We start from the raw sequence: 72,089 nt of genomic DNA, 5'->3' as shown, positions 1-72,089 counted from the left end.
GAAATTGATAAATCTACATCGCTTTTGGAATCTATTTGGTAGTAAAACTTTTCGAGTAACTTTTTGGGTGGAATTTCAAAACAATCACTCGCTGGGGGTTAATATTAGCTGTTTAATGTATTTTAAAATGAATAAATATGATATATATATATATATTGACTCGGCCCAAAAAGGTTTTTTTGACCTTTTACTTGCCGAAAACATACAAAAAGCCAAATATTCAGTTCGAAACAAAAAAGTTTTTTTTAATCTCTACATGATGTAATTTCACCAATTTTCCACTGGTACTACGAGTTTCCGGACACCGTGAATAATATTTTTTTACCAGATTTTTTTCTTAATTCTATATTTAAAATGTGTATTTCTTTTTATTAAATTTTTCACGGGTGTGCGTTAGTAATATAAAATTATATACCTTTTCCATTCGTCCAGTTACCATTACTCTCGCGCACCTAGGATCATCAGCCTGGTAGTTCTTAGATTTGCAGAAGTCAGTTTGCATCAGGGATACAGATATTGAACATCTGTTATCAATCTGTAAAATAATATACATTTAGGTATATGCAAGGTATCTAGAACAGAGTTGGCTGCCAAGTCTGAGGTCAGAAACTGATCATAAATTTTAAGAGTCAATTGAAAGGCTGCCTAATACATTAACCAATGTAAATCATACTTGCCAGGAATCAATAAAGGGCAATATATTTATTGCTTCTCACTGTATATAAAATTTGCTTGCAAGCATTACTTACTTCGAGGTCTTTACTTGGGAAGTCCAGAAGTGTTAAGTAAAAATATGGAACTCCGGTTGAGTTTTGTACAGTCCCATCACTCATGGACACCACGCTGCTAAAGGGGTAGTTTTGTGCTTCCGATATTGTTGACAAAGTGACGAGAGACGTCCAATCTATAATAAGTATAAAAAAATGTAGTTAAATGCACCTAGTTTATGTATTACACAAGTTGCAGGAAAGATAAAGATTTTTCGAAAATATTAATTAGCCATTTATAAGACACCTACACACTTAGCACAAAGAGAATAAGAATAGATAAAAGTTTAAGACTGTGTGTGTGTATTGCATGAGTTTGGAACAGGTTTAAACACGGAGAATTGTTAAAGTAATTCTTCTTATTTTAAAAGCAATAATTATTAGCCTGAAACACTCATACACATTGAAAAATCTCCTGATAAAAGATACATGACGCCAACAGGAATACTTCTTCTTCACCAGTTCCCGTGGGCTCATTGATACTGCCAAATGCAATCCTAGAAGCTGTCTAATGACTGGAGAGTCTCAGCATTCCTACTATTAAACCATAAGAATAAGCAAGAAAGCTAAATCACCTGCTTGGTGCATGACGTATCTTGCCATTGCGACGAGATCATTGTGGTCGGGTGGAGATGGTGCATTAATGGCACCTGTCGTCTTGTCCCTGTTGGTTCCTTCCAAGTGCGTTTCAGTACTAGTCCCTCCGCTGGTTGCCATTGATACAAAAGCCAGCAAGACAACGCTTAAGATCCACATTTTTAAATGCCTGGAATAACATAAGAGGAAATGGATTATGTTAAGTGAAAAAGGTTTGTTCAAAATCTTGAATTTAATAATTATTGTCTTTAAACAATGAAACAAATTTTAACTACATCCCATCCCGATTACATTCATATAACATATAGAAACATGTTTTTATGTATATATGTTCTGTATTTTCTTAGAAATATTGGCTAGTTTTCAAATATTGGCAAGTCAAGTACTATAACTTTAAAAAGGTGAGAAGGAACGAAACATCGTCCAATCCTTATTCGAATAAGTGTGTTAAATTAGTTTTTGGATTTTGTTTAAATTGACAAACTTTAAAATTATTTGGAAGATTGGAGTCTAGTTCATACATAGAAAATATATGGATAGAAATAATGAATGGAGGGGAGGCAATTTAAGATAAAACTAGATAGAAGAGAAGATATTTGTTTGGAGAGAGAAAACCAGAAAATATGTGATCTAAAGTTCCCACAGAATATACAATATGAGAAAACAAGCACTTTAATTTTAAATAGGTGAGAAGGAACAAAACATCGTCTAATCCTTATTCGAATAAGTGCGTTAAATTAGTTTTTGGAGAAATGGGGAATTGTTGAAACCGTTGAAATCAAGGTTTTAATGGGATAGTCCTTTGTATTGAGGCATCCATTGGATTGACTAGCAATGTGCCAAGAAACAAGAAAAAATTTCAGCTAGAGAAATGTGGTTTACGAAGGTTGGATGTTGTTCCTATTTTACCAAGGAATCCGCACGATGTCAACATGTCCAGGAAACCAATAAAAAAGTTACGGTTTTTGAATGGAGGCTATCAGCATTCGAATAAGGCTTACTAGGGGATCATCAGAATGAAAAAGAGAACTGGGTTTATGTTTTTTGAGAGAACTGAGAGAGTCAGTGAGAACAAGGGAATGTTAAAAATTATTTTTAAATATGTATTTGAGAGATCCAACTATTGCAATGCACTCGGCTAAAATTATGCAAATTGGTTTGAAATGGAATGACAAAAACTTACATTTTGGTAATTTATCCAAACGTCCAAACCATCGACCAATTATCGAACTGATTTAAAAAGAGCCAATATTACGGTATATATAGTGGAGTTAGAGATATCGATAATAATATTATTCACAAAAAGACATGCGTTGACAACCATTTCTTTAAAAATGTTAATAAAATTAAATTTATTTATTTATTTACTAAATTATTTAATCTTCAGGAAGGCTATTAAAATATTTTTGTAGCTTTGAAAGTATGTATATCTTTATATATATACATTTAAATGAATTTATATTGAGTTAGAATCTGCAGAAATCAACCATATGGCAGTTTCGCGGGACTACCTATCTATTATCTAAATAAATGTATTATTCCAAATTTGTTTTCTTAGAAAACAAAAAAAATATATATTTTTAAAAAATAATGACAGCCTAGTTTCATTTGGTGTGAAGATTAAATAAGGATCAAGGATATTAAAAATCGGTGCCTGTGTGGGTTAGTGGGAGTGTTTTGTTAACACCTCACTACGAGAACCTGTGTTGAGGTATGTACGCATATTAAAAGAATGTGTTAGTATGCCGTCATAAGTAAAAACTCATCATGGCGGCAGTATTATATAAAAAACAGTTTAATGGTTATAATTTCTTAATATTTATTTATGTATAATTAACGCATTTCGGCTTTTGCATACAATACTAATAGTATAAGAAACATAAGTAAAGGACAAAGCAAATCGAGATCCTGTTTAAGAAATACAATATAGGACGGAAAAAATATGTATAAACTCATGTGTAAAAAAAATATGTAACCATATATATATATCTTAAGTAAATGACTTAAGACAGAGGTATACAGTAAATGCAGGGTGTATAATAAGTAATATTTGGAGATCAGTGGTGAAGGCAAGAAATAAAAGGCGTGTAGTGAAGGTCATTGTGTTTTATTGATGAGTCAGGTAGCCGTGACGAGAGTGGACGTAGGACAGATGTATTCTCCGGACGCTGCGGTGATGTGCTGGTCAAGCGCGGGTCAGTGAGTCGACGCCGGGCGCTGGTGACCGGGACTCGATGAAGGTCAGGCACTGGCGAAGAACGTAGGTCTTCAGGCACTCCAGTGCTGACGAGACGGCCGAAGGTGCGGCGGACCTTGTAGGCGGTTGAACGGGAACGGCGTGACCAGTGAGGATGCTGCGTGTCCTCGTGATGGTCATGATGGCGTGGAAGAAGCGCTGGTCAGAGACGCTGGAACCAGGGCGCTTGTAATCCGAGTGGCGCTTGCCAGGGACGGCGATCTAGACAAGGCGCTAAGATTATGTCCCGATAGAGTCCATGATGGTACGGGCGAAGCCGGGTATACGTCCTTCGCGGAGGGGCGCGGGGCGCACCAGTTGTCCCCCGTGAGATTTGTAAACTGACGGCTGAAAGATGACTGACTGACTGACTCGCTGCGTCGGGCATATTTATACTACACGGCCGACGGTAGCAGTAGGTAGATGGACGGCAACTAAATCTTAGGCACTCGCACAGACTGTATGTTTCAGGAACCTTCGATAGCGCGGCAATTATGCATAGGCCGTAGACTCGAACCTTCTGGCGAGTTCTCGTAATGTATAAGACCGACTTGCGATATTATTGTTGTCGTTAGACAAGTAGGTCTTGTAGTACGTAGATTACTTTGTTTTTCGTTGCGGTTTGGACTGCAGGTACATAATTCGGGAGTAGGTACTAAGTAGGTCGAGCGGTTTATTATTGATTAGTTAATCTAGATTTTTCTCGACGCTACAAATATATATTTTAAGTTGAAAAGTTCTAAATGATTTTTTTGTAATTACACACAATTTACATTGTTAATTGTGCTGAAAAACTAGTTACTCCCGTAACACTGCTTTTTAAAAAACTTTTAAGGAAGGTGTATTTCCTAGTATTTGTAAAAAAGTATTTGTATCGCCCGTTTTTTAAAAAAGTGGATAAACATAATATTGAAAATTAAAGACCTATCTCTAAACTATGTATCTTAAGTAAAATCATGGAAAAAATCGTACATGACCAACTTTTTAACTTTTGCAAAAATACTATTATTAGCCTCAACCAACATGGGTTTTTCAAGGCAGATGTGTTGAATCGAATCTAGGACATTTTACTGATTTTGTTCTCAACTCTATGGATAGTGGGAAACAGGTTGATTCCATTTACACAGATTATTCGAAAGCATTTGACAAAGTAAATCACGACATACTATTAAATAAGCTCTTGAAAATTGGTGTACGTGGAAATTTTCTGAGATGGTTCTCCGCTTATATTACAAATAAAAGTCAAGGTGTTGCCTTAAAAGGTTACATGTCACAAATTATAACTATTCCCTCAGGGGTACCTCATGGTTCTCATCTAAGGCCTCTCTCTTTTACATTATTTATAAACTACATAAAACGTTTTTTTGCTATTTGTTTTTGGGGTGTTATGCCGTGTTTCGCTAACTCCTTCCTTAGCCAACGTTTCGGACAGCATTGCAGTGTCCATCATCAGGGCAAATGTATTATTGAAACGTTGGCTAAAGAAGGAGTTAGCGAAACACGGCATAACACCCCAAAAACACATAACAAAAATACGTTTGGCCGTGAAAATCTAAAATCATATATTTTTTTATTTTTTTTTTCTCGAAAACATATAAAATGCAAATTACTAAACTGATAACTCAATATTTTATTTTGTGAAATAATCTTATCATCTTTGTCTATTTTTTTTATTATAATCATGTGAAAACTGTATTACTACTAACTGTCTTTAATTGTTTTTATAACATTTTGTAATTCCATATAATGTTTATTCTTTATATTTCTTCGTAATTTATAAATATATTGGATGGGTGCAAATATTGAATCAATGACTAGAATTAATGAAACATTATTGGTATAATATTGTAAATAATTGCTGCTATAAATAACTGTTTGTTTCCTAAATAAAATAAAAAATTTAAATTAAATTAAATTGAAAAAAAAAACATATTTTATGAGCGTCATCAACTTAATACAACAAAGAAGGTTATGACATAATAAATTTAAATATTTCTATTTTTGTAACTGATAATTCATGGTGGAATTTCAATATAATATATTATAATAAAACAAATATGAAACTTTTTTCCACTTTTATTTTATTGACCGTAACCGTTTTCAGCTCGTTAAAGCCATCTTCAGACTGGTACAAATTATTCTTTGTCTACGGTTTATATGCATAACATTTGGGGTAGGGATGGTCTACTAGGGTATTTAATCAATTATATCAATTACCTTTGTTACTAGGTCCTTTAAGACTGTCGAATATCTAATTATTTTGGTATTTCCGGTAGGCTTATTACCTTGAGTTTGTAACTCACTTCAATATTAACAAGGGATTAATAAAACTTACAAGGTTTTACCCTGCCTTTTTTAAACGTCATTGCATAAAACAGGTATGATGACCATACTTACAAACTTGTAGATTTGAAATGGATAATAATTATTATTAAATTAAACAATAATAAGCTTATACAAAGGTACATGACAAACAAGTTAAATGGGTAGAATAAATGAGAACTCTTCATTCTGTGGGAAGAAGACGTAAGTACAAAAACACATTGTTATTGGCACCTGTGTCGGATAAGGTCTTTAAGGACAAAAGTAAAAGAATTACATTTTCCTCAACTTATTTATGCATTTCCAAATATCTCCACACGGATCATTAGGGTTATCATGCAGTTTTATGATAAAGTAATATTTTTAATTTATTGTCCTGTTTGTTTCCAGTTCTACGTAATATTTGTGTTGGTTATTCTATTTTCTTATTCCAAAAATCTTGCAAAAATTTCTGGATTGACTTATTTTAGCCATCCCTATGTGTTTAGTTATTTCCTGGGTTCAGCTAATTGTGTTAAATATTGCGTTAATAGCCAGAATCCTGTTGCAAGACGTACTTACATATCCTAACTTTTCTTAGTTATTTTTTAAACATTATTACGGAATTTCTACAGGAAATTTTAGTATGGGAAGTTATGAAAAGGTTTCCTACTTTTAAAACTCGTTAAATATCGATTTACGGGTAGCATCGTAGTGAAACTAGTTCAATATTACTAAGCATTAATTTTGACGGCCTCCGTGGTGAAGGAGTAAGGCTCTCGACTAGCAAACTGGAGGTCGCGGGTTCGAATCCCGTAAATCATATTTTTATTTTAGTTTCAATGTACATAAACAGTTAACATAGCCAATAAGAAATATAAATCATTATATTATGTTAATTAATGATACAATTTTTTAATGTTCAGTTGAAAAATATCTATTGGACAAAGTATTAAAAATCGTTTTCCCAAGCGGCATTACCATGGTCAGTTAGTTCTGCATCTCGGAACAACAAAATTAATGTGACTGTTCCTGCCAACTAGCCTGAAATTGTCAGGAACATAAAACTGTAATTTATTATAAAATCAGGAATACAGATATCTCCGTTCAGAAGATTATGTGTGGCTGTCAGTAAAAGAGTTTTCCTTCTATCGGCGAAGCTTTCCGAAATGCTACCTGCTAATCTATAGTATAAAGCTAATCTATAATATGGAGTTGCTCACCACAAATCCCAGCACTCTTAAAGCTTCGCTTCAAAGCGTTTCTATGTGGATATGAAACGTTAGCTACGTATCAAATGTGATTCACAAATCTTTCGAAATAACAATTGCTTAAGATAATAATAACCTGGTGAACTTGACTCTTTAATTAAGTAGCTTATTGGTTTATAGAAAAACAACTGATTAATTAAATCAATTAAAAAAGAACTTAGCACTTGTGGAAAATGAAAAACCGATCACTTTAATCTTAAAACGATTGATAATAAACGAAAAAATTCAAATTAAATAATATAATCATGAAAACAAGTAGGTATCCCTTTCATTATTAATTCGATCTATAATGATGTTGTGCGTTTGACTGTGCAATCAGCAACAATTTTCTGCATTTGAAGTACTGTGACAAAGTCGATATTTAAATATACTATTTCATTCCACAATTTTGACGTGAAATAGCTTAAACTACCCTAAAGTACAGTAGTTTTACGTCTGGGGTGACCAAGTAAATGGTCTCATTGGCGTGTACTCCTTATATGAGACCAATGCAGTCTGTCAAACAGACCACGCGAAACTTTATATTTACCGAACAAACTGTACATTTGACACATTTGATATAACTTGATTCTGTTCGACCTACTAGATAAATTAATATAATTTAATATTTAGATCCACAATTCAAACAGAAATGTAAACCATTTCACAAAATTACGCATCTTCCGTACTGCACTATTAAACTGTTATTTATTTTCCAAATGAACACTTCTCTTCCGTCCACAAGCAAAAGCTTCTAATGAAAGAAAAGTATAAATATCAAATAGTAAAGCCTTCTCGTAAGTTAAGTATTATATACAAAAGTTTTATTAATAAAAAACAAAGTTAAAATGTTATTTTTTTATTTAAAATTAATTAGAAACCTGAATTATTATCTACAAAAGTTTTATACAGAAAAATATTTTTTTAATGTAGGTATATTATATTCGGAAAACTCAAACTCAAACTGATCGCTTTTATATCACTTTTTAAAAGTGTGTTGGATTGTCACTGTGTTGAGTTATCATGGAACCATTTTTACAATATTATTAATGTAGTTCCGAGGACTGGTTCCTGCCGAACTCCTAATTTATTCTTCATTGGTTATGTACTTTAGTGACTTATTTTCGGTTTTTCTAAATATGTATTATTTATTAATTTAATGTATCCAAGATGAGTGACCAATTCATATTTATGTAATGTGTTGAAAGTAAGGTTTTTATGATATAGGCAGATAAATAAATAAAATAATCATAAATGTAAACTAATAAATGTGTATAAGACGACGGCATTTGTTTTTTTACTAAAAAAATGTTTTTTTTTACTATTTTAAATCAAAGAACGATTTTAAAGTTACGCTATATAGGTATAATAGTTGTAAAATAATTAATTATCATTTTTATAAATTAACTTAATAATTTCGACGGCCTCCGTAGTCGAGCAGTTAGGCTTGCGACAAGCAAACTGGCGGTCGCGGGTTCAAATCCCGGTGTACGCAATAAAATATATTTGATTAATTTCAGTTATTACACAATTTACGCATTAAGTTTCATATTTCAGAATTGATATTTTGTTTGAAATGGCTTTGGCCGTGTTTGGTGAAAATATCTGAGAAGCCACGTATTTAACCACCTTCCTCCCCCCATCACAACCCCTTCCTCGTAATCTTCAGTCTCACAACATACCCCCATTGGGGATGCCATAGTCTAACTGGCTCCTGTCGGATGGAAGCAGTTGGGACTCTTGTGCGGTATCACATTGATAAATTTTTTTTAGAAAAATAGACTTTTCTTCATATATCAATGCAATGTCATTTGCTTCAGGAATTTGGGTATCTTATGCGGTATTAATAAAAATTCATAATTCATTTGCAAAAGACAATCCTTCATTTATTACATTTTATTATAATTTTACAAAAAACGATTACACACATAAATATATATACTTGTACACATATTGATTTTTTTTTCATAACAGAACGACAAATATTTTCAAGTTACGAATAACCTGACAATATATGAAAATCATCTACTACCACCACACTAAGCGGGAAATGTTGCTTGTGTCGTTGAGGACTTGAACGTACCACGCCTGGGACCCACACGCGATGCCAACTCACACACTGACTGGTCAAAATATAAATGGTTACGTTATGTTTTCAGGTAAATCAATTTTTTTTCATTTTATTAGACAAGTATTTTTATAATATCATTAGTAGAAGGCCAAATATTTATCAATGGGAATATAAAAAGGATATGAATAGTTACTATAATTTTAAGGTTATTTAATATTTTACTCATCATGTTTGACAGGTACCTTTATAATGTCATTATTGGAAGGCTAAATATTGCTCAATAGGAATGTGAGAAGGTGCTCCGAACCAGGCCATAAGAACAATTTGCTCCATGACCAACTTTGCAACGTAAAATCCATGATCTGAAAATACAAAAACAATCAAATCCAAAATTTCGCTTAAATCACCGACAAATCAAATGTGAGCCTATTTGGGAATTAGTCTGTTTGTGATTAAAGACTTATCTTATGGCCGAAAACGGAATTAAGAAAGAATTAAATTCATTTCGTCATAAAATTTGCACGTCTTTTTCTGTTCTGAATTTCTAGGTAAATACAAATATTTCCATCGTAAGCTATTGAGCTGTCCTCAAGTAATGCAACTATCACACGAGAATAGAACAATTCTGTTTTCTGCTGTCCTGGTGTGAACAGTAATTTGGAAGACAGGACAATGAACCAAGACACTGTCCCAGAGATAGATGGGAAAGCTATCTGCGCAGGATAGTGTCTTACCCCTACCACCGCGTTGTCCGCGTATAAATTTGTTTTGACAAAACAGTAGGACAATAGCCAGTCGCTCCGCACGTATGTATCTCGGCTCTCGACCGTTTGGCATTTTGTCAAACTTTAAATTTGTATGTATGTTCCATTTCAGTTCCAAGTTGGTGGCCGTATTACGAAACGGTAAACGGTTCACTCAAGATTCTTTATTCAAATGTGAAATTGTGCTGTTTATTTGGACTTTCTTATTCGCATTTCTCGAATAATAAAGTTAGCCCGGGTAAATAACACAATAATATTTTTATTTTAAATCTTACTTGTTGGTAAATGTGGCATTAAGGGATGTCTTGAGAATAATGCTTCCTTTGCAAAATCGTATTCAGCTGTTCCATTTATCATCTGAAAACAAATACGAACAAAATATTATTCTACAACTTATTTCACAGCACGATAATCATCACAATTCATCAATCAATATTATATTTTGAACATCTCCATACAAAAAAATATCTACCTCCAACAACGAAGTCCGGAAACTCGTAAAAATTGGAAATTGATAAATCTACATCGCTTTTGGAATTTGGTAGTACAACTTTTCGAGAAACTTTTTTGGTGGAATTCGAAAGAATCAGTCGCTGGGGGTTAATATTAGCTGTCTAATGTATTTTTAAATGAATTAATATAATATATATGTATGTTGACTCGGCCCGAAAAGATTTTTTAAAACTTTTTCTTGCCAAAACGTACAAAAAAATCAAATATTCAGTTCGAAACAAAAAAGTTTTTTTTAATCTCTACATGATGTAATTTCACCAATTTTCCACTGGTACTACGAGTTTCCGGATACCATGAATAATATTTTTTTACCAGATTTTTTTAAAATTCTATATTTAAAATGTGTATTTCTTTTTATTAAATTTTACACGGGTGTGCGTTAGTAATATAAAATTATATACCTTTTCCATTCGTCCAGTTACCATTACTCTCGCGCACCTAGGATCATCAGCCTGGTAGTTCTTAGATTTGCAGAAGTCAGTTTGCATCAGGGATACAGATATTGAACATCTGTTATCGATCTGTAAAATAATATACATTTAGGTATATACAAGGCCTCCAGACCAGAGTTGGCTGCCAAGTCTGAGGTTAGAAACTGATCATAAATTTTTAGAGTCAATTGAAAGGCTGCCTAATACATTAACCAATGTAAATCATACTTGCGAGGAATCAATTAAGGCAATATATTTATTGCTTCTCGCTGTAAATAAAATATAATTTTAAACATTACTTACTTCGAGATCTTTACTTGGGAAGTCCAGAAGTGTTAAGTAAAAATATGGAACTCCGGTTGAGTTTTGTACAGTCCCATCACTCATGGACACCACGCTGCTAAAGGGGTAGGTTCGTACTTCCGGTATTGTTGACAAAGTGGCGAGGGACGTCCAATCTATAATAAAGATAAATAAAATGTAGTAAAATTCACCTAGTTTATGTATTACACAAGTTGCAGGTAAAAATAATGATTTTTCGAAAATACGAATTAGCCATTTATAAGAGACCTACACACCTAGCACAAAGAGAATAAGAATAGAAAAAAAATTAAGACTGTGTGTGTGTGTGTATTGCATGAGTGTGGAACAGGTTTAAACACGGAGAATTGTTAAAGTACTTCTTCTTCACCAGTTCCCGTGGGCTCATTAATACTGCCAAATGCAATCCTAGAAGCTGTCTAATGACAAGAGAGTCTCAACATTCCTACTATTAAATCATAAGAAGAAGAAAGAAAGCTAAATCACCTGCTTGGTGCATGACGTATCTTGCCATTGCGACGAGATCATTGTGGTCGGGTGGAGATGGTGCATTAATGGCACCTGTCGTCCTGTCCCTGTTGGTTCCTTCCAAGTGCGTTTTAGTACTAGCCTCTCCGCTGGTTGCCATTGATACAAAAGCCAGCAATATAACGCTTAAGATCCACATTTTTAAATGCCTGGAATAACATACGAGGAAATGGATTATGTTTAGTGAAAAGGTTTGTTCAAAATCTTAAATTTAATAATTATTATTTTTTTAAGCAATGAAACAAATTTTAATTACATCCCATCCCGATTACATTCATATAACATATAGAAACACGTTTTTATGTATATATGTTCTGTATTTTCTTAGAATTATGAACTTGTTTTCATAGAATATAGAATATAATTTTTGTGAAAAATCTATTATTTAGATTAAAAAATATTTACTTTTCAATTTTTTCTTTCTGGCTTTCCCCTTTCAAGGGGTTTTAGGCCAACATTTCTAATTATGGAGAGACGGAAGATGAATTTATATATCTATTTTGTTTGAATTGGCAAACTTCAAAATTATTTGGAAGATTGTAGTCGAGTTCAGACATAGAAAATATGAAATGCTGAATGGAGGGGATGCCATTTAAGATAAAGCTTGATAGAAGAGAAGATATTTGTTTAGAGAGAGAAAACCAGAAAATATGTGATCCAAAGTTTCCACTTTTAGACCACAGAATGTACAATATGAGAAGTCAAGCACTATAATTTTAAATAGGTGAGAAGGAACGAAATATCGCCCAATCCTTATTCGAATAAGTGCGTTTAGTTAGTTTCTGGAGAAAAGGGGAATTGTTGAAACCGTTGAAATCAAGGTTTTAATGGGATAGTCCTTTGTATTGCGGCATCCATTGGATTGACTAGCAATATGCCAAGAAACAAGAAAAAATGTCAGCCAAAGGAATGTGGTTTACGAGGGTTGGATGTTGTTCCTATTTTTACCAAGGAATCCGCACGATGTCAACATGTCCAGGAATCCAAAAAAAAGTTATGGTTTTTGAATGGAGGCTATTAGCATTCAAATAAGGCTTACTAGGGGATCATCAGGATGAAGAAGACGACTGGATTTAAGTTTTTTGAGAGAACTGAGAGAGTCATTGAGAACAAGGGAATGTTCAAAATTATTTTTAAATATGTATTTGACAGATTAAACTATTGCAATCCACTCGGCTAAAATTATGCAAATTATTTTGAAATGGAATGACAAAAACTTACATTTTGGTAATTTATCCAAACGTCCAAACCATCGACCAACTATCGAACTGATGATGAAAAGAGTCAATGTTAGGGTATATATAGTGGAGTTAGAGTTATCGATTGTAATATTATTCTCAAAAAGACATGCGTTGACAACCATTTCTTTAAAAATGTTAGTAAAATTAAATTTACTTATTTATTTATTAAATTATATAATCTTCGGGAAGGCTATTTAAATATTTTTTTACCTTTGAAATTATACATATCTTAAATATATGTGGATTCATATTGAGGTAGAGCCTGCAGACAAGCAGCCATGTGGCAGCTTCGCGGGACTACCTATCTATTGCCTATTTATAATATGTATTATGCCAAATATGTTTTTTATTAGACAAAAATAAAATAAAAAATGAATTATAATAATAATGCGCTTCATATGAAGAAATAATAATAATAATGTTCTCTGCCAATCCCTACTAGCTTACGGCATTATAATCTGGGGTGGCTGTGCACAATCTACCATCGAACCTCTTCTAAAAGCCCAAAAAATGGTAATACGTGTCATTAACAAGCGACCGACAAGATACCCCTCCACTCGACTCCTCATAGAGTATAAGGTCTTAAACATACGACAACTCCACCTTAAATTTTCGCTAATACATTTCCTATTCAAATATAAAAACAAAACTCTCTTACAACACAACTACATCACCAGAACAGTAACCAACGGTCACTACAAAGTACCTTCACTAGATACCACGTCAGCACAAAGACAATTTTTCTTCCTAACTCCTAAAATCTTTAACCTTATCCCTGAAAACCTAAAAACAGTGAGTCAACGCCATTCCTTTAAAAAACAAATAAAGAAACGGATCCTTACACACCGAATACATTACAACTACAATATCCATCCCTTCAACACTCTATCAATTTAATCACCTTTCAGACAAAACACAATAAATCCATAACATTTGGGGGAGGAATGGTCTACTGGGTATTTAATCAATTATATTAATTACCTTTGTTACTAAGTCCTGTAAAACTGTCGAATATCAAATTATTTTGGTATTTCCGGTAGGCTTATTACCTTGAGTTTGTAGCTCACTTCAATATTAACAAGGGATTAATAAAACTTACAAGGTTTTACCCTGCCTTTTTTAAACGTCATTGCATAAAACAGGTATGATGACCACAACTTACAAACTTGAATTTTTGAAATGTAATAATAATTATATTAAATTAAACAACAATAATGAGCTTATACAAAAGTAAATGACAAACAAGTTAAATAGGTAGAATAATGGAGAACTCTTCATTCTGTGGGAAGAAGACGTAAGTACAAAAACACATTGTTATTGGCACCTGTGCCGGGTAAGGTCTTTAAGGACAAAAGTAAAAAAATTACATTTTCCTCAACTTATTTATGCATTTCCAAATATCTCTCCACGGATCATTAGGGTTATCATGCAGTTTTATGATAAATTAATATTTTTAATTTATTTTCCTGTTTGTTTCCAGCTCAACGTAATATTTGTGTTGGTTATTCTATTTTCTTATTTCAAAAGCCTTGCAGAAATTTCTGGATTGACTTATTTAAGTCATCCCTATGTGTTTAGTCATTTCCTGGGTTCAGCTAATAGGGAATTCTCTTCACACCAAAAAATCACTTATTATAAATTATTCATATGTAGAAACACTTCAGACACAAGAATACATAGTTTTTATAATTTTCAAAAATCATTTATTAAAGTTATAATGACTTTAAAAACAGGCGCGAACGAAATATTTCAATGCAGCTAAAAACGCCCGGTGATTGATCAAGCGTTCAAGGGCGAACGATGACGTCACTGTTGACCGGCCCGAGTAGATCCTGCAAACCGATGGCGGCAGCGGCGGCAAAGGTGTGACGTAGCACTTGTGACGTAGCGGTCAAAATGGCGCATGACCGTTTTCAGAGCCGAAATAGCACGCAATTTTTAAAACAACTACAAAAAATTGAAAATGCATTGAAAAAAAAGAGGCACATAATAAAATAATTATCTTTATTGAAATAAATTATTTACAAAATGCACGAGAATTCCCTAAAATATTGCATTAATTGCCAGAAACCTGTTGCAAGACGTACTTACATATGGTAACTTTTCTTTGCTATTTTTTAAACATTATTACGGAATTTCAATAGCAAATTTTAGTATGGAAAGTTATGAAAAGGTTTCCGACTTTTAAAACTCATAAAATATCGCTTTATGGGTAGCATCGTAGTGAAACCAGTTCAACATTATTGAGCATTAATTTTGACGGCCTCCGTGGTCAAGGAGTAAGGCTTTTGACTAGCAAACTGGAGGTCGCGAATTGGAATCCCGTAAATCATATATTTATTTTAGTTTCAATGTATATTAACATAATATTAAATAATATTAAATAATTATATTATGTTAAGTAATGATACAATTTTATAATGTTCAGTTAAAAAATATCTATTGGACAAGTTATTAAAAATCGTTTTCCCGAGCGGCATTACCATAGTCGGTTAGCTCTGCATTTCGTAACAACAAAATTAATGTGACTGTGCCTGCCAACTAGCCTGAAATTGTCGGGAACATAAAACTGTAATTTTTTATAATATCAAGAATACAGATATCACCGTTCAGAAGATTATGTGTGGCTGTCAGTAAAAGAGTTTTCATTCTATCGGCGAAGCTTTCCAAAATGCTACCTGCTAATCTGTAGTATAAAGCTAATCTATAATATGGAGTTGCTCACCACAAATCCCAGCACTCTTAAAGCTTCGCTTCATAGCGTTTCTATCTGGATATGAAACGTTAGCTACACCTACGTATCAAATGTGATTCACAAATCTTTCGAAATAACAATTGCTTAAGATAATAATAACCTGGTGAACTTGACTCTTTAATTAAGTAGCTAATTGGTTTGTAGAAAAACAACTGATTAATTAAAATCAATTAAAAAAGAATTTAGCACTTGTGGAAAATGAAAAACCGATCACTTTAATCTTAATACGATTGATAATAAACGAAAAATCCACGTATTTGTGAAATTATTTTGTAACACAACCTAAAACATAATTCCATTACTTTTATTCCGCGGACTATTGATTCTTATGGTGTTGAAACATTACAAATAATATTTTCCACTTTTATGTGAAAAGTACACTCCTTCACATTTATTTTGTTAATTCAGACAAATTGTAGAGTGTCATACATCTTATTTTCTTTGATAATACTGATTCTATTGAGGGTTGGTCATTGCTCAGATGTACATTCCGGATTTCTCCGGGATTGCAGCTGGTTTTCAGCAGTGGCTCTAATATACGTCATCTATAATCAAATTGAAATTATAATTAAATTAATAACCCAAAATTTAAATTTAAAACCCAAAATTTAAATTAAAAGAAATAAATTCAACAATTATTTTATAAGCAATAATTATTAGCCTGAAACACTTATCCACATTGAAAAATCTCCTGATAAAAGATACAAGACGCCAATTTTTCAATGTGGATAAGTGTTTCAGGCAAATAATTATTGCTTATAAAATAATTGTTACCCTTTGTGCTATGCATAAAAAATTTGTCTTAAACATTAGTTTACCAAAAAAATAATAATTAAATAAATTCAAATTCAAATTAAATAATATAATCACAAAAATTAGTAGGTATCCCTTTTATTAATTCAATCAATAATTATGTTGTGCGTTTGACTGTGCAGTCAGCAACCATTCTCTGCATTTGAAGTACTGTGACAATGTCGATATTAAAATATACTATTTCATTCCACAATTTTGACGTGAAATAGCTTTAACTACTCTAAAATACAGTAGTTTTACGTATGGGACCAAGTACATGGTCTCTTTGGCATGTACTCCTTATATGAGACCACTGCAGTCTGTCAAACAGACCGTGTGAACCTTTATATACCAAACAAACTGTACATTTGACACATTTGATGTAACTTGATTCTGTTCGACCTACTAGATAAAAAAATATAATTTTATATTTAGATCCTTTATTCAAACAGAAATGTAAAGCATTTCACAAAATTACGCATCTACCGTACTGTACTATTAAACTGTTATTTATTTTCCAAATGAAAACTTCTAATCCGTCCACAAGCAAATGCTTCTAATGAAAGAACAGTATAAATATTAAATAGTTAAACCTGATTTATTGTATTATATACAAAAGTTTCATTAATAAAAAACAAAATTAAAATTATATTTTTTTTATTTAAAATTAATTCAAAACCTGAATTATTATGTACCTACAAAAGTTTTATTCATAAAAATATTTTTTTAATGTAGTTATATTATATTCGGGTAGACTTCTGGTTTTGTCTCAAACTGATCGCTTTCGCTCGATTGTTCGATCCAGAAATCAAAACCTAAGTGAAGTCAAATCAAAACCTAAGTGATATCGAAACGTCAGGAATTAAAAAAAATCATTTTAGGGACTACGTTACGCGGGTAAGCCGAGAAAATTATTCTACATCATCATCATCATCTACACCCGTGAAAACCTTAACCATAAATATATTTATATATTAGGAAATAACGACCTGTCAAATAAACAACCTGTCCTAAGTGAAGTCAAATCAAAACCTAAGCGGTGTCGAAACTTATATATATACGGGTGGTTGTAAGGAAATAACGATCACAATAATATAACAGCACATTGTTACAACCGGAGAGAGGAAATCACAGATCCCTCAGTGTTATTAATTTTGTAATTTGTCAATGAAGATACAAATCGCTGAATCGCAACACCACCCAGCGCAGAAAAGAGGACTTATCCATATTGGTTACCCGAGCAACCAGAATATGAGAAGAACCAAAAATCGGAGAGTAACTTATAAAGCTAACCTACGCATCAGAGCGGAATTGTAAAACCAAATCTACCCCAATGTGACGGACAGAATCTCCAAGGTACTGAGAAAAGAAAGCATCGAGACTGGATACCAGTGGATACAGAATTACTCTTGTAACAGATGGAGTTTATAAGCTCAGCTGTTCCTGATGCGACAGGGTTTATGTAGGCCAGACAACGGACGATCTCCAAAAGAATATCAGAACAATTTCAAGCATGTAAACTCGGGCACCTTTACAAATCGGCAATTGCCGAGCATTTAGAGTGGAATGCTGAATGTTTATGGGAGATTGGATGATTAGACGTATTATGGATTATAGTGTCTGTGAAGGTAGGTTTTTTAAAATATTTTAAAACGGATTCTATTATCAACAATCGATGCGATGAGATTTAGAAAGTTAAGTGTTTATTTTATACCTACTTCTAGTCTGAATTAGATCTGATTATTTAAGGAGTTGAGGAGTCTTAGGGAGGAATTTAGCTGGGGCTCTGTGTCAGTCCATGTACAAATAATATCATCTACATTTCGCGTTTCCATAGTAATATATTTTTTAACAATGGCGATTTAAGATCAAAATATTGTCTACAAAATTTATTCATAAAAATTTCTGCAATAAGCGGGCTGACGGGAGCCCCCATAGGAAGTCCATCTCGTTGGCAGCTAAATTCCTTCCTAAAACTCCTCAACTCCTTTCCAAGAAGTATTTCATATCAGTAACATTTTCAATTATTTCACCATCAATTTCAATTTTGCTTTTACTGCATGTGTTCTTATGTCCAATTATAATACATTTTGTGTTTTTGTATTAAATTTATTCATATTTATTTTCATCCATCTTAATACATTGTTCAATTGATTGTTAAAAATATTTATCAATTCTTCATTGTTTTCCCCCAATGATGTACATTAGTGTACATGTACTCAAATAGTCGTACTTGCATTTTGAAAATATTTTTACCGGTAACCGGATATATCATCTCAATAATAATTCATCACATCTTTAAAAAGTTATATTATTTATATTTTTTTTATTATTTTTTTAGTCATGGTAAATGATGAAACAAAAACTTTATTAACTGATATAAGACGACAGCATTTGTTTTTTTTTTTTTAAATGTTTTTTCACTATTTTAAATCAAAGAACGATTTTAGAGTCACGCTATATAGGTATAATAGTTGTTAAATAATTAATTATCATTTTTATAAATTAACTTAATAATTTCGACGGCCTCCGTAGTCGAAGAGTAAGGCTTGCGACAAGCAAGCTGGCGGTCGCGGGTTCAAATCCCGGTGTGCGCAATAAAATATATTTGATTAATTTGAGTTATTTCACAATTTACGCATTAAAAATAATATACAGGGTGTCCGGGGGAAAGTGTGATAGCTTCGGTATTTGATTCTACATGATAGTAGAAGTACTAAAGTACCTAAAAACTACTCTAAAATAAAAAGAGTTTCGAAAAAAGTTTTTTTTTTTTTCTACTTCGAAAATTATGTTAAATCAACCGCCGAAATTGGTGCACTGTACCCCCGGGTACTCTGTATGGAATAATTATTGGCTGCACTTTCCAGAGTGAAAGAGACTCTCAGTTTCGCTCTAGGATAAGACCACCATTCAGAATTGATATTTTGTTTGAAATGGCTTTGGCCGTGTTTGGTGAAAATATCTGAGAAGCCACGTATATCCCCACCTTCCTCCCCCCATCACAACCCCTTCCTCGTAATCTTCAGTCTCACAACATACCCCGATTGGGGATGCCATAGTCTAACTGGCTCCTGTCGGATGGCAGCAGTTGATAGATTTTATAGATTAAATAGATTTTTCTTCGAATATCAATGCAATGTCATTTGCTTCGGGAATTTGGGTATCTTATGCGGTATTAATAAAAAATACATTATGCATTTGCACAAAGACAATTCTTCATTTATAACATTTTATATTAGTTTTACGAAAAACGATTACACACATAAATATATATATAAATGTACACATATTGATTTTTTTTTCATAACAGAAAAAAAAACATTTCCAAGTTACGAATAACCTGACAATATATTATGAAAATCTTCTACTACCACCACACTAAGCGGAAAATGTTGCTTGTGTAGTTGAGGACTTGAACGTACCACGCCTGGGACTCAAACACGATGTAAACTCACACACTGACCGGTCAAAATATGAATGGTTACATTATGTTTTAAGGTTAATCAATTTTGTTTTCATTTTATCAGACAAGTATTTTTATAATATCATTAGTAGAAGGCTAAATATGTATCAATGGGAATATAAGAAGGATATGGATAGTTGCTATAATTTTAAGGTTCTTAAATATTTTAGTCACCATGTTAGACAGGTACCTTTATAATGTCTCTATTGGAAGGCTAAATATTGCACAATAGGAATGTGAGAAGGTGCTCCGAACCAGGCCATAAGTAAAATTTGCTCCATGACCAACTTTGCAACGTAAAATCCATGATCTGAAAATAGAAAAACAATCAATTCCAAAATTTCGCTTAAATCACCGACAAATCAAATGTGCGCCTATTTGGGAATTGGTCTGTTTGTGATAACAGTATCACTTATCTTATGGTCGAAAACGGAATTAAGAAAGAATAAAAATCATTTCGTCATAAAATTTGCCCGTTTTTTTCTGTTCTGAATTTCTAGGTCAATACAAATATTTCCATCGTAAGCTATTGAACAGTCCTCAAGTAATGCAACTATCACACGAGAATTGAACAATTCTGTTTCTGTCCTAGGGTGAACAGTAATTTGGAAGACAGGACAATGAACCAAGACACTGTCCCAGAGATTGATGGGAAAGCTATCTGCGCAGGATAGTGTCTTACCCCTACCACCGCGCCCGGCCGCGTTGTCCGCGTTTAAATTCGTTTTGACAAAAAGGTAGGACAATAGCCAGTCGCTCCGCACGTATGTATCTCGGCTCTCGACCGTTTGGCATTTTGACAAACTGTAAATTTGTTTGTAAGTTTTATTTCAGTTCCAAGTTGGTGGCCGAATTACGAAACGGTAAACGGTTCACTCAAGATTCTTTATTCAAATGTGAAATTGTAGTGTTTATTTGGACTTCCTTATTCGCATTTCTCGAATAATAAAGTCAGCCCGAGTAAATCACAAAATAATATTTTATTTTAAATCTTACTTGTTGGTAAATGTGGCATTAAGGGATGTCTTGAGAATAATGCTTCCTTTGCAAAATCGTATTCAGCTGTTCCATTTATCATCTGAAAACAAATACGAAGAAAATATTATTCTACAACTTATTTCACAGCACAATAATCATCACAATTCATCAATCAATATTATATTTTGAACATCTACATACAAAAAAATATCTACCTCCAACAAACGAAGTCCGCAAACTCGTAGTACAAATGGGAAATTGATAAATCTACATCGCTTTTGGAATCTATTTGGTAGTAAAACTTTTCGAGTAACTTTTTGGGTGGAATTTCAAAACAATCACTCGCTGGGGGTTAATATTAGCTGTTTAATGTATTTTTAAATGAATAAATATGATATATATATATATATATATATCATATATATATATATATTGACTCGGCCCAAAAAGGTTTTTGTGACCTTTTACTTGCCGAAAACATACAAAAAGCCAAATATTCAGTTCGAAACAAAAAAGTTTTTTTTAATCTCTACATGATGTAATTTCACCAATTTTCCACTGGTACTACGAGTTTCCGGACACCGTGAATAATATTTTTTTACCAGATTTTTTTCTTAATTCTATATTTAAAATGTGTATTTCTTTTTATTAAAATTTTCACGGGTGTGCGTTAGTAATATAAAATTATATACCTTTTCCATTCGTCCAGTTACCATTACTCTCGCGCACCTAGGATCATCAGCCTGGTAGTTCTTAGATTTGCAGAAGTCAGTTTGCATCAGGGATACAGATATTGAACATCTGTTATCAATCTGTAAAATAATATACATTTAGGTATATGCAAGGTATCTAGAACAGAGTTGGCTGCCAAGTCTGAGGTCAGAAACTGATCATAAATTTTAAGAGTCAATTGTAAGGCTGCCTAATACATTAACCAATGTAAATCATACTTGCCAGGAATCAATAAAGGGCAATATATTTATTGCTTCTCACTGTATATAAAATTTGCTTGCAAGCATTACTTACTTCGAGGTCTTTACTTGGGAAGTCCAGAAGTGTTAAGTAAAAATATGGAACTCCGGTTGAGTTTTGTACAGTCCCATCACTCATGGACACCACGCTGCTAAAGGGGTAGTTTTGTGCTTCCGATATTGTTGACAAAGTGACGAGAGACGTCCAATCTATAATAAGTATAAAAAAATGTAGTTAAATGCACCTAGTTTATGTATTACACAAGTTGCAGGAAAGATAAAGATTTTTCGAAAATATTAATTAGCCATTTATAAGACACCTACACACTTAGCACAAAGAGAATAAGAATAGATAAAAGTTTAAGACTGTGTGTGTGTATTGCATGAGTGTGGAACAGGTTTAAACACGGAGAATTGTTAAAGTAATTCTTCTTATTTTAAAAGCAATAATTATTAGCCTGAAACACTCATACACATTGAAAAATCTCCTGATAAAAGATACATGACGCCAACAGGAATACTTCTTCTTCACCAGTTCCCGTGGGCTCATTGATACTGCCAAATGCAATCCTAGAAGCTGTCTAATGACTGGAGAGTCTCAGCATTCCTACTATTAAACCATAAGAATAAGCAAGAAAGCTAAATCACCTGCTTGGTGCATGACGTATCTTGCCATTGCGACGAGATCATTGTGGTCGGGTGGAGATGGTGCATTAATGGCACCTGTCGTCTTGTCCCTGTTGGTTCCTTCCAAGTGCGTTTCAGTACTAGTCCCTCCGCTGGTTGCCATTGATACAAAAGCCAGCAAGACAACGCTTAAGATCCACATTTTTAAATGCCTGGAATAACATAAGAGGAAATGGATTATGTTAAGTGAAAAAGGTTTGTTCAAAATCTTGAATTTAATAATTATTGTCTTTAAACAATGAAACAAATTTTAACTACATCCCATCCCGATTACATTCATATAACATATAGAAACATGTTTTTATGTATATATGTTCTGTATTTTCTTAGAAATATTGGCTAGTTTTCAAATATTGGCAAGTCAAGTACTATAACTTTAAAAAGGTGAGAAGGAACGAAACATCGTCCAATCCTTATTCGAATAAGTGTGTTAAATTAGTTTTTGGATTTTGTTTAAATTGACAAACTTTAAAATTATTTGGAAGATTGGAGTCTAGTTCATACATAGAAAATATATGGATACAAATAATGAATGGAGGGGAGGCAATTTAAGATAAAACTAGATAGAAGAGAAGATATTTGTTTGGAGAGAGAAAACCAGAAAATATGTGATCTAAAGTTCCCACAGAATATACAATATGAGAAAACAAGCACTTTAATTTTAAATAGGTGAGAAGGAACAAAACATCGTCTAATCCTTATTCGAATAAGTGCGTTAAATTAGTTTTTGGAGAAATGGGGAATTGTTGAAACCGTTGAAATCAATATTTTAATGGGATAGTCCTTTGTATTGAGGCATCCATTGGATTGACTAGCAATGTGCCAAGAAACAAGAAAAAATTTCAGCTAGAGAAATGTGGTTTACGAAGGTTGGATGTTGTTCCTATTTTACCAAGGAATCCGCACGATGTCAACATGTCCAGGAAACCAATAAAAAAGTTACGGTTTTTGAATGGAGGCTATCAGCATTCGAATAAGGCTTACTAGGGGATCATCAGAATGAAAAAGAGGACTGGGTTTATGTTTTTTGAGAGAACTGAGAGAGTCAGTGAGAACAAGGGAATGTTAAAAATTATTTTTAAATATGTATTTGAGAGATCCAACTATTGCAATGCACTCGGCTAAAATTATGCAAATTGGTTTGAAATGGAATGACAAAAACTTACATTTTGGTAATTTATCCAAACGTCCAAACCATCGACCAATTATCGAACTGATTTAAAAAGAGCCAATATTACGGTATATATAGTGGAGTTAGAGATATCGATAATAATATTATTCACAAAAAGACATGCGTTGACAACCATTTCTTTAAAAATGTTAATAAAATTAAATTTATTTACTAAATTATTTAATCTTCAGGAAGGCTATTAAAATATTTTTGTAGCTTTGAAAGTATGTATATCTTTATATATATACATTTAAATGAATTTATATTGAGTTAGAATCTGCAGAAATCAACCATATGGCAGTTTCGCGGGACTACCTATCTATTATCTAAATAAATGTATTATTCCAAATTTGTTTTCTTAGAAAACAAAAAAAAAATATATTTTTAAAAAATAATGACAGCACAGTTTCATTTGGTGTGAAGATTAAATAAGGATCAAGGATATTAAAAATCGGTGCCTGTGTGGGTTAGTGGGAGTGTTTTGTTAACACCTCACTACGAGAACCTGTGCTGAGGTATGTACGCATATTAAAAGAATGTGTTAGTATGCCGTCATAAGTAAAAACTCATCATGGCGGCAGTATTATATAAAAAACAGTTTAATGGTTATAATTTCTTAATATTTATTTATGTATAATTAACGCATTTCGGCTTTTGCATACAATACTAATAGTATAAGAAACATAAGTAAAGGACAAAGCAAATCGAGATCCTGTTTAAGAAATACAATATAGGACGGAAAAAATATGTATAAACTCATGTGTAAAAAAAATATGTAACCATATATATATATCTTAAGTAAATGACTTAAGACAGAGGTATACAGTAAATGCAGGGTGTATAATAAGTAATATTTGGAGATCAGTGGTGAAGGCAAGAAATAAAAGGCGTGTAGTGAAGGTCATTGTGTTTTATTGATGAGTCAGGTAGCCGTGACGAGAGTGGACGTAGGACAGATGTATTCTCCGGACGCTGCGGTGATGTGCTGGTCAAGCGCGGGTCAGTGAGTCGACGCCGGGCGCTGGTGACCGGGACTCGATGAAGGTCAGGCACTGGCGAAGAACGTAGGTCTTCAGGCACTCCAGTGCTGACGAGACGGCCGAAGGTGCGGCGGACCTTGTAGGCGGTTGAACGGGAACGGCGTGACCAGTGAGGATGCTGCGTGTCCTCGTGATGGTCATGATGGCGTGGAAGAAGCGCTGGTCAGAGACGCTGGAACCAGGGCGCTTGTAATCCGAGTGGCGCTTGCCAGGGACGGCGATCTAGACAAGGCGCTAAGATTATGTCCCGATAGAGTCCATGATGGTACGGGCGAAGCCGGGTATACGTCCTTCGCGGAGGGGCGCGGGGCGCACCAGTTGTCCCCCGTGAGATTTGTAAACTGACGGCTGAAAGATGACTGACTGACTGACTCGCTGCGTCGGGCATATTTATACTACACGGCCGACGGTAGCAGTAGGTAGATGGACGGCAACTAAATCTTAGGCACTCGCACAGACTGTATGTTTCAGGAACCTTCGATAGCGCGGCAATTATGCATAGGCCGTAGACTCGAACCTTCTGGCGAGTTCTCGTAATGTATAAGACCGACTTGCGATATTATTGTTGTCGTTAGACAAGTAGGTCTTGTAGTACGTAGATTACTTTGTTTTTCGTTGCGGTTTGGACTGCAGGTACATAATTCGGGAGTAGGTACTAAGTAGGTCGAGCGGTTTATTATTGATTAGTTAATCTAGATTTTTCTCGACGCTACAAATATATATTTTAAGTTGAAAAGTTCTAATTGATTATTTTGTAATTACACACAATTTACATTGTTAATTGTGCTGAAAAACTAGTTACTCCCGTAACACTGCTTTTTAAAAAACTTTTAAGGAAGGTGTATTTCCTAGTATTTGTAAAAAAGTATTTGTATCGCCCGTTTTTTAAAAAAGTGGATAAACATAATATTGAAAATTAAAGACCTATCTCTAAACTATGTATCTTAAGTAAAATCATGGAAAAAATCGTACATGACCAACTTTTTAACTTTTGCAAAAATACTATTATTAGCCTCAACCAACATGGGTTTTTCAAGGCAGATGTGTTGAATAGAATCTAGGACATTTTACTGATTTTGTTCTCAACTCTATGGATAGTGGGAAACAGGTTGATTCCATTTACACAGATTATTCGAAAGCATTTGACAAAGTAAATCACGACATACTATTAAATAAGCTCTTGAAAATTGGTGTACGTGGAAATTTTCTGAGATGGTTCTCCGCTTATATTACAAATAAAAGTCAAGCTGTTGCCTTAAAAGGTTACATGTCACAAATTATAACTATTCCCTCAGGGGTACCTCATGGTTCTCATCTAAGGCCTCTCTTGTTTACATTATTTATAAACTACATAAAACGTTTTTTTGCTATTTGTTTTTGGGGTGTTATGCCGTGTTTCGCTAACTCCTTCCTTAGCCAACGTTTCGGACAGCATTGCAGTGTCCATCATCAGGGCAAATGTATTATTGAAACGTTGGCTAAAGAAGGAGTTAGCGAAACACGGCATAACACCCCAAAAACACATAACAAAAATACGTTTGGCCGTGAAAATCTAAAATCATATATTTTTTTATTTTTTTTTCTCGAAAACATATAAAATGCAAATTACTAAACTGATAACTCAATATTTTATTTTGTGAAATAATCTTATCATCTTTGTCTATTTTTTTTATTATAATCATGTGAAAACTGTATTACTACTAACTGTCTTTAATTGTTTTTATAACATTTTGTAATTCCATATAATGTTTATTCTTTATATTTCTTCGTAATTTATAAATATATTGGATGGGTGCAAATATTGAATCAATGACTAGAATTAATGAAACATTATTGGTATAATATTGTAAATAATTGCTGCTATAAATAACTGTTTGTTTCCTAAATAAAATAAAAAATTTAAATTAAATTAAATTGAAAAAAAAAACATATTTTATGAGCGTCATCAACTTAATACAACAAAGAAGGTTATGACATAATAAATTTAAATATTTCTATTTTTGTAACTGATAATTCATGGTGGAATTTCAATATAATATATTATAATAAAACAAATATGAAACTTTTTTCCACTTTAATTTTATTGACCGTAACCGTTTTCAGCTCGTTAAAGCCATCTTCAGACTGGTACAAATTATTCTTTGTCTACGGTTTATATGCATAACATTTGGGGTAGGGATGGTCTACTAGGGTATTTAATCAATTATATCAATTACCTTTGTTACTAGGTCCTTTAAGACTGTCGAATATCTAATTATTTTGGTATTTCCGGTAGGCTTATTACCTTGAGTTTGTAACTCACTTCAATATTAACAAGGGATTAATAAAACTTACAAGGTTTTACCCTGCCTTTTTTAAACGTCATTGCATAAAACAGGTATGATGACCATACTTACAAACTTGTAGATTTGAAATGGATAATAATTATTATTAAATTAAACAATAATAAGCTTATACAAAGGTACATGACAAACAAGTTAAATGGGTAGAATAAATGAGAACTCTTCATTCTGTGGGAAGAAGACGTAAGTACAAAAACACATTGTTATTGGCACCTGTGTCGGATAAGGTCTTTAAGGACAAAAGTAAAAGAATTACATTTTCCTCAACTTATTTATGCATTTCCAAATATCTCCACACGGATCATTAGGGTTATCATGCAGTTTTATGATAAAGTAATATTTTTAATTTATTGTCCTGTTTGTTTCCAGTTCTACGTAATATTTGTGTTGGTTATTCTATTTTCTTATTCCAAAAATCTTGCAAAAATTTCTGGATTGACTTATTTTAGCCATCCCTATGTGTTTAGTTATTTCCTGGGTTCAGCTAAATGTGTTAAATATTGCGTTAATAGCCAGAATCCTGTTGCAAGACGTACTTACATATCCTGACTTTTCTTAGTTATTTTTTAAACATTATTACGGAATTTCTACAGGAAATTTTAGTATGGGAAGTTATGAAAAGGTTTCCTACTTTTAAAACTCGTTAAATATCGATTTACGGGTAGCATCGTAGTGAAACTAGTTCAATATTACTAAGCATTAATTTTGACGGCCTCCGTGGTGAAGGAGTAAGGCTCTCGACTAGCAAACTGGAGGTCGCGGGTTCGAATCCCGTAAATCATATTTTTATTTTAGTTTCAATGTACATAAACAGTTAACATAGCCAATAAGAAATATAAATCATTATATTATGTTAATTAATGATACAATTTTTTAATGTTCAGTTGAAAAATATCTATTGGACAAAGTATTAAAAATCGTTTTCCCAAGCGGCATTACCATGGTCGGTTAGTTCTGCATCTCGGAACAACAAAATTAATGTGACTGTTCCTGCCAACTAGCCTGAAATTGTCAGGAACATAAAACTGTAATTTATTATAAAATCAGGAATACAGATATCTCCGTTCAGAAGATTATGTGTGGCTGTCAGTAAAAGAGTTTTCCTTCTATCGGCGAAGCTTTCCGAAATGCTACCTGCTAATCTATAGTATAAAGCTAATCTATAATATGGAGTTGCTCACCACAAATCCCAGCACTCTTAAAGCTTCGCTTCATAGCGTTTCTATGTGGATATGAAACGTTAGCTACGTATCAAATGTGATTCACAAATCTTTCGAAATAACAATTGCTTAAGATAATAATAACCTGGTGAACTTGACTCTTTAATTAAGTAGCTTATTGGTTTATAGAAAAACAACTGATTAATTAAATCAATTAAAAAAGAACTTAGCACTTGTGGAAAATGAAAAACCGATCACTTTAATCTTAAAACGATTGATAATAAACGAAAAAATTCAAATTAAATAATATAATCATGAAAACAAGTAGGTATCCCTTTCATTATTAATTCGATCTATAATGATGTTGTGCGTTTGACTGTGCAATCAGCAACAATTTTCTGCATTTGAAGTACTGTGACAAAGTCGATATTTAAATATACTATTTCATTCCACAATTTTGACGTGAAATAGCTTAAACTACCCTAAAGTACAGTAGTTTTACGTATGGGGTGACCAAGTTAATGGTTTCTTTGGCGTGTACTCCTTATATGAGACCACTGCATTCTGTCAAACAGAAGAAGCGAACCTTTATATTTACCAAACAAACTTTACATTTGACACATTTGATATAACTTGATTCTGTTCGACCTACTAGATAAATTAATATAATTTAATATTTAGATCCACAATTCAAACAGAAATGTAAACCATTTCACAAAATTACGCACCTTCCGTACTGCACTATTAAAATGTTATTTATTTTCCAAATGAACACTTCTCTTCCGTCCACAAGCAAAAGCTTCTAATGAAAGAACAGTATAAATATCAAATAGTAAAACCTTCTAGTAAGTTAAGTATTATATACAAAAGTTTCATTAATAAAAAACAAAGATAAATGTTATTTTTTTATTTAAAATTAATAAGAAACCTGAATTATTATGTACAAAAGTTTTATACGGAAAAATATTTTTTTAATGTAGGTATATTATATTCGGAAAACTCAAACTCAAACTGATCGCTTTCATATCACTTTTTAAAAGTGTGTTGGATTGTCACTATGTTAAGTTATCATGGAACCATTTTTACCATATTATTAATGTAGTTCCGAGGACAGGTCTCTGTGGAACTCCTAATTTATTCTACATTGGTTATGTACTTTAGTTACTTATTTTCGGTTTTTCTAAATATGTATTACTTATTAATTTAATGTATCCAAGATGAGTAACCAATTCATATTTCAGTAATGTGTTGATAGTAAGGTTTTTATGATAAAGGCAGATAAATAAATAAAATAATCATAAATGTAAACTAATAAATGTGTATGAGACGACGGCATTTGTTTTTTTACTAAAAAAATGTTTTTTTTACTATTTTAAATCAAAAAACGATTTTAAAGTTACGCTATATAGGTATAATAATTGTTAAATAATTAATTATCATTTTTATAAATTAAATTAATAATTTCGACGGCCTCCGTGGTCAAGGAGTAAGGCTTGCGACGAGCAAACTGGCGGTGGCGGGTTCAACTCCCGATGTGCGCAATAAAATATATTTGATTAATTTGAGTTATTACACAATTTACGCATTAAATTTAATATATATGGTGTCCGGGGGAAAGTGTGCTAGCTTCGGTATTTGATTCTACATGATAGTAGAAGTAATAAAGTACCTAAAAACTACTCTTAAATAAAAAGAGTTTCGAAACAAGTAATTTTTCTTTTCTACTTCTAAAATCATATCAAATCAACCGCCAAAATTGGTGCACTTTACCCCCGGGTACTCTGTATGGAATAATTATTGGCTGCATTTTCCAGAGTGAAAGATACTCTCAGTTTCGCTCTGGGATAAGACCACCATTCAGAATTGATATTTTTTTAATGGCTTTGGCCGTGTTTGGTGAAAATATCTGAGAAGCCACGTATTTCCCCACCTTCCTCTCCCCATCACAACCCCTTCCTCGTAATCTTCAGTCTCACAACATACCCCCATTGGGGATGCCATAGTCTAACTGGCTCCTGTCAGATGGCAGCAGTTGGGACTCTTGTGCGGTTTCACATTGATAAATTTTTTTTAGAAAAATAGATTTTTCTACGAATAGCAATGCAATGTCATTTGCTTCGGGAATTTGGGTATCTTATGCGGTATTAATAAAAAATACATAATGCATTTGCCCAAAGATAATCCTTCATTTATTACATTTTATATTAGTTTTATAAAAAGACGATTACACACATATATATATATAAACATGTACACATATTGATTTATTTTCATAACAGAACGACAAACATTTCCAAGTTACGAATAACCTGACAATATACGAAAATCTTCTACTACCACCACACTAAGCGGGAAATGTTGCTTGTGTCGTTGAGGACTTGAACGTACGACACCTGGGACCCACACGCGATGCCAACTCACACACTGACTGGTCAAAATATGAATGGTTATATTATGTTTTAAGGTTAATCTTTTTTTTTTCATTTTATTAGACAAGTATTTTTATAATATCATTATTAGAAGGCTAAATATTGATCAATAGGAATGTGAGAAGGTGCTCCGAACCAGGCCATAAGTAAAATTTGCTCCATGACCAACTTTGCAACGTAAAATCCATGATCTGAAAATAGAAAAACAATCAATTAGAAAATTTCGCTTAAATCACCGACAAATCAAATGTGAGCCTATTTGGGAATTAGTCTGTTTGTGATTACAGACTTATCTTATGGCCGAAAACACAATTAAGAAAGAATTAAAATCATTTCGTCATAAAATTTGCACGTTTTTTTCTGTTCTGAATTTCTAGGTCAATACAAATATTTCCATCGTAAGCTATTGAACAGTCCTCAAGTAATGCAACTATCACACGAGAATTGAACAATTCTGTTTCTGTCCTAGGGTGAACAGTAATTTGGAAGACAGGACAATGAACCAAGACACTGTCCCAGAGATAGAAGGAAAGCTATCTGCGCAGGATAGTGTCTTACCCCTACCACCGCGCCCGGCCGCGTTGTCCGCATATAAATTCGTTTTGACAAAACAGTAGGACAATAGCCAGTCGCTCCGCACGTATGTATCTCGGCTCTCGACCGTTTGGCATTTTGTCAAACTTTAAATTTGTATGTAAGTTCCATTTCAGTTCCAAGTTGGTGGCCGTATTACGAAACGGTAAACGGTTCACTCAAGATTCTTTGTTCAAATGTGAAATTGTGGTGTTTATTTGGACTTTCTTATTCGCATTTCTCGAATAATAAAGTCAGCCCGGGTAAATCACACAATAATATTTTATTTTAAATCTTACTTGTTGGTAAATGTGGCATTAAGGGATGTCTTGAGAATAATGCTTCCTTTGCAAAATCGTATTCAGCTGTTCCATTTATCATCTGAAAACAAATACGAACAAAATATTATTCTACAACTTATTTCACAGCACAATAATCATCACAATTCATCAATCAATATTATATTTTGAACATCTACATACAAAAAAATATCTACCTCCAACAAACGAAGTCCGGAAACTCGTAGTACAAATGGGAAATTGATAAATCTACATCGCTTTTGGAATCTATTTGGAAGTAAAACTTTTCGAGTAACTTTTTTGGTGGAATTTCGAAAGAATCACTCGCTGGGGGTTAATATTAGCTGTTTAATGTATTTTTAAATGAATTAATATAATATATATATTGACTCGGCCCAAAAAGATTTTTTTAACATTTTACTTGCCGAAAACATACAAAAAAAACATATATTCAATTCGAAACAAAAAAGTTTTTTTTAATCTCTACATGATGTAATTTCACCAATTTTCCACTGGTACTACGAGTTTCCGGACACCGTGAATAATATTTTTTTACCAGATTTTTTTCTTAATTCTATATTTAAAATGTGTATTTCTTTTTATTAAATTTTTCACGGGTGTGCGTTATTAATATAAAATTATATACCTTTTCCATTCGTCCAGTTACCATTACTCTCGCGCACCTAGGATCATCAGCCTGGTAGTTCTTAGATTTGCAGAAGTCAGTTTGCATCAGGGATACAGATATTGAACATCTGTTATCAATCTGTAAAATAATATACATTTAGGTATATACAAGGGATCCAGAACAGAGTTGGCTGCCAAGTCTGAGGTCAGAAACTGATCATAAATTTTAAGAGTCAATTGAAAGGCTGCCTAATACATTAACCAATGTAAATCATACTTGCGAGGAATCAATTAAAGGCAATATATTTCTTGTTTCTCACTGTACATAAAATTTGCTTGCAAGCATTACTTACTTGGAAGTCTTTACTTGGGAAGTCCAGAAGTGTTAAGTAAAAATATGGAACTCCGGTTGAGTTTTGTACAGTCCCATCACTCATGGACACCACGCTGCTAAAGGGGTAGGTTCGTACTTCCGGTATTGTTGACAAAGTGGCGAGGGACGTCCAATCTGTAATAATTATTAAAAAATGTAGTAAAATGCACCTAGTGTATGTATTACAAAAGTTGCAGGAAAGATAAAGATTTTTCTAAAGTGTTAATTAGCCATTTATAAGACACCTACACACCTAGCACAAAGAGAATAAGAATAAATAAAAGTTTAAGACTGTGTGTGTGTATTGCATGAGTGTGGAACGACTTTAAACACGGAGAATTGTTAAAGTACTTCTTCTTCACCGATTCCCGTGGGCTCATTAATACTGCCAAATGCAATCCCAGAAGCTGTCTAATGACAATAAGGTCTCAACATTCCTACTATTAAACCATAAGAAGAAGAAAGAAAGCTAAATCACCTGCTTGATGCATGACGTATCTTGCCATTGCGACGAGATCATTGTGGTCGGGTGGAGATGGTGCATTAATGGCACCTGTCATCTTGTCCCTGTTGGTTCCTTCCAAGTGCGTTTTAGTACTAGTCCCTCCGCTGGTTGCCATTGATACAATAGCCAGCAATACAACGCTTAAGATCCAAATTTTTAAATGCCTGGAATAACATAAGAGGAAATGGATTATGTTAAGTGAAAAAGGTTTGTTCAAAATCTTGAATTTAATAATTATTTTCTTTAAGCAATGAAACAAATTTTAACTACATCCCATCCCGATCACATTCATATAACATATAGAAACATGTTTTTATGTATATATGGTCTGTATTTTATTAGAAATATTGACTAGTTTTCATATAATTTCATAATTTTTGTGAAAAATCTATTATTTAGATAAAAATATTTACTTTTCAAATTTTTCTTTCTGGCTTTTCCCTTTCATGGGGTTTTAGGCTAACATTTTTAATTATGAAGAGACGGAAGATGAATTTATATATCTGTTTTGTTTTGTTTTTTTTTGGCAAACTTCAAAATTATTTGGAAGATTATAGTCGAGTTCAGACATAGAAAAGATGAGATGCTGAATGGAGGGGATGCAATTTAAGATAAAGCTTGATAGAAGAGAAGATATTTGTTTAGAGAGAGAAAACCAGAAAATATGTATTTTTTTTTTTTATGTGACACCTCACAAGAGTGTCCCTGCCTGTGCAGTGCACAGACAGGGGAACTATGTCACCACCCGGTTGGGCGGCGTTGTGAGGCGGAGTAAGGTAGGGGCTGTAGGAAGGGATTTGTCAATGCGGGCCTTGAAGAGGCTCGGATTATAGGAGGGAGGAAAAAGTTTAAAAAGGATCTAAAGTTCCCACTTTTAGACCACAGAATGTACAATATGAAAAGTCAAGTACTATAACTTTAAATAGGTGAGAAGGAACGAAACATCGTCCAATCCGTATTCGAATAAGTGTGTTAAATTAGTTTTTGGAGAAATGGGGAATTGTTGAAACCGTTGAAACTAAGGTTTTAATGGGATAGTCCTTTGTATTGAGGCAACCATTGAATTGACTAGCAATGTGCCAAGAAACAAGAAAATATGTCAGCCAAAGGAATGTGGTTTACGAGGGTTAGATGTTGTTCCTATTGATAGAAGAGAAGATATTTGTTTAGAGAGAGAAAACCAGAAAATATGTGATCTAAAGTTCCCACTTTTAGACCACAGAATGTACAATATGAAAAGTCAAGTACTATAACTTTAAATAGGTGAGAAGGAACAAAACATCGTCCAATCTTTATTCGAATAAGTGTGTTAAATTAGTTTTTGGAGAAATGGGGAATTGTTGAAACCGTTGAAACTAAGGTTTTAATGGGATAGTCCTTTGTATTGAGGCATCCATTGAATTGACTAGCAATGTGCCAAGAAACAAGAAAATATGTCAGCCAAAGGAATGTGGTTTACGAGGGTTAGATGTTGTTCCTATTTTTACCAAAGAATCCGCACGATGTCAACATGTCCATGAATCCAAAAAAAAGTTATGGCAAATTGGTTTGAAATGGAATGACAAAAACTTACATTTTGGTAATTTATCCAAACGTCCAAACCATCAACCAACTGTCGAACTGATGATGAAAAGAGTCAATGTTAGGGTATATATAGTGGAGTTAGAGTTATCGATAGTAATATTATTCCCAAAAAGTCATGCGTTGACAACAATTTCTTTAAAAATGTTAATAAAATTATTTTTTTTTATTTATTTATTAAATTATTTAATCTTCTGGAAGGCTATTTAAATATTTTTGTACCTTTGAAAGTATATATATCTTAAATATAAATATAAGTGGATTCATATTGAGGTAGAGCCTGCAGAAAAGCAGCCATGTGGCAGCTTCGCGGGACTACCTATCTATTGCCTATTTATAATATGTATTATGCCAAATATGTTTTTTATTAGACGAAAATAAAATAAAAAATTAATAATAATAATAATGCGCTTCATATGAAGAAATAATAATAATAATGTTCTCTGCCAATCCCTACTAGCTTACGGCATTATAATCTGGGGTGGCTGTGCACAATCTACCATCGAACCTCTTCTAAAAGCCCAAAAAATGGTAATACGTGTCATTAACAAGCGACCGACAAGATACCCCTCCACTCGACTCCTCATAGAGTATAAGGTCTTAAACATACGACAACTCCACCTAAAATTTTCGCTAATACATTTCCTATTCAAATATAAAAACAAAACTCTCTTACAACACAACTACACCACCAGAACAGTAACCAACGGTCACTACAAAGTACCTTCACTAGATACCACGTCAGCTCAAAGACAATTTTTCTTCCTAACTCCTAAAATCTTTAACCTTATCCCCTGAAAACCTAAAAACAGTGAGTCAACGCCATTCCTTTAAAAAACAAATAAAGAAACGGATCCTTACACACCGAATACATTACAACTACAATACCCATCCCTTCATCACTCTATCAATTTAATCACCTTTCAGACAAAACACAATAAATCCATAACATTTGGGGGAGGAATGGTCTACTGGGTATTTAATCAATTATATTAATTACCTTTGTTACTAAGTCCTGTAAGACTGTCGAATATCAAATTATTTTGGTATTCCGGTAGGCTTATTACCTTGAGTTTGTAGCTCACTTCAATATTAACAAGGGATTAATAAAACTTACAAGGTTTTACCCTGCCTTTTTTAAACGTCATTGCATAAAACAGGTATGATGACCACAACTTACAAACTTGAATTTTTGAAATGTAATAATAATTATATTAAATTAAACAACAATAATGAGCTTATACAAAAGAGAATTACAAACAAGTTAAATGGGTAGAATAATGGAGAACTCTTCATTCTGTGTGAAGAAGACGTAAGTACAAAAACACATTGTTATTGGCACCTGTGCCGGGTAAGGTCTTTAAGGACAAAAGTAAAAAAATTACATTTTCCTCAACTTATTTGTGCATTTCAGAATATCTCCAGACGGATCATTAGGGTTATCATGCAGTTTTATGATAAATTAATATTTTCAATTTATTGTCCTGTTTGTTTCCAGTTCTACGTAATATTTGTGTTGGTTATTCTATTTTCTTATTCCAAAAGCCTTGCAAAAAATTCGAGATTGACTTATTTTAGCCATCCCTATGTGTTTAGTTATTTCCTGGGTTCAGCTAATTGGGTTAAATATTGCATTAATAGCCAGAAACCTGTTGCAAGACGTACTTACATATCCTAACTTTTCTTTGTTATTTTTTAAACATTATTACGGAATTTCTGTATGAAATTTTAGTATGGGAAGTTATGAAAAGGTTTCCTACTTTTAAAACTCGTTAAATATCGATTTACGGGTAGCATCGTTGTGAAACTAGTTCAATATTACTAAGCATTAATTTTGACGGCCTCCGTGGTCGAGGAGTAAGGCTCTCGACTAGCAAACTGGAGGTCGCGGGTTCGAATCCCGTAAATCATATTTCTATTTTAGTTTCAATGTACATTAATGTTAACATAGCCAATAAGAAATATAAATCATTATATTATGTTAAGTAATGATACCATTTTTTAATGTTCAGTTAAAAAATATCTATTGGATAAGTTATTAAAAATCGTTTTCCCGAGCGGCATTACCATGGTCGGTTAGTTCTGCATCTCGGAACAACAAAATTAATGTAACTGTGCCCACCAACTAGCCTGAAATTGTCGGGAACATAAAACTGTAATTTTTATAATATCAGGAATACAGATATGACCGTTCAGAAGATTATGTGCTGCTGTCAGTAAAGCAGTTTTCCTTCTATCGGCGAAGCTTTCCAAAATGCTACCTGCTAATCTGTAGTATAAAGCTAATCTATAATATGGAGTTGCTCACAACAAATCCCAGCACTCTTAAAGCTTCGCTTCATAGCGTTTCTATGTGGATATAAAACGTTAGCTACGTATCAAATGTGATTTACAAATCTTTCGAAATAACAATTGCTTAAGATAATAATAACCTGGTGAACTTGACTCTTTAATTAAGCACCTAATTGGTTTGTAGAAAAACAAATGATTAATTAAAATCAATTAAAAAAGAACTTAGCACTTGTGGAAAATGAAAAATCGATCACTTTAATCTTAATACGATTGATAGTAAACGATAAATCCATGTATTTGTAAAAAAAATTTAAAACACAACCTAAAACATTAGTCCATTACTTTTATTCCGCGGACTATTGATTCTTATGGTGTTGAAACATTACAAATAATATTTTCCACTTTTCTGTGAATGTAATATGTACACTCCCTCAAATTTTCTTTGTTAATTAAGACAAATCGTAGAGTGTCATACATCTTATTTTCTTTGATAATACTGATTCTATTGACAAAGGGGTTGGTCATTGCTCAGATGTACATTCCGGATTTCTCCCGGATTGCAGCTGGTTTTCAGCAGTGCCTCTAATACACATAATCAATAATTAAAATGAAATTATAATTAATTAAAAACACAAAATTTAAATTAAAATAAATAAATTCAAATTGAAATTAAATAATATAATCACGAAAACATGAAGGTATCCCTTTCATTATTAATTCGATCAATAATGATGTTGTGCGTTTGACTGTGCAGTCAGCAACCATTTTCTGCATTTGAAGTACCTACTGTGACAAATTCGATATTTAAATATACTATTTCATACCACAATTTTGACGTAAAATAGCTTTAACTACCCTAAAGTACAGTAGTTTTACGTATGGGGTGACCAAGTAAATGGTCTCATTGGCGTGTACTCCTTATATGAGACCACTGCAGTCTGTCAAACAGACCACGCGAACCTTTATATTTACCAAACAATCTGTACATTTGACACATTTGATATAATTTGATTCTGTTCGACCTACTAGATAAATTAATATAATTTTATATTTAGATCCACAATTCAAACAGAAATGTAAACCATTTCACAAAATTACGCATCTTCCGTACTGCACTATTAAACTGTTATTTATTTTCCAAATGAACACTTCTCTTCCGTCCACAAGCAAAAGCTTCTAAAGAAAGAAAAGTATAAATATCAAATAGTAAAACCTTCTAGTAAGTTAAGTATTATATAAAAAAGTTTCATTAATAAAAAACAAAGTTAAAATGTTATTTTATTATTTAAAATTAATAAGAAACCTGAATTATTATGTACAAAAGTTTTATACGGAAAAATATTTTTTTAATGTAGGTATATTATATTCGGAAAACTCAAACTCAAACTGATCGCTTTCATATCACTTTTTAAAAGTGTGTTGGATTGTCACTATGTTAAGTTATCATGGAAACATTTTTACCATATTATTAATGTAGTTCCGAGGACAGGTCCCTGTGGAACTCCTAATTTATTCTACATTGGTTATGTACTTTAGTTACTTATTTTCGGTTTTTCTAAATATGTATTATTTATTAATTTAATGTATCCAAGATGAGTAACCAATTCATATTTCAGTAATGTGTTGATAGTAAGGTTTTTATGATAAAGGCAGATAAATAAATAAAATAATCATAAATGTAAACTAATAAATGTGTATGAGACGACGGCATTTGTTTTTTTACTAAAAAAATGTTTTTTTTACTATTTTAAATCAAAAAACGATTTTAAAGTTACGCTATATAGGTATAATAGTTGTTAAATAATTAATTATCATTTTTATAAATTAACTTAATAATTTCGACGGCCTCCGTGGTCGAGGAGAAAGGCTTGCGACGAGCAAACTGGCGGTGGCGGGTTCAACTCCCGATGTGCGCAATAATATATATTTGATTAATTTGAGTTATTACAAATTTAAGCATTAAAAATAATATACATGGTGTCCGGGGGAAAGTGTGCTAGCTTCGGTATTTGATTCTACATGATAGTAGAAGTACTAAAGTACCTAAAAACTACTCTTAAATAAAAAGAGTTTCGAAAAAAGTAATTTTTCTTTTCTACTTCTAAAATGATATCAAATCAACTGCCGAAATTGGTGCACTTTACCCCCGGGTACTCTGTATGGAATAATTATTGGCTGCACTTTCCAGAGTGTATGATATTCTCAGTTTCGCTCTGGGATAAGACCACCATTCAGAATTGATATTTTTAATGGCTTTGGCCGTGTTTGGTGAAAATATCTGAGAAGCCACGTATTTCCCCACCTTCCTCCCCCCATCACAACCCCTTCCTCGTAATCTTCAGTCTCACAACATACCCCCATTGGGGATGCCATAGTCTAACTAGCTCCTGTCAGATGGCAGCAGTTGGGACTCTTGTGCGGTTTCACAATGATAAAATTTTATTAGAAAAATAGATTTTTCTTCGAATATCAATGCAATTTCATTTGCTTCGGGAATTTGGGTATCTTATGCGGTATTAATAAAAAATACATAATGCATTTGCCCAAAAATAATCCTTCGTTTATTACATTTTATATTAGTTTTATAAAAAACGATTACACACATATATATATAAACATGTACACATATTGATTTTTTTTCACAACAGAACGACAAACATTTCCAAGTTACGAATAACCTGACAATATACGAAAATCTTCTACTACCACCACTCTAAGCGGGAAATGTTGCTTGTGTCGTTGAGGACTTGAAAGTACCACGCCTGGGACCCACACGCGATGCCAACTCACACACTGACTGGTCAAAATATGAATGGTTATATTATGTTTTAAGGATAATCTTTTTTTTTCATTTTATTAGACAAGTATTTTTATAATATCATTATTAGAAGGCTAAATATTGATCAATAGGAATGTGAGAAGGTGCTCCGAACCAGGCCATAAGTAAAATTTGCTCCATGACCAACTTTGCAACGTAAAATCCATGATCTGAAAATAGAAAAACAATCAAATCCAAAATTTCGCTTAAATCACCGACAAATCAAATGTGAGCCTATTTGGGAATTAGTCTGTTTGTGATTACAGACTTATCCTATGGCCGAAAACACAATTAAGAAAGAATTAAAATCATTTCGTCATAAAATTTGCACGTTTTTTTCTGTTCTGAATTTCTAGGTCAATACAAATATTTCCATCGTAAGCTATTGAACAGTCCTCAAGTAATGCAACTATCACACGAGAATTGAACAATTCTGTTTCTGTCCTAGGGTGAACAGTAATTTGGAAGACAGGACAATGAACCAAGACACTGTCCCAGAGATAGATGGGAAAGCTATCTGCGCAGGATAGTGTCTTACCCCTACCACCGCGTCCGCGTATAAATTCGTTTTGACAAAACAGTAGGACAATAGCCAGTCGCTCCGCACGTATGTATCTCGGCTCTCGACCGTTTGGCATTTTGACAAACTGTAAATTTGTTTGTAAGTTTTATTTCAGTTCCAAGTTGGTGGCCTATTAAGAAACGGTAAACGGTTCACTCAAGATTCTTTATTCAAATGTGAAATTGTGGTGTTTATTTGGACTTTCTTATTCGCATTTCTCGAATAATAAAGTCAGCCCGGGTAAATCACACAATAATATTTTATTTTAAATCTTACTTGCTGGTAAATGTGACATTAAGGGATGTCTTGAGAATAATGCTTCCTTTGCAAAATCGTATTCAGCTGTTCCATTTATCATCTGAAAACAAATACGAACAAAATATTATTCTACAACTTATTTCACAGCACGATAATCATCACAATTCATCAATCAATATTATATTTTGAACATCTACATACAAAAAATATCTACCTCCAACAAACGAAGTCCCCAAACTCGTAGTACAAATGGGAAATTGATAAATCTACATCGCTTTTGGAATCCATTTGGTAGTAAATCATTTTGAGTAACTTTTTTGGTGGAATTTCAAAAGAATCAGTCGCTGGGGGTAAATATTAGCTGTTTAATGTATTTTTAAATGAATTAATATAATATATATATTGACTCGGCCCAAAAAGATTTTTTTTAACATTTTACTTGCCGAAAACATCCAAAAAAACCAAATATTCAGTTCTAAACAAAAAATTTTTTTTAATCTCTACATGATGTAATTTCACCAATTTTTCACTGGTACTACGAGTTTCCGGAGACCGTGAATAATATTTTTTTACCAGATTTTTTCTTAATTCTATAATTAAAATGTGTATTTCTTTTTATTAAATTTTTCACGGGTGTGCGTTAGTAATATAAAATTATAAACCTTTTCCATTCGTCCAGTTACCATTACTCTCGCGCACCTAGGATCATCAGCCTGGTAGTTCTTAGATTTGCAGAAGTCAGTTTGCATCAGGGATACAGATATTGAACATCTGTTATCAATCTGTAAAATAATATACATTTAGGTATATACAAGGGATCCAGAACAGAGTTGGCTGCCAAGTCTGAGGTCAGAAACTGATCATAAATTTTAAGAGTCAATTGAAAGGCTGCCTAATACATTAACCAATGTAATTCATACTTGCGAGGAATCAATTAAGGGCAATATATTTATTGCTTCTCACTGTATATAAAATTTGCTTGCAAGCATTACTTACTTCGAGGTCTTTACTTGGGAAGTCCAGAAGTGTTAAGTAAAAATATGGAACTCCGGTTGAGTTTTGTACAGTCCCATCACTCATGGACACCACGCTGCTAAAGGGGTAGGTTCGTACTTCCGGTATTGTTGACAAAGTGGCGAGGGACGTCCAATCTATAATAAGTATAAATAAAATGTAGTGAAATGCACCTAGTTTATGTATTACACAAGTTGCAGGTAAAAATAATGATTTTTCGAAAATACGAATTAGCCATTTATAAGACACCTACACACCTAGCACAAAGAGAATAAGAATAGAAAAAAATTTAAGACTGTGTGTGTATTGAATGAGTGTGGAACAGGTTTAAACACGAAGAATTGTTGAAGTACTTCTTCTTCACCAGTTCCCGTGGGCTCATTGATACTACCAAATGCAATCGCAGAAGCTGTCTAATGACTGGAGAGTCTCAACATTCCTACTATTAAACCATAAGAAGAAGAAAGAAAGCTAAATCACCTGCTTGGTGCATGACGTATCTTGCCATTGCGACGAGATCATTGTGGTCGGGTGGAGATGGTGCATTAATGGCACCTGTCGTCTTGTCCCTGTTGGTTCCTTCCAAGTGCGTTTCAGTACTAGTCCCTCCGCTGGTTGCCATTGATACAAAAGCCAGCAATACAAGGCTTAAGATCCACATTTTTAAATGCCTGGAATAACATAAGAGGAAATGGATTATGTTTAGTGAAAAGTTCTGTTCAAAATTTTAAGGTCAATAATAATTCAATTTTTTAGCAATGAAACAAAATTTAAGTGCCTCCTATCCCGATTACATTTATATAATATATAGAAACATGCTATTATGTATATATTTTCTTTATATTCTGAGAAAAATGAACTTGTTTTCATAGTATATTATCATTTTTTTTCTGTCTTTCACCTTTCATATTAAACAAATTATGGAGAGGCGGAAGATGAATTTACATATCTTTTTTGTTTAAATTAAATCAAACTTTAAAATTATTTGTAAGATTGGAGTCGAGGTCAGACACAGAAAAGAAGACATGATGAATGGAGGGGAGGCAATTTAAGATAAAGCTTGATAGAAGAGAAGATATTTGTTTAGAGAGAGAAAACCAGAAAATATGTGATCTAAAGTTCCCACTTTTAGACCACAGAATGTACAATATGAGAAGTCAAGCACTATAATTTTAAACAGGTGAGAAGGAACGAAACATCGTCCAATCCTTATTCGAATAAGTGCGTTAAATTAGTTTTTGGAGAAATGGGGAACTGTTGAAACCGTTGAAACCAAGGTTTTAATGGGATAGTCCTTTGTATTGAGGCATCCATTCGATTGACTAGCAATGTACCAAGACTCAAGAAAATATGTCAGCCAAAGGAATGTGGTTTACGAGGATTGGATGTTGTTCCTATTTTTTACCAAGGAATCCGCACGATGTCGACATGTCCAGGAATCCAAAAAAAAGTTATGGTTTTTGAATGGAGGCTATTAGCACTCGAATAAGGCTTACTAGGTTATCATCAGGATGAAGAAGAGGACTGGATTTAAGTTTTTTGAGAGAACTGAGAGAACCAGTGAGAACAATGGAATGTTCAAAATTATTTTTAAATATGTTATGATATGATATATATAGTTGTTATGATATATATAGTTATATGAGAGATACAACTATTGCAATGCACTCGGCTAAAATTATGCAAATTGGTTTGAAATGGTATGACAAAAACTTACATTTTGGTAATTTATCCAAATGTCCAAACCATCGACCAACTATCGAACTGATGATGAAAAGAGTCAATGTTAGGGTATATATAGTGGAGTTAGAGTTATCGATAATAATATTATTCACAAAAAGACATGCGTTGACAACCATTTCTTTTAAAATGTTAATAGAATTCTATATATTTATTCATTTATTTAATTATTTAATCTTCGGGAAGGCTATTAAAACATTGTTGTACCTTTGAAAGTATGAATATTTTTATATTTAAATATAAATGGATTTATGGAAAAAATTCGGTTTATGGGAGTCACTCGAATAACCGAAATTGAACTTGATTTAGACTAATTTAGGGCTGGGGAATCCGAATCTGTAAGAATTAGGTGGGAGTCGGCACTATTAACTGAGTTATAGGGTTTTGAAATTTCGTACGCGATACATAGGAACCATGTTTTATTTATCAATTATGACATAAGAAAATCAAATTAGTGACTATTTATTAGTCTCACATTTCAGAAGTGCCAACCAAAAAATAAAAAGTGTTGCCATATAATTATAATATCAATGCATGGAAAATTCAGAAAATTAAATATCATTTGCCAGATTTGTAGTTTATTATTTAAAATCTTGTAAATATTAAATTTATATATATATAACCTAACCTAACTGTGATTTTCTATAACAAAAAAATGACCCTTTAATAACGCCCACTCGCGTCCCCTTTAGAGTTATATCCCAGTTTTCAAGTAGTTTGTGGGCTACGCTAGGTTTGTATAGACTGGTTTGTGATTTGATTCTAATACCTTTTTTCCATGTTATTTCCTGTTACAAAAAATTGCCCCTTTAATAACGCCTGCTCGCGTCCCCTTTAGAGTTACATCCCAGTTTTCAAATAGTTTGTGGGCTACGCTAGGTTTGTATAGACTGGTTTGTGATTTAATTCTAATACCTTTTTCCCATGTTCTTCTGCCTACTCTAACCCAAACTAAAAACCTAACCTATTTTGTAAAAAAATATTATTATAATATGGCAACACTTTTTATTTTTTGGTTGGCACTTCTGAAATGTGAGACTAATAAATCGTCACTAATTTGATTTTCTTATGTCATAATTGATAAATAAACCACCGTTTCTATGTATCGCGTACGAAATTTCAAAACCCTATAACTCAGTTAATAGTGCCGACCCCCACCTAATTCTCCTAAATTAGTCTAAATCAAGTTCAATTTCGGTTATTCGAGTGACTCCCATAAACCGAATTTTACCCGGATTTATATTGAGGTAGAACCCGCAGAAAAAAACAGAAAAAATAAATATCAATAATAAAAATTTTAAAAATAATGGCAGCACAGTTTCACTTTGGTGTGAAGATTAAATAAGGATCAAGGATATTAAAAATCGGTGCCTGTATGGGTTAGAAGGAATGTTTTGTTAACACCTCACTACGAGAGGTGAACAAAACATTGGCCGAAGTGTTCGCATGTTGTAAGAAAGTGTTATTATGCCGTCATAAGTAAACACACATCATGGTGGCTGTTGGGGACTGAAAAGCACCGTCGCACCGCGGAATGCAATAGGAGTGGAAAATTCGGATATGCCGACTTACCCTTTTCTATTCTTCCACGTTTTCTATCCTTTGCGCTGGTTCATACACAAATCACTAATTTTTCACCAAAATTCGCGAGCTCACGATGGCTTTTAAGTTTCGACACGGTCGATAAAGGGGGCTCTGTAATCAATCGTTGTTGACAGGACGATTTTTTCAACTCAGTTCACTAAGTCGGAATAGGAGAGGTAGGAGCTGGGTCGATGGGCAACAATAATATTCATAAAGGAGATCAAAAGGAAAGGCGTGGGTAACACTATACTAGGTACCAACAGTGGCAGTATTTTTGAAAAACAGTTTAATAGTTGTTATATCATAATAATTATGTATATATAATTATTATTTAACCTTTCGGTTTTTACATTTATAATTATAGTATTAGAAACATAAGTAAATAACAATGCAAATTTAGATCCTGTTTAAGCAATACAATATTGGAATTAAAAAATAAGTATAAACTCTTGTATAAAAAATATAATATATTACCTTATATATCTTAAGTAACTGACTTAAGATAGACGAGGTGTACAGTAAATTGTAGGTGTATAATAAATAAAGTATATTACAAGTTGAAAAGATTTAAATGAGGATTATTTTAAATAATAAACAGCTTTTATGAGCGTGTATAACATCATCTTAATACAACATGGAAGGTTAGAACATAATAAATGTAAGTTAAAAAGCTAACACTGAGATCTTTTTCTCAATACAATGATCAAAAAATATATTTTTACATAATATGATCCATAACTAATTAAAGATGAGGTATACATACATGTAGATAGATGCTTAACGGTAGGTATTTACTAGGTCAAATACATTTCTCCTTGATGATTATATATTCCATGAAATATTATATATTTCCCATGAAATAATTTTAATAAATGCATAAAGTGTATAAAATGCTGTACTCATGTAAAGAGGAAAAAGAAACGTTAGTAAAATAAATGTATTATATTACAGGTTTTAAGGGTTTGTATTTTTTTCTAAATAATTTATATTTCTTTATAATCTATAAATTTAGTAACTAAAACACCTCGGTAGAAATATTTACAATATTTCCGTCGATGTAGTTAATAAATTTACGATAGTAAATGTAGTTAATCAGCCGTCGATAAATGGACAGTACATATCTTTATTGTGACAGTGATAAATTCCATACATCTGTTTTATTACGTAGACTTAATTTAGTTAAAAGAAAAGGATACCACATTAAATGTACTTAGAGAAACAGTTAAGACGAAAGAGTATTTAGAGGCAGGTATTTGAAACGTTACAATATATATATTGTAACGTATATATATATTGTAACGTTTCAAATACCTGCCTCTAAATACTCTTTCGTCTTAACTGTTTTTGTAGAACTACTAGAACGTAATATAATGCTAGTTGTGTTATGTTTGGTTAGGGGTGAGTATGTTTTGGAAAAGTGTGTAACTTTAGTTTTTAAGGCGATGCCATACGTAGTAATGCAAAATCATGTGTTTGTGGTTTGAAAATTTGGTCGCCTAGAAATGTTTCATATGCTTTAATAAAATACTGCGAGTAGAATACATCTTGGCCTTTGAAATAATCGAGTATTTTTTAGATAAGTCTTTTTATAGGCCCAGAAAAAAATAATGTAAAGGCCTTTGAAAATTGCTTTAAAGTTCAAAATCTCCTACTTACGAACCCATTTTCGGTTAGGATTTTATTGTATAATGTGGAAAATTAAGTTATTTATAAAATGATCGAAAAAAATAAAATATTTATGCTTGAACATCCACCAAATAAAATAAAAGGCACTTTTTGGCCATGTTTTTTTCTTGCATAAATCAACAGGCGGATGGTGTTAAGCGGGAATTTAAACCTTATCGCCATCTACGTAAGGGTTGTTATTGATAGCGGCTCAATTTAAAATATTACACAACGTAGTGCATCGCCTTAAGCAAATTTTCTAATGCCGTCGCATTCTAATCTAATTGTTCTGGCCTGTTTTATTTTCTTAGATTTGGAACTTGATTTGTCTATAAAAATTCCTTCAAGACACAAGTCGTTACGCATAATTTTTGTTTTCTCAAATAGATTCTTTTCATAAGCGGTACGCATTGATGCATAATTTTAGTCAATGGCGGTACATCATTTTTGGTCGATTATTATGATAACAATTTTAAACGTCATTGCATAAAACAGGTATATTATACTTGAAGTTTTGAAGAGGTATTATAATTATATTAATTTAAACAACAATAATTAGCTTATACAAAAGTAAATGACAAACAAGTTAAATGGGTAGACTAATGGAGAACTCTTCATTCTGTGGGCAGAACATGTAAGTACATAAACACATTGTTATTGGCACCTGTGCCGGGTAAGGCCTTTAAGGACAAAAGTGAAATAATTACATTTTCCTCAACTTATTTACGCATTTTCAATCATCTCCCCACAGATCATTAGGGTTATCATGCAGTTTTACGATACATTTTAATAAATATTAATGTATTTGCTGATTATTATTATATTTTTCGTAACTTAATATTCTTGTTTTCAATTCATTTATTATTATCTATCCATACACTTCCTTCCTTTTATAACAATCTCAGGCGAAATTACGTAATGATATTTTATGGACATACGTTATAGGTACTACAACTATGTAATAACTAAAAATATCTAACTGTATCTTATTGTACTGTGTATGTCTTAACAAATAAATAAATAAATTTTCTTATTTCAAATGCTTGGCAGAAATTTCTGGATAGACTTATTTGAGCCATCCCCATGTGTTTAGTTATTTCCTGGGTTTAACTAATTGTATTAAGTATTGCATTTATTGCAACCAGAAACCTGTTACAAGACGAACTTACATACTATCGTAACTTTTCTTTGTTTTTTTATGTAACAATATTAGGCAATTTTTATTATATTATTGTAGAAAGCAATCACTTTGTGGTTTGACATATTTAATAAAATAAAATACTTTTTTGTTTTAAAACCACGATATTTATTAATTTAAGAACCGACCGGTTTCGCTTTACTTAAGCATCATCAGGGTACAAATACTGTAGTATGCAGTATTAATTTGTACCCTGATGATGCTTAAGTAAAGCGAAACCGGTCGGTTCTTAAATTAATAAATATCGTGGTTTTAAAACAAAAAAGTATTTTATTTTATTAAATTTTTATTATGTAAAGTGCTGAAAAGGATTTCAACTTTTCAAACTCTTTAAATAGCGTTTTATGGGTAGCATCGTAGTGAAACCAGTTCATTATTAAGCATTAAATTTTACGGCCTCTGTGGTCGAGGAATAAGGCTCTCGGCTAGCAAACTGGAGGTCACGGGTTCGAATCCCGAAAAATATATTTTATTTTCAATGTACATTAACAGTTTTCATAGCCAATAAGAAATATACATTTTTATATTAAGTTAAGTAATGCTACAATTTTTTAATGTTCAGTTGAAAAATATCTATTGGACAAGTTATTAAAAATCATTTTTCCGAGCTGCATTACCATGGTCGGTTAGTTCTGCATCTCGGAACAACAAAATTAAAGTTACTGTGCCTGCCAACTAGCCTAAAATTTTCGGGAACATAAGACTGAATTTTTTAATAATATCAGGAATACAGATATGACCGTTCAGAAGATTATGTGTGGCTGTCAGTAAAAGAATTTTCCTTCTATCGGCGAAGCTTTCCAAAATGCTACCTACTAATCTGTAGTATAAAGCTAATCTGTAATATGGAGTTGCTTACCACAAATCCCAGCACACTTAAAGCTTCGCTGCATAGTGTTTCTATGTGGATATGAAACGTTAGCTACGTATATGTGATTCACAAAACTTTCGAAATAACAATGTGCTTAAGATAACCTGGTGAACTTGACTCTTTAATTAAGACGCAAATTAGTTGGGAGAAAACAACTGATTAACTAAAATTAATTAATAAAGAGCTTTGCATTTGAGGAAAATGAGAAACCGAACACTTAAATCGTGATAAGATTGATAATAAACAAATAATCCACGTATTTGTAAAATTATTTTATAACACAACCTTAAACATTAGTCCATTACTTTTATTCCGCGGACTATTGATTCTTATGGTGTTGAAACAATACAAATTTAATTTTTCATTTCTCTGTGAATGTAATATGTACTCGTTTACTCCTTCTCATTTATCTTATAAGACATATCGTATAGTTTCATACATTTTATTTTCTTTGATAATACTTATTCTATTGACAAAGGGGTTGGTGACTGCTCAGAAGTACATTCCCGATTTCTCCCGGAATGCAGCTGGTTTTCAGCAGTGCCTCTAATATACATAATAAATAATAATTAAAATGAAATTATAATTCAATTAAACACCCACAATTCAAATTAAATAATATTATCACAAACACAAGTAAGTATCCCTGTCATTGTTAATTCGATCAATAATGATGTTGTGCGGTTGACTGTGCAGTCAGCAACCATTTTCTGCAATGCTTCTTGGAGTACTGTGACAATGTCGATATTCAATTAGACTGTATTTCATTCCACAGTTTGACGTGGAATAGTTTTAACTACCCTAAAGTACAATAGTTTAACGTCTGGGGAAACCATGTAAATGGTCCGTTAGGCGTGTAGTGCGTATATGAGACCACTGCAGTCTGTCAAACAGATCGGCATGAATCTTCAAATTCACCAAACAAACTGTACAAATTTGATTTAACGTGCTACTCTTGGTCATACTAGATAAAAAAATATAATTTAATATTTAGATCCTTAATTCAAACAGAAATGTAAACAATTTCACAAAATTACGCATGTACCGTAGTGTATTATTATACTTTTATTTATTTTCCAAATGAACACTTCTCTTTTTTTATTTGAGTTATATTATTCAGGTATTTTTTAATTAAAATTAATTTAAAAACTGAATTATGATGTGCATAAGTTTTATTAATAAAAATATATGTTTTTAATGTAGGTATATATTACATTCGTGAGGTCTTCTGGTTTTGTCTAAAACTTATCGCTTTCGCGTGATTGTTCGATCCAGAAATCAAAAAATAGTGAAGTCTAATCAAAACCTAATTAAAGTCGAAACGTCAGAAGTTAAAAAATCCTTTTAAGGACTACGTTACGCGGATAAGCCGAGAAAATTATTTTACATGTGAAAACCTTGTATATACACGAGTATATACGGGTGGTAGAAAGGAAATAACGATCACTTTAATATTACAGCACAAAGTGATAACCGGAGAGAGGAAATCACAGATCCCTCTGTGTTATTAATTGTTTCCTTTATTTTCCCCGCCACCCAAACGAATTGAAAACGAAGTAAGAACGAAAAGGGGACACTTCTCAGGTAGCGCTCGTAGCTTTGTTTCAAAGACTGTCGTGTTTTCTGAACAATATTCGTCTTCGTAAATATAATACTATGTAGATTTATAACCTGCATAACATTATATTGTATAACGAGACATGCTAAGGCGTGGGTCGCTAGTATTTTTGTAATTTGTCAATGATGATACAAATTCTGAAGCTACATGCTGATTGCAAGGCCACCTAGCGCAGTAAAGAAGACTTACCCATATTGGTTACCTGAGCAACCAGAATATGAGAAGAACCAAAAATCGGATCGTAACTTATAAAGCTAACCTACGCATCAGAGCGAAATGGTAAGGCAAATCATTAAAGCTAAATCTACCCCAATGTGACGGATAGAATCTCCAAGGTACTGAGAAAAGGAAGCATCAAGACTGGCTTCGGTACCACGACAAAAATGCAAAACTTACTGAGGCCTGCAATAACCAAGTTTCCTCTTGAAATAGATGGTATTTATAAGTTCAGCTGTTCCAGATGCGACAGGGTTTATGTAAACCAGACAGAACGGACGATCTCCAAAAGAATATCAGAACAATTTCAAGCATGTAAACTCGGCCACCTTGACAAATTGGCAATACAATTGAAATTCATAAAAATCCCATTATTATTAACAAAGACAACAGTACCAAGCTTAACGGTTCTTGGTATCTGATAATTGACAGCTACACCAACACTAAACATAGAAAACCTAAAAAGATTGGAGTTGGCAGCACGGCATCACATATACGGCACAAAAGAACACAATGTTTACACATCTGCCCTGATGATGGACCCTGTAATGCTGTCCGAAATTTGGCTAGGAAGAAAGGAAAAGGCTACCTCCTTCCTAGAAAGGAAGGAGGTAGCACAACATGGCATTATTCTACTGTAGTGGGGCATGTAACTGGCAGAAGAAGGATGAAAGTAGATAAATGTTGTAGAAATGAACACTGACGCACAAGTCTGGTAAAAAAAAAATCAGGTAAATGTGTAGCTTTGCAAATAATGCAAGGCTGATATAATTGTAACGAGCAAGATTAAGAAAGTAACGCATATATGAACGAAGAAAGGAGTGTAAGAAGAATACATAAAGCGAATGTGAATGATATTAGCAGAAGTCAAGCTATGTAGAGTCGGAATAACAGAAGAGTATATATTTGACAGTGTATAAATGTGCCTGAGGCAAGCAGTGCGTACCAAGACCGAGTTGTTTAGCGGTCCGTCCTCTCTGCCTACCCCTGCGATGGCTAATCAATTAGTTACTTTTAATTAAGTCAAAATAACTAAGTTTTAATATTTTTATGTGTATAGTCATGAGTTGGTTGTTAGACATTGAAGCCAGGCAATAAAGCCCGTTTATAAGTATGAAAAATAAAAAAAAATGATATATTCAGGTACATTTTTTTAACAAACGAAGAGTTTCGTTAAAAACAATGATTTTTAAAAAATGTTGAAAACATAATTAATAGACCTTTTTTATTGACTATTTTAAAAATACAAAGTAAAGTAGTTTATACACAGTCCTCTTTGCTAGATATTACTGTTCCGAGGCCGACTTTAGCTTGTTGTACATTTTCTCATAGGTATATGTTGATTTCCACTAAATAAAATAACTTACTGGTCTGTTGACAATATTGATGTAACTTTATAATTTTAATGATTTCCTCCTTCATGTTTATATGGTTGGCCATATTTTGATGTCTTTTTGAAACTTTTTTTATCTCCATGCAGTTTTGTAGCGTGGAAATTACGATTATTCTGGCCAAGAGATGTATTTAATTTTGGCCAGCAAAACAACAACCATAAAAAACTTAAAAAAAAGAGAATTGGTTAATTCAAATTCTATTCCAGGAGAAAGACGTCCAGTGGGCCGCCCCAGATACAGATGGGAGAAGGAACTCCAGAGACGACTGTTCGAGGAGAGGGCCTGTTGAACATAGGCCGCTGAAGTAAAGTAGGACAGGGACGCTTGGAGGCATCTTGTTGGTGTAATGGTTCCTCCATCCGAGTAGGACAAGGTTAGGAGAAGTTCACATAATGATGATCTTTGGTAGTGGAAATGAAGCTGTGAACCTGGAGATTGAAGAGCCCTTGTTGTAAGAAGGAGGAAACACAGAGGCTGGAAAAACATTCAACTGTAACCTTTTGATCACTTCCACGGAAGAGTGATACTTGAGAGAACCTCAAGTCACAGTGATCTCATTTTATTATACACATAGAATTTATTGTATTATTCGTGAATAAGCATAATTATATTTTCAACTCTTTACATATCGGAAGGTAGTATCGGATAGACCAAATAGCCAGGGTTAGTCATTAACTCAAAGTTCCCCTGATTGTGAATGCCATAGACCCCTTGGTATCAATAATTTGAGAACCCTGTACAGTATGACAAAAAAATAATTGAAAAATCGTAGATAGACTGGTCATATAAAATTGCTGTCCCTTTTCCGCTAGTGACAATAAACTAAGACAAACGCTGCTAAAAACATATACCGATGTTCAAATACATTCAAAGAAAAAGCACGTGTTGTTGGTTTCAACTCTCGTTGCCTGTACATAAAATACTAACGTTAAAACCATACAGAGCTAGTGGGACTATGGCATTCCCAACTTGGTTATGTTGTGATCTGAAGGGAGTGAGGAAGTGTTAGAGATAGGGAAGAGTAAGGTTGGAAAGCATCTTGCTTTTCAGAACTGATATCAAGCTCGAATAAAACCATATTAAATCATATTTTGAGTGGTGATCTTTCACCAGGGTGATACTGAGAGTATATTCTACTCTGGCAGCCTGCTTAGCGTAGTAGTCCAACCATTGCCTTTCAAACATCCAGGACTACGTTACCAGTTCCATTTCATGAATCGGAGCAAGTTTCAGTTCCCTGTACCATAAAACAGGAAACAGAGACCTACCGTCATTTCCATAAATGTTATTTGAAACTCACTTCGCGTCAAATGGCTCGTAAAGACCTGGAGAAAAGTAGACTCCATTTATTGTTACCTTCGCAGGAAAACTTCCAACTTGTTACCAACAACAAGGAAACTAGCAGAATAATTAAATATGCTAATCGGGCAGTGTTCATCGTTATAGATCAGGGGTAAAGCATTGCCGGTATGCTTGCACTATACAAGGTGTCCGGGGATAAAGTTAGCTAACTTCGGGAGGTGATTCTACATGATAGTAAAAGTATAAAAGACAACCAACTTTTTTAGAAATTCCACAATTCGACTTTTTTACCTAGTGGTTTAAGGTAAAATTGAATTGTTTGTATAAATATTCTTCTATTGAAAAATATTTTTTGTACGGGAAAAATACAACGGAAATTCATCTTTTTTACTTCTTCCGCCATGTAGAATCAACACCCGAAGTTGGTGCACTTTACCCCCGGACACCCTGTATATCCGAAAATCACCGGCAAAGTAATGAATAAGGACGGGTTGTTTCGGAGAATTTGAACAATTCATCAAATTTCAACATTCATTTCTGGGTACTGTGAAAGTCTTATTCAAGTTCTGTTATTATATCATCATAGGCTAGGTGCATGACAGAACTGAAATAATAACAGAACTTGAAAAAATCTTTCACAGAACTGGAAAATTAACTTTGAAATTTGAAGAATTGTTCAAATTCTCCGAAACAACCCGTCCTTAGTCTGTTGGTTTTAGAACGAAATGGAATGTTAGCTTTGTTTAACTTTGAATGATTTTTTCGCCTTTTTATTACCTCAAGTTAATTATTAAATAGCTTTGATTCTAGGTATTCGTAATGGTGTTGTGCAGCTGTCGTGTTGCATCTTGTAATATATATATATATATATATATATATATATATATATATATATATATATATATATATATATATATATATATATAACCAGATAATCTAGTTATTACACTTTGTATCATAAGAAACAATTAGTCGCTTGAAATATCTATACAAATTGAAAATATCTTCCGAGTAAAAATAAATGCCACCGACGGGAATTAATTATTAATTGCAGAAACGGGAAGTAATTGTTGATTGAAGTACTAGTACATGAGTGACTTATTTGGCGTGTTGGAAATAAGCAGACGTAGCTCAGTGGTCTCAGAGCACCTGACCGGACATCAGAAGGCGCGGGTTCATTTTCCGTCCGCGGCATTTATTTTTACTCGGGAGAAATTTACAATTTGTATGGATATTTCAAGCGAATAATTATTGCTTATAATAATTTGTTTTTTTTGTGCTATTCATAAAAAACCTTGTTTTATAAAACTTTAGTTTATCATTAAAAATAATAATTACACTTCGTGATGAGAACAGTTTAGGTTCTAAAAAAATTTATGTACAGCATTATTTTTACCTGAAATTAAACTTATTCAGAGCATACTGACATGCCCGCCCGTGACAAGCTCGATTGAATTCAACAAAAAATGCTTATCCATACATAAAAAAAAAACAAAAATATCATAAAAAATAATATTACTAAAAAAAATCTTTCTAAAGGCTTATTTCACGGCATCGCTTTGTTTATGGGGAGATAATTTATCACTTGGATTCCACATTTACATCTGAGTTTAGATACAAATTATGTTTAGACAGTTTATGCGGCCCTGTTTTGTATATCTACCCAGGTAAGTATTTTCCTTCGCGTTTTGACTGTACCCATTACCCGGATTAAGCTGCTACGATAAACCAAACACGCGAAAATGATGTTGTTTTATTAATAATTCTTTGTTGCAGAACTTATGCCCGAGACAATAAGTTGACCGAGCGCGTGCGTAGCGACGTTCTGTTTTAACTCGACCGTTTTGCATTACGTGCATTTGTAAATTTATTTTATTAAAACACAAATAACTTTGTTTACATCACTTTATTATGTACAACCTCTACATGTTTCGTGAACGAAGTTCACCTCATCAGGAGTAAGCATAGGTACACTGAATTCAAAAATTTAACATAGATTACAATTTGAAAATTACAATTCATCACAACAATATAAATATGAATAATATATCTTTGGTCTACATTGTCTACAACATCCACACCAGGTTTGCCACTTTGTGAAGAATTACCCGAATTGCGGGGAATTTCTAGGATTTCCTAGAGTTGGATTTTTTTCAGGGACAACCTTTTTGAGGAGAAAATTCGGGGATTCTGGGTATCTCTGGATTAACTTACCTTATTTAAAAATAATGTTTACAATAATTGTGACCATGCACTAAATTAAATTTTAGATGGTAGCGAATTTAAAAAAAAAGTCTGTTTTTTAAGCCTGAACGAACTGAACGCGGTGATTTTGAAAATCAGATATTTTAGAACTTATGCATTGGCAACTTTGATTCAATACGATAACATAGGATACTCACATTTCACCTAGTGTTCTTCTATGTCAAAAGCGGGTAACCTTAAGAATAACAAAATATCTCGTCCCCCATACAAAATACAGTACCGATTTTAAAAAATGCTGACTTTTAAGACTGATCATCGGTAACGTCACGGGTCACACTCATGGATTCGATGCGTTTTTGGAGACCCGAAAAACTATAATTTTGAAAATATTATAACTAGAAAAACTAGAAAAGAGAAAAAAAATATTCAGGTATTTAATTTAAAAGCTCATTATTGATTTAAAAAATGGTCTGCAGTTTCTCATTATAACCAAACTACCATTGAACTCTTTAGTTTTACACAAACAATAACACTGAAAGCTTGAATCGTATCTGTGAATCTTCTAATTACAAAAGCTTTGTTTCAGAACAATTTGTAATAGCTTTGGAGTATCAAGTTAACTGTTCCTAAGGGTGAACTAATTGCATAAACTTGCAGCGAGGAAAGCTCGTCATAATTTCTGTAAAACCGTTTAAAATTCTCAGGAAACGGTATTAAATGCGCTAAAGGGATGAAACTGGGGAAATTAACCTTAATCAATCATCAACAATAATATTTAATTTGAACTCTGTATTTTAATAGGTGCTTAACTTAATGTTTTAATAATTCTTACTAAGTTAAAAAATAATGACAATAAATGTTTTATTATCTTCCTTTTTTATTCCAAGTACGGATAACTATATACTCAAAGGTATTTGTTATTGTTTGTCGGCTGATTTGACTCTGAGATCTAATGTTTCTTATAGGCGTGTTTGATTTTATTTTCCGTAATTTATGAATGTTAAGGAGTATTGTTTTAGAATAGACTTGTTTAATTGATGTAATGTTAAGATTGATTAAGATGTTGTCAGTGCATTCTTAGGGAGACTTTTAATTAGACGTCTAATTTTCATGATGGCTTTTTGGGTTTATAAGTTAATAGTTGTTGCTAAAAAAATAATCTTGCACAACTTACTATGTAAATATAAAATATAAAAAAAAAATATTTATGCGCCTACGAGAAAATTTTTTAAATCATTTTTATTAGTTTTTATGTATTTCATTATTTTGTATAAACATATTTATATAGTCTTGATCAGTCTCTCTCGTAGTAATCTATAACGCCCACTTGTGGGCGCTGGAGGCAGCAGAATGCTCAAATAAAATTAGGGGGCGCTAAGGAAATCTATACTCGGTCCAAGATTAGAACAACCCGTGGACGCGCATGTCTCCGCCCCTTCACCCCACTCCTAAAAGGTCGAGCGTTAACACATTCAGACCCACTATTTTAATAAATTAATTATTTAATTTATTTTCCTACCGATAAATAAAATTAAAAATTAAAACATTTTAATACATTCAAATAATGATGATGATAGTATTACAATACATATATTGTACTTTATTAGGCATCAGATTTATCAAATCGGCTAAGAAATCAATCCAAAGTTGAAAATATCATCATTGCCATTAAAAAAAAAATTAATTTTCCTCAGATGATTCATTTGAAATTTCAAAAGCTAACGAATTATCATTATTGTCCTCTAGTTCATCAACAATGTGATCGATATTCCGAAATTTTTTTTCGATACATATTTATTATCATTGTCCGTTGAGGTTTGTGCACCACCTATAAACATAAAAAAAAACCGATCAACACCAACATTCACAAATTTTATACATATATTACCTATCTATATCCTTGAATTATAAAAATGCATTGTTGTAAATCGAATAGTCATACAAATAACACATAAATAATGTTTACCTGTCCTTTTTTGTTTTTCGTAATTGGTGATAATGAATTCGGACATATCGGCTGAACATCCATTTTATAGCAGGGTCTGAATGGGTTAATTTCTCTAAGCGCAGGCACTAACGTATAACGAATTGTCAGCGAAGATTGCCGGAGATAGCCGAGCGATGGCGGAGGAAAGGAGCGGGGGGGTGGTATGCGCAGAACGAACCTAATTTGGTACTCCAACAGGTCGTTCTTATCGTGGACAGAGAATAGAGGAGCGACGCGACGGTAGACAAATTTTATCTTTAAAAATCCGACAGAATCTAGTATAATTAAATAATAATAGTTTGTTTTAAATTCTTAACAAAACTGGGTTTTCGACACTTTGTTCTTAAATTAAGTAAAACACTAATAATGGAATTGTATCTTTTTTATCACCGTCATTGCTTCTTCAAAGTTTGTATGGGAAACTGTATCGGACTATCCACCTTCATTCGTGCCGTGTTTGTGGAAATCAAGTTCTTTGTTAAAGAACTAGATTTTTCAACTCTGCATAAATTGACATAATAGGCCACTTGCATCATATTTTTTAATTTTTTTTTTCGGTTAAGTAAAATATTCTAAGACATTCTGTATTATTATTATTATTTTAATCGTATTTTTGAAACCCTGGGGATTTTTTGAAAATTTCAATCCGAAAAATCAGACCTTTTTTTATAAACCGGAAAGACGGGACATAATTTTATAGGTGAGAAAAAACAATGATTACATAGCCGAAAATCATTTTAAAAAAAGAACGTTTTCCACACGAATGACACATCAGAATAACGAGGCATACCAAAAATATTACATCTCATAAATATTTTTTTCCTTGATCCATCTTATTGATCATAAATCATTATAATGTACAACGTCTATATTAATAAATCCAATGTAAAATACTTGTACTTGTAAATTATAATAATAATAAGAATATTATAAAATTTGATTTTGATAAAATCAGCACCATAACCATTATACCTCTAAAACACGTACCGACATCTAAATTGTACGGGGTTCTCTTCACATCTGTCAAAAATTCAAACCAAATGAAAAGTTCGCAGAGAACAAACAATAAATCTAGTGAACGAATTCAAAAATTCGCCTGAAATCAAAGTGATGCCATATAAAAAAATTAAATCAGTGTGGAATTTTACAAAATTAATAGGAACATTTTCAGTAGACGGGACATTTTCATGTAGTGACGACACGAGCCCAAATAATGGATTTATTTATTTAAAAATAAAAATAAATGTACATTTCTACAAAATTTTACTAAAATTTTCGTAATCTTAGTAAAAAGATCTATCCACACGATTTTTTCCAGGTCGTTATGAAATTCATGCAAGTGGCCTATTATCTTACTGGTTCAGTACGAATTCGGTTAGTCACATGAGGTAAATAAGTGGTTACGGTTTTATCTTGTTCCCGTCGGTGCATGTTACATTTCTAATCTTTATTTATATATATATATACAGCGATTGATATTTTATTTTCATTAGCATTTTAATGCGTATCGCATATAGTTATGGGTCACAGCTTATCTATCTTATCCATTTAATAAAGCATTTTTAAAAATGATATTGGCTATAACTGTTTTTAAGACATTTTCATTTTTAAGACAGACGAAGCCTTGTTTAACACCTTTTGTGACATCAAACCACCCCGTAATACCATCGTTCACCGGAACACATGCAACGCTTCTCTCGTACAGAGACGCAATTACCTGTGTGAGATTCGTATTCACTCCATACTTCTACAACATCTTCCATAGCTTTTTCCTGTCAACCCGGTCGTATGCTTTTTGTGCATCTACAAAGACACAGAAAAGTTTCTGTTTTTTTGCCAGAAACATCTCAGTTAGCGTTCGCAACGATAATATCTGGTCCATGCACTCATAAAAGCACCTCGCGCATCCCATATTTTATTCTTTGTTTCCTTTCTTACCCTTTCAATAAAAAATCAAACATACAGCTTGCCACAGTTTGCCAACTGAACTTAGCAGGCTAGTAGCCCTATGATTCCCACATTCCATACGTGACCCTTTACCTTTTATACCATATTATCATAGCCCTTCACCAATCTAAAGGCGTGTAACTCTCCTTTAAACATTGCTAAAAAAGATTGCACCACCATTTGAGAACTATACGGCTATATCAGTGACCGGTCAGTGGTTGAGTGGGCATAGCGCTTGGGTCTCACCCGAGCGTCGCGTGTTCGATTCCTCGGCTGGCTAAGTCCTCCATCACAACACAAGCAACATTTTCGGCTTTCTGTGGTGGTAGTAGGAGATTTTCAAACATTGTTGGGTTATTCGTAACCCGGGAATGTTTGTCTTTCTTTAAAAAAAAAAAATATATATCCTTTAAAATAAGTCTGTTTTACTATAAAAAAAAAGAAAATGTGTACTTACTTCATTCACTATACTCTTTAAGTACTTTTTTTATGATCTATCTCTAAACTTGTTTACAAAATATGTGTATACTTTTATTTGATACTGAGCATTATCTATATACAAAATAATTTTACCTTATTTACATGTAAAAAATATTTAAAATTGTTATCTACCAGTCAATCAGTGAGAAATAGTTAGGATGCAGGCGAATTCTCAAGTTATTGTTTTACAAAATTATCTTTTAATTACTGTCTGTATCTGTGTTTTCTCCTTAAATAAATAAAAATAAAAAATAAAATATTCAGCAGCAATATTTTCCAAACCATTACCATTCTTCATACATTTCATCTATCTTTTTATCTCATCCATGCTGATTTCGGTAACATTCGTCCCATCATCATTCAAATCTGATTTGCCGCTAAAATCAAACTGGTGGCTTTCGAAGACTTCCTTCAAATACTTTTTCCATCTATCTTTTATTTCTTCCTCGTTCGTCAATCTATCTATTCTATCTTTCGATTTTAACACTTCCATTTTCTGGACCACTCCGGAACTTTTGACTTCCTTCCAAAAAAGATTTCCTCTTCCACGTGTTTATTTCGTTCTTACTTATTTTTTCTTACTCTTACTCTTTTCTTGCATCCCTTATACGCTTCTTTCATTCGATCCCTTTCTTCGCTGGAAGCACCGCCAACCGCTATCAGATATAACCATTATTTTTTTCTTCTCTGAGACCAGTGCTTTAATCTCATAATCTCACTTACCTTTCGTAATTATTCCACACACCTCTCTAGCAAATTCACAAATACTCATTTTTATGTAGATTCATGTTTTGTCTATGCTTAGATTACCCATTTCCTTCTCATTCAATCTCATCTGTGCACAATTCACATACTTACTTCTCACATTATCGTTATGCAGTTTTTCTATTTTGACTCTAGTTGTACTGTAGTAGTTGTACTAGTACCGTTTTCACTTTAGAGCGCCAACCGCGAAATAAATTTAGTCTAGACACTACCAGAAAGTGGTCAGTGTCAACCTCAGCCCCTCTTAAAATTCTCGCGTCCTCGGTAACGGCTCTCAACCTAGAGTCAATTACTATAAAATCAATAATTGATACCTTCATGATAGAAGAAATTATTCGACACAAATAGGTTTCACTCTTCACTTATAAACACTTTCTTCTTCTTCTTCCTAGCACTATCCCAACTCATTGCCTAGGTAGGCTGTTGGGGTCGGCTCTTCTCGTTCTCAGGTTATAGCTTCTTCGGTTCTGAGTGTCGTTTTCATCTAGGCCGTTTCTTTGTAGGATTTTGGAGCATTGGTTCATCCAGGAGTTCTTTGGTCTACCTCTGGATGACTGGATTTGAAGCTCTATAGACATTGCCTGCTTCACTGTGTGGTCTGGTGGTCTCCGTCTTATGTGCCCATACTATCTTAACTGTCGTTCCTCTAGCTTACTGTTTATGTCAGTGACACCCAGGCTACCACGAATGCGTGAGCTTTTAATTTCCATGAAGCTTTGGTTGATTGACTATGGTTTTTATCCACCGATGGTCGTCAGACGTGGAACCAGAGTGACCCAACTAACTAGGGCTGGATCCGCTATCATTGTCTTCACTTATAAACACTACTAATATAAATATAGTTCCTCTTAACCATTTACATTCTGTTGATTATATCACACTCTACTACCATATTTTATGTACAATATAAACATTTATATACTGTTTCTCTAAACCATTTATGTACGGTTGATTATATTACACTCTACCACCATATTTTATATAAAATCTATTTACCTGTAAACCCTATGTGTGTACGAGTATAGAACTAAAATAAATAAACAAAGAATCCACGCTTCGCGAGGAATTGGGGCAGTGAAAGCACCGTTCACGGGGGTTATCAATTCGACAAGACCTCTTCCATTTATGACCTCCAAACAGGTCGGGAAGTTTTATGAAGAAGGTTCGTGCCTTCTGTAGAGCCAACCTGGTCAGTTTCAACGCCAACTTCTCAAAACCCAAGCGTTTCTGATTTCGGCAAAAAGGGAGATCAGTGAGTGCTTGGTGCAATTTGATTATAGCATATTAATGATCAGCAGAATCCATTTCTAGCCAAAAAAATACACTTGAAAATTCAAGTCTCTATGTCTATGAAAGGCGATTTTCAGCCCACTGTGACAGTGTTTTGGCTTGCAGTGTAAATAAAATATTGTAAACTAGACAAAGTATACTCATATGTAAAGCATTTAAGCATTAAAATGATTCATCAACAAAAAAAAGATTTTTTTTCAACTTTAGGATTTAAAAAAAAAAAATCGCAATGTCAAAAAAATACAAATAAATAGTAGTATTATCTGTGTGTTAAGATAGAACGGCCAACCTTATGATTCCAGAGATAGCCTCATTTTTAATGTCAGCGCCATACAATTTTTTCTTAAAAAAATTATAAATCCTTCATTTGTACACGCAATTGCTTCGTACGACATTTTATAGCATAGTAATGATCAGCAGAATCCATTTCTAGCCAAAAAAAATACCCTTGAAAATTCAAGTCTCTATGTCTATGAAAGGCGATTTTCAGCCCACTGTGCGACACTAGGAAGACTCTTTTGAATTTGTTTGAGTTATAAACTGCAGTCTACGGGCGCCCTTAGCGATCAATATTTTTATTAGAATGTACCTGCGTACATAAAATCTGTTTATTATTTTTCCAAATTAAAACATTTGATATTATTGGTTTCGTTAGCAACGTATTTTGTAATATAATATACATTTTTTTCCATTTGTAGATTCGTTTTTTTAATTAATATTTTTGACATATAATATAATGGAAAAGAGTGTGCCAATCATAAAAATGCGTACTGCGGGCGAGATGGGGCTGGGAAATGATTATATAATTTCACAAATATTTCCAACAAGCAGTCAACCAAAGCCAACACACAACGTGGACCATTTGCCGATACACTACGATTTGAGGCCGAGAGATCTTTTCAAAAGAGTTATAAAACCGGGGCCCAAGACACAGCCAATGGTAGAGAAATGGATCAAGCAACAAAACCAGGGAACAAATAAACAGCATACCTACCTCTTCTTAATATTTTATTATATGGTGCCAATCGTTGCAGATAGTTTGCGAGGATTAGGAAACTTGTACAGCCAGTTTATTGTCATTCCTGTTTTCAATGGGAATTATTCCAAAACAATAGTCGTCTTTGATTATTTGCCGTATGCCTTTTTTACAAAGATTTGTGAATCATAGGAATAAATTCGGTTTAGGGGAGTCACTCGAATAACCGAAATTGAACTTGATTTAGACTAATTTATGGCTGGGGAATCCGAATCTGTAAGAATTAGGTGGGGGTCGGCACTATTAACTGAGTTATAGGGTCTTGAAATTTCGTTGTCATGGTTTCTATATATCGCGTACGAAATTTAAAGACTCTATAACGCAGTTAATAGTACCGACCTCCACCTAATTCTTAGGGATTCGGATTCCCCAGCCCTAAATTAGTCTAAATCAAGTTCAATTTCGGTTATTCGAGTGACTCCCCTAAACCGAATTTTACCCGAAATATATTTTTTAGTTGTTTTATTGTTGTTGTTCTTGAAAATAAAAGTGCTCTGTTGTTCAATTTTTGTTTTATTTTCCTGTTTGTGGAGCGTTTATAACATAATATTGTTACCTGAATATATTCCAGATAATCAAGATTAATTATAGATTATATTGTCCCTCGGATTCAAAATATCTTCATATTCATAATCTCATATAGTTTCGCAGAATTTGAACAATTTATCAAATTTCAAAGACGATTTTTAAGTTTTGTGAAGGTTCTATTGAAGTTCTGTTATTATGTCTTTATTGGCCAGTTGTTTAAAAAAATTAAATAATTATAGAACCTTCTTTGGACTTGTGAACTTGAAAATCAACTTTAGAAATTTGATGAATTGTTCAAAATCTGTGAAAGGACCCGTCCTAATAAGCTTCAAATTGTAAATAAAGGGTTTATTTGAAGTGAAGTTCCAATTATTGTGCATGAAATTAGTATTTTTTTACAAATTCATGAAAAAAGTTCTTTCTTAAAAATCACTTATTTGATTTATTTTTTTATTATTCTACATTATTAATTATATTTCATTGGCGATGTACTATTCGGTCTTATTAGTAAAGAACTGTGTTGAGAGCAGGCACAGTTTATAAACTTTAGCCCTTTACAGCAAAAAAGCAACACCATTATACTATTGACTTTACCATAGACATTAAAATTTATAGACTAACCAATCAAGGAAATGGGAATAAACCAAGTTGCTTTGAGCGAGGAGGGGGCATGATTGTCTCACTTTCAGTTATATGTATAGGACTGGTTGTTTCGGAGAATTTGAACAATTCATCAAATTTCAACGTTCATTTTCAAGTTCTGTGAAAGATTTTTTCAAGTTCTGTTTTTATTTCAGTTTTGTCAAGCAACTAGCCTACAATGATATAGTAACAGAACTTGAATAGGACTTTCACAGAACCCGAAAATGAACGTTGAAATTTGATGAATTGTTCAAATTCTCCGAAACAACCCGTCCTTAATAAATGAGACTAGCAGTATACAAGCAACTCGCAATGTAATAATAAATATTTAGTCCTCAAAAATATAATCTGCTTACGAATTACTAGTCCTTTTTACAATGGCTCGCAAAGTATTAACTTATTTCCTAAATTCTATATTTTGTTTTACTATTTAGTTAGACAAGTTTAGGAACGTGTTAAAATTTACTCACCTCGTATTTTTAGTGTCGCTACTCAGAAAATTCCCACAATTACCTTACTTTAGCGAACTTTCTTTCCTGCGCATGGTCTGGCTTTTTGGCGGTCAACTTACGACTGACGTCGTAATTTATTCAAAGCATTATCGAGCCCTCCTGGTGGCAAAAAATATGGTCATATGCTTTGCCTCTAGCTCATCGTAATGATATCCAGATTTGATGTTAGGGCAAGTCTATCAAGTCTGTGGACTTCACAGATTTACTTCGTTTTCTCTGGCTTACAGTGCCATCTGTTGTGAATTGTGAGATGCACTCCAGTGAAATGGCCCTAGGTGCGTTCAGTGTTCACGTCGCGTCGGGTATTGATGGCTGTGTCATATTTCATCTTCATCCATTTTCTCCCCCTCACTCACCCTTCACCACGCCGGTGACCACCCACTACATTCTCCGGAAACACTTGGGATTTATGTGTTTATGTTTGCAGTAAGACGATCTTCAAACAGATGCTTGATGTCATCACATCCGCACAGTTCAGCTAACGTGGCTCGTCTGCTAAGTGCCACAGGATTTTAATAACCTCACTCCAATATGTCTACTTCTTAACTACTTAGGTTTAGTAAAGGTTTAGCGAGTGGTCTTGTTAAGCGTACCTACAGAAATCTCGGGTGCACATGTTTTCAATAAGTAATGTCCAATTCAATAATAAAATTTAAAACTTAAAATAAAACTGTTGTAGTTTTGGTGAAGTTTTTAAGTTTTTCATTTATCTAATAAGAAAAAAGATTTGAAAAAATACAAAAATCTCTGACGTAGTAAGGTAGTACTTATATAATTCCTGTACCATATTATGTCAAAAGAGATTAAAACTGAAATGAATTACTTATTTATTTATTTATATATACGCCTAAAAAGGCTTTGACATAGAAGTGATACATGATGCAGTACAATAAGAGAATATGTATTATACAGGAGATATTGACAGTAAATAGTTGTAATCCATTTTAAAGAAGGTAAAAAATACACACTTGTAAAATTGTGATTACAAGTATAATGAGAAAAAATTATGAAGCAATATTAGGTAAACTAAGGTAAATTAGAGGTAAACATTAAATTATTTATAAACTGCTCGTTCATATATGGTGCTAATTTAATAATTTGTAAAAAAACCCTTTATGCAAGTTATTCTTCAAAGTATAAAGATTTATTGTTTGTTTGCACCTGTACATACGGTATATTAACGTCAATAAATAGTTTGTCAGTATAATACTCAATTCTTTCGAGAGAGGCATACAAATTAATATACCACTTAATATTGCCCAAAAACTGATTCTCAAAGTTATTTACCAGAAAAAAAATTAGCGGTTACTTTATAAGGAATGTTATATCATGAATTTAAAACAACTATTTATCACACAAACGCTGTGCAGATTTTTTAACAATATTAGTTCTACGAAAAGAACACAGCAAATTCGTCTACAAGAATTGGCTCTGGTCTGAACTTTATGGCAATTCCCCTAAATCCTCATTTGGACATAAACATTATTTGTACCAGGCTCCACTTCTATTTAATAGCCTTCCAGATCACATTAAGTCGTCTCATTCCTTGTGTACATTTAAAAAATATATTAAATTATTTGTGCTATCCGAGGATTTCCAACATATTCTTTCATCTTTGTCTTTTTAAATTGTGGCATAATATTTTTTATTTGTTTTTTTTTCCTTTAATAATATTTTTTCCCCTTTCGTTCTTCTCTCTTTTTTGATTGCCGGCAACCCGGGCGTTTATTGCAGTAACAAAATCATAATTTCAAACATGAAATTAAACCGCCTCACTAGAAGATTTCTGTTCTGAGGCGGGTACATATATATGCTTACACATACACATACATATATACAAACATATATATATAAATCAATATGTACATGGAACAATCCATATATAGTTACATAAAAACAGGAAATTCGTAGGTTATTTAAATTTACATAAATGCTAGCGTCTAAATCTCTTAGTAATAACATCAAAAATAGTTTATTTATTATTAGGTATTGATAAACTAGGCATGCGTAAAACATAAGCAGTTTTAATAAGAAAGAGTAAATCTCTGTAAATGCAAGTAACACATGTATTTAAATAAGGAATGAGAATTAAACTAAGAAGGGATTGCTAGTAACTTGCTGATGCATGCCCTTTTTTGTGTAGTAACCATGTGTTTAAATTTTTGTTGTTTGTTTTTGGGGTGTTATGCCGTGTTGCGCTAACTCCTTCTTTAGCCGACGTTTCGGACAGCGTTGCAGTGTCCATCATCAGGGCAGATCCGGTAGATCCGAAGATCCGAAGATCCGAACACATCTTCGGATCTACCGGATCTGCCCTGACGATGGACACTGCAACGCTGTCCGAAACGTCGGCTAAAGAAGGAGTTAGCGCAACACGGCATAACACCCCAAAAACAAACAACAAAAATGTTTTTGGCCGTGAAAATCTAAAAAACTTACATGTGTTTAAATGTTTAAGTAAATAATAATAGTTAATTACATATTTTTTTGCAATTAAATATAAATGTATATCATGGTCACCCTACATGTGTACTACATTATGCTGTAATAGATTGGCTGGAATTGGATTAATAGGTACCCAATTCGTAGAAACTTTAATGTAACTATATTGTTCTCTTAATATAATATAAATCTTTGTGCTATTTCATTTATTTTATAATTTTGTAAAATTATTAACCTCGACACAAATTTGTCCTAGTGAGGTTAAAAATTCTAACGTAAAAAGGATATAATGAAAAGAAACAATAAATACAATATTTTATTGAATCATCGAAAATCGAATTGAGCTTTGTATGCGGACAAAATTATTTATTTATATTATTTGTGCGGATATACGGGCGCAAACAAATAATTCATCCTAATATATGAAGGCGACAAAGACTCTAATAACGGGGTTTCGCTCGACGCTCACATTTTAATTATTTTTGATAAAAGTATTACTAAAATCTCAAATGTTTCTATAGGGATCCCTACGGATATAAGTTATTTATATTTAAGATTAATGAACCAGGATCTTAGCATTAAAATATTTTATGTAAAATGGTTTAAAAATCTTATAAAACATATTTCAAATATGAAACTAGCGGTTAACACCAAATTTTATTTTTCTTTACTATGAATTAGTAACTTTCCGAGGAATCCCTTGTAAGGGGCGCCAGTGTGAGGGGCCGCAATTCCCCACGGGGCCCGTCGTAGAAAGGGTCCCTTGGAACAAATCGGCGTTAGCTCAGGTCGTAGAGATTGAGTTCCGTGACATCAGGGGTTAGGTCAGCCAATTGGGCTTTTACACGAGGGACTGAAGGCCAAACAACCACTCCATATTCGTCAAAGGAAACGCAATGAATGGGATATGAAAGTATATTCACAAAGCACATTTACATAACAGATACACACATGAAAAGAGTAATAAACATCCTAACATTTCTAGCTTTTCGTTGGGTCAATCTCTATCGGTATTTTAGGTACTGGCTGGCAAGCTTTGTAGGTGAGCATGATTCAACATAAAAGGCACATAAAGGGGAATTATAGTTATCAGCTTACATGGGTTTTGCAGGATGAATCTCGTACTTGTTGAACCACAATTAGCGGTCATCGGCTGTACTGTGCGCGCTATTGCGCGCACGGTTCTTCATCGTGAATTGGCACAGAATTGATATAGGTTTTATAAAGTACTTGTGCGAAAAACAGTCGTTAATTTAGGCGCGCTTATGGTTGCGTCTCTGTTGGCGGTAACGCTCACATGTTATCAAGGCCGAGGCCAGATTGCGAGTGGTGGCGGCCGTTGGTGATTGTGCCCGCGTGTGTGGAGCGTTGTGCAGTTTACCAACCTCACGGTGCACGCATGCGCACAGCGAACAATGGTTACAACTGATAGGTACTAATTTGAATTCGCGGGAGTTTTTAACGTGTCAATTCGTTACGTGACACATCCCCGCCCGCCCGAGAAAAAGCGACGTGGCAATGAAGCAACAGGCTTAAAGAATCCTCTTTTACTTAAAACATGCCACTGGCTTCTCAGAGAGATGGCTTGCGAGAGAGAGAGATTGAGAGAGATTGACTGGGTGTGCTAGCTAATTGATGACAAACATAGAACACATAGTGACACAATAAGACAGTGCATAGTAACATATGACATGACAAGACAAGACAAAACATAGTAACATATGACATGACAAGACAAGACAAAACATAGTAACATATGACATGACAAGACAAGACAAAACATAGTTACATATGACATGACAAGACAAGACAAAACATAGTAACATGTGACATGCCATTATGGAAAAAAAATGACTCTAAGTTTATCATTGGTCCGGGAAGCTAAGATTTGCGCAGCGTAGTTTGTTTTGTTTGCGTAGTGGTCGGAGTTTACTTTGCACTTGTTGTTTTCACTAACACTTGACCCATTGAGATTACACTCAAATGAACACTAGGGTCTGAGAAAAGAACACGGAGTGGAACTTGTTGTTGCGGAGGGGTTCTACTAGCACAGAGGTCAAAAATAGGTGCTTCAAGTTTGTAGAAATGCCAGAGTGGATCCATGCTGGCAGTAAGCAAGGTTGTATTGGTTATTAAAGCGTGCAGGGCTGCGAATAACATGGGTTGGTGCCAAGTGGAGATCGGTGGTGAGTATGCACAAACGGCATTTGGTGAGTCTGCACGAACGGCGACTGGTTGGTCTGCGTGTTTTAGTATTTGCAGGACAGTGCTTGTGTCAGTGCTTGATGGAGCAAAAGACAGCAGTTGATTGGCAGGAACGGACAACTAACCTGGAGCTGACATGCTCGGAGGTTGTTGTTTGGAAAGTGTCATTATATTGTGAGACGACTTTGTTCGCAACTGCACAAACGGCTCACACTTAATTGAGTTGGGTGTGGTCGGGTGCTTTTTGTATGACGAGGCTGAAGAGAGGAGACCTCCGTGACGGTAGTGAAGGCGGCAATGAAGAGGGCTCAGCTGGTGGTGAGGGAGGCTGCTGGGCTTATTTTTAGTCCAGGGGTAAATTATTATTAGAACAAAATTCTTGAAGTTTACCTGCCTGGTAGACCAATGATGAAATAAAGGTTGGAGAGAAACACATGTGCCTTGGGGAGAAGAAAGAGATTTGCTTGCCAGAAACCAGAGAAAGAGAAAGATAGAGATGTTCCTAACTAATTGAGATTTTACAAATGTGAAAAAAAATATGTTTTCGTATCAAGAGGTGACTCTGTATAGTCCATTCAGTGCAATAGTACTGAATACAAATCCACTGATACAAGAACATGTTCGTGCAATGAGACAGAAAATAACTTTTTTGAAAACAATTGACCTTTCATGGTCAATGTTATCGCTGAAGCGGTAACAACGTAAGGTTTTCAAAGAAGAGAACATAGTGAATATATTTCATTGAAGGGTGAAGGGATGATGGGAGAAGGGGTGAGAAAAAAGATTCGTGGATGAGGTTTGTCCTATTTGACAGATGATAAGCCAATGCTTATCGTACTATTTCCAAATCCGCGAATAATTTTCTACAATATGTACATGGTGAAAGTGATGACGAAAAGAAACAGTTGCGATGAACTGTTTTCCGTTATCCACAATAATTGTACGGGGGGTTCCGTAAGGTATAAATATGTGTTTTTCCAAAAGGCTTACGACTGCAGATGCGGTGGCTCTTTTTAAAGGAAAAATCCAACAATATTTGGTGAAAATGTCCACTACGCTGAGTATATGCATGTGTCCGGCATAACTTCTGGGGAAAGGTCCAATAAGATCCATTGACAGAGATTGCAGTGGTCTATCGGCGCGTTTGGCCATAAGACCAGCAGGGGGTGCGGTGCTGTGTTTATAAGCTTTGCAAGTGTCGCATTTAGAAATATAATTTCGCACTTGTTTGAAAAGACCGGGCCAATAATATTTCAAGGATATTTTCTTATATGTCTTGAAGGTTCCGGGGTGTATGGATTCCGGGGCACTGTGGTTGTTGAATATTATTTGTTCTCTTTCTTCAGGAGGAACAACCAGTTTCCAAGCATGGTCTTCGAGGATAGACAAAGGAGGTTTGCAATTACGGTACAATTGTCCTTCTTTTATGATGAAATTGGGAAACTGTTGAGGAGAGTTAATGCAACCGTTGAATATCTTTAGATACCAGGTGTCCTTAGTAGAAGAGATGGGGGCAGTTGGTTCGGTGTTTAGGAGAGCAAGCTCGATTCTTGAGAGTGCGTCAGGTACAATGTTGTCGGCGCCTTTGCGGTGTATGACATCGAAAGTGTATTGAGACAAACGTGATGACCAACGAGCGAGTCTACCGGATGGATTGTTCAAGGAGATTAGCCATTTTAGGCTACTGTGGTCAGTAATTACAGTGAATTTGCTACCGTCTATGTATCCTCGAAAGTGGTGAATAGCATCCATTACTGCCAGTAATTCTTTTTCCGTTATTCCGTAGTTCTTTTCGTGTTTGTTTAAGCTACGGGAAAAGTAAGCTACAGGGTGTTCGCCATCGGAAAATTCCTGAGTTAGTACTCCACCGATTCCAACATTAGAAGCGTCCGTATGGAGCGTGAAAGGAAGCGTAAAATCAGGACAGTTCAGCACGGGTGCTGTTTGTAGAGCAGATTTCAAAGTGTTCACGGCTTTTTCGGTTTCAGGGGACCATAGGAAATTACTGATGCCTTTGCGTGTACCAGTGATTTTGTTGAGGGGTGCTGCGATGTTGGAGAAGTCTTTGATGAACCTTCTATAATAACCGGCAAGTCCTAGAAAACCTTTGACTTCTTTTGCGTTTTTGGGTCTGGGGAATTTGCCATGGCTTCGACTTTAGCTGGGTCCGTTCTCAGACCTTTTTCGTCGACAATAAAGCCTAAATAACGCAAGCGGGACTTGCAGAATTCTGATTTCTTCAAATTGATGGTGAGACCGGCGAGTTTGAGTTGTTGGAAGACTTTTTCCAGCATTTCAATGTGTTTTTCGAAAGTGTCAGTTATGATGATGAGGTCGTCTAGGTAACAAAATAAGTTGTTATCCGATTCTGGGCCGAATAGTTTATCCATTAACCTTTGTAGTTCGGCAGGGCTGTTTTTGAGGCCGAATGGTAACCTTTTAAAGTGGAACATACCTCTACCTGGTATGACAAATGCAGTTTTTTCACAAGATGCAGCGTCTAATGGTATTTGCCAAAAAGCTTTGCTTAGATCAATTGAAGATATAAACTTGGCGTTTCGTAGTTTGTCGAGGATGGCGTGAACAAATGGAAGTGGATAGGCGTCAGCCTCAGTGCAAGCATTAAGTCTTCTACTGTCGATGCAGAATCGTACAGAGCCGTCCTTTTTTGACACAAGTAGAGTTGGGTTGGTCCAGGCGCTTCTGCTAGGAACTACCACGCCTAAACTCAACATTTCGTCTAACTCTT

General features: G+C 33.5%; 4 protein-coding genes and 1 pseudogene across 4 annotated transcripts in view; all 5 read right to left on the bottom strand.

Moving 5' to 3' along the window:
• Positions 1–2,587, bottom strand: part of LOC149418236 (protein CREG1-like) — a 4,018-nt gene extending 1,431 nt beyond the window's left edge. The window contains exons 1-4 of the mRNA XM_089639376.1: positions 2,548–2,587; positions 1,343–1,533; positions 750–904; positions 416–535 (exon numbers count right to left, since the gene is read on the bottom strand). Of these exons, the coding sequence (XP_089495502.1) occupies positions 416–535; positions 750–904; positions 1,343–1,533; positions 2,548–2,549 (468 nt within the window). The 5' untranslated portion in view covers positions 2,550–2,587. The remainder of the gene's footprint in view (positions 1–415; positions 536–749; positions 905–1,342; positions 1,534–2,547) is intronic.
• Positions 2,588–9,036: 6,449 nt separating this feature from the next.
• On the bottom strand, positions 9,037–13,094 carry LOC149418235 (protein CREG1-like). Its single transcript, XM_089639375.1, has 6 exons — positions 13,001–13,094; positions 11,738–11,928; positions 11,234–11,388; positions 10,901–11,020; positions 10,262–10,343; positions 9,037–9,584 (listed from the first exon to the last, which is right to left on the bottom strand). Coding segments are annotated over exons 1-6 (657 nt in total). The 5' UTR covers positions 13,003–13,094; the 3' UTR covers positions 9,037–9,477.
• Positions 13,095–20,203: 7,109 nt separating this feature from the next.
• On the bottom strand, positions 20,204–23,875 carry LOC149418234 (protein CREG1-like; annotated as a pseudogene).
• Positions 23,876–30,585: 6,710 nt separating this feature from the next.
• On the bottom strand, positions 30,586–33,303 carry LOC149418233 (protein CREG1-like). Its single transcript, XM_089639391.1, has 5 exons — positions 33,162–33,303; positions 32,664–32,818; positions 32,330–32,449; positions 31,684–31,765; positions 30,586–31,002 (listed from the first exon to the last, which is right to left on the bottom strand). Exons 1-5 carry the CDS (start codon positions 33,301–33,303, stop codon positions 30,899–30,901), a joined length of 603 nt encoding a protein of 200 aa, XP_089495517.1. The 3' UTR covers positions 30,586–30,898.
• A 6,380-nt stretch (positions 33,304–39,683) lies between these two features.
• LOC149418232 (protein CREG1-like) lies at positions 39,684–43,480 on the bottom strand. Its single transcript, XM_089639374.1, has 6 exons — positions 43,431–43,480; positions 42,194–42,384; positions 41,696–41,850; positions 41,362–41,481; positions 40,718–40,799; positions 39,684–40,049 (listed from the first exon to the last, which is right to left on the bottom strand). Coding segments are annotated over exons 1-6 (654 nt in total). The 5' UTR covers positions 43,433–43,480; the 3' UTR covers positions 39,684–39,945.
• Positions 43,481–72,089: the final 28,609 nt, after the last annotated feature.

This window comes from Hesperophylax consimilis, chromosome 14 (assembly GCF_061612785.1).
Source record: "Hesperophylax consimilis isolate HC1 chromosome 14, BYU_Hcon_1.0, whole genome shotgun sequence".
In the NCBI taxonomy this organism is placed as follows: Eukaryota; Metazoa; Arthropoda; class Insecta; order Trichoptera; family Limnephilidae; genus Hesperophylax; species Hesperophylax consimilis.
The sequence above is the reverse complement of the archived record's forward strand: the minus strand, read 5'-3'. Positions and strand labels throughout refer to the sequence as shown.

What these genes read in the sequence shown, in the direction of transcription:
- LOC149418235 (XM_089639375.1), bottom strand. An exon ending in ATACGTCATGCACCAAGCAG is followed by an intron (nt 11,389 to 11,737) that starts GTGATTTAGCTT and finishes TCTTTATTATAG; the next exon opens with ATTGGACGTCCCTCGCCACT. An exon ending in TCCCAAGTAAAGATCTCGAA is followed by an intron (nt 11,021 to 11,233) that starts GTAAGTAATGTT and finishes ATTATTTTACAG; the next exon opens with ATCGATAACAGATGTTCAAT.
- LOC149418233 (XM_089639391.1), bottom strand. Translation starts at nt 33,303, where the DNA reads ATGGCAACCAGCGGAGGGACTAGTACTAAAACGCACTTGGAAGGAACC. An exon ending in TCCCAAGTAAAGACTTCCAA is followed by an intron (nt 32,450 to 32,663) that starts GTAAGTAATGCT and finishes ATTATTTTACAG; the next exon opens with ATTGATAACAGATGTTCAAT. An exon ending in AATGCCACATTTACCAACAA is followed by an intron (nt 31,003 to 31,683) that starts GTAAGATTTAAA and finishes TTCTATTTTCAG; the next exon opens with ATCATGGATTTTACGTTGCA.
- LOC149418232 (XM_089639374.1), bottom strand. An exon ending in ATACGTCATGCACCAAGCAG is followed by an intron (nt 41,851 to 42,193) that starts GTGATTTAGCTT and finishes TACTTATTATAG; the next exon opens with ATTGGACGTCCCTCGCCACT. An exon ending in AATGTCACATTTACCAGCAA is followed by an intron (nt 40,050 to 40,717) that starts GTAAGATTTAAA and finishes TTCTATTTTCAG; the next exon opens with ATCATGGATTTTACGTTGCA.